The sequence below is a fragment of the Halichoerus grypus genome, chromosome 5 (genome assembly GCF_964656455.1).
Source record: "Halichoerus grypus chromosome 5, mHalGry1.hap1.1, whole genome shotgun sequence".
Taxonomy (NCBI): domain Eukaryota; kingdom Metazoa; phylum Chordata; class Mammalia; order Carnivora; family Phocidae; genus Halichoerus; species Halichoerus grypus.
In genome coordinates this window covers 83736622-83808710 of record NC_135716.1, presented here as the reverse complement: position 1 = coordinate 83808710, position 72089 = coordinate 83736622, and the positions used below count along the sequence as shown (strand labels likewise).

Genomic DNA, 72089 nt, shown 5'->3' with positions numbered 1-72089 from the left:
AAAGAAGAAGAAGAAGAAGATAGCAGGAGGGGAAGAATGAAGGGGAGGAAATTGGAGGGGGAGACAAACCATGAGAGACTGTGGACTCTGAAAAACAAACTGAGGGTTCTAGAGGGGAGGGGGGTGGGAGGCTGGGTTAGCCTGGTGATGGGTATTAAAGAGAGCATGTTCTGCATGGAGCACTTGGTGTTATACGCAAACAATGAATCATAGAACACTACATCAAAAACTAATGATGTAATGTATGGTGACTAACATAACATAATAATAAAAAAAACTAATGATGTATGTTGACTAACATAACATAATAAAATAAAATAAAATAAAAAAGGCAAACATGGGACATACAAAAGGCAGGAGTGTCTCCATCCAGAGTCACAGACCAGGGACCAGGGTGGACTCTTTCGAAGGTCCAGTGTTCCCTGGTAGCAAACCTTGGTTAGAATGTCCCCCCTCCCAGTTGGCAGTCTTGTAGCCTCCAACCCCACCAAAACTGGGAGGAGTAGCTATGAGTTTTTCAGCACTGTATGTTCCTCTTCAGCTTTATCACCCAGTCTGGTACAAGAAAATACCTATCTCACCCTTCATGACTAATTCCTTCCAATGCATTATTAATTGGTACCGTCTTCAGCAAGGTGAGGGAAGTGGACCCTCTAGCATTGTGCAAGGGCTAAGCCTACAAGTATATCATCAAGAAGAGACTCCTTCTGGAGACAGAAGAATAGCATAGAGGACAGTCAATGCCAACTCTAACCCTTCCTGCCTTCCTCCATCCCCAGCCACCATTCCCTATGACTCAGTGTAATTCATTCTCCCACAGGTATCTCAAAATAAATCATGGAATCCCTATGATCAAAAGTGGGTAGAGTGCATACCCTTATAAGGAATTTTATGTATAAAAGCAATAAACTATAAAGTACAGAAAAGATCCACATATATTGACCATAAAAATATTTCATTTAAAATTGTCATTTAATTTAAATATAAATAATTAATGTTCTGTTGTTGCTCTAACTGTAATCTTTTGGAAACAAATAGCAAAATGCAGTAATTATAAGATGAAGTCAATGAGAAATTCATCTCCAGTACTATAATAGATTCCAATAGGAAAGTAGGATTCAATTTTATTAAAAATAACTACATACAAACCTTAGAAATGATCAGATCTGTTCTATGAAATGTGATGCATATAATATCACCACCATCATCCAGCCCTTCATTAACAACATATTGAACAAATCATCTTTATGAGTCCCATTATCTTAAATATGTCACATTGGTAAATTATTTCATTTTTTCATAATCAATATTATTACATGCCACAGGAAACTAACATGGATAAAATGGATTTTTATCATACTAAGTATAAGTCTTGTGATCTCGACTATTGATGGTCCTCTTAATATTTTGTCTGCTAATTTAAATAATCCCAGATGGGGCCTGATCCCATTCTCCATCTACTTCCCAACATGCCTCATTCCCAGGGTTCAGGGCTCTAAGGTCACCCAACATCCCCAGAAGTCAGGAGCCAATGTCATCTGAAAAAATCATCCTTGGGAATATGCAGAGCAGTAGGAAACTGACATGCAAAAGACAGGTATTTGGAGACATTTGTATCACAGGATGAATCACATGGTATTAGACTTACATGTTTGCTTCTCTGAAGTCTGTCCAGTTAAACTTGAAATGCTCAAGGTCAGGAAATATGTCACATGCATCTCTACATCATCAGTGCCCAGCAAAAATGCAAGGGGCAGAGCTGAAGTTAAAGCCTCTGAGCTGAATGAATATGTGAAAAAAGAAATGGTCCCCGACACACCTAGGGAGCAGTCATCAGGAGTTCCTGATCCCTCTTGCCAGACATCTTTGCAAGCATGCAGGAAGAAGCTAGAGACAATAGTAGTGTGCCAGGCTGTCACATCCCCTGGTTGTGAAAGTGGCAGTGTGCTAGGGCTATGCATCATGAACCTGACATAGGATAAAACAGCTCCTGCCCTGGGCCTCCTCAGGAACAGCCTTGTCCTGTGTTCTCTGCATCCCGTGAGTGTCCAGAAGGGACAGAGCCCCACCTGTGAGTTTTAGGAAAACAAGCCCAGATTTTAGTAGGAAAGAGGAAAGCAGAGATGTCTGTGGAGGCAGCAAGAAGACCTTGGAGGGCAGCAGGGGACAGAGCTGGGTTCAGTGAGCAAGGAATCTTTGTGGGATGCATCAGGGTCAGTGACATACCCAAACCCTGGCTCTTAGCATCCTGTCCATTCTTAATCCTGAAAGATGCGTTCATGCAGGAAGACATTCTCAGGGGTCATCACCTAATTGTGTGTATTTACTTACACGTTTCTATGAAGACAGACAGACTTGGGTCCCAGTAAGAAGACATCAGCATTGTTTTGGAAGGAAGGCAAAGGGAGGGAAATGTCTTGCCAGGTCAGTTAACTTGATATTGGTTTCCATTTTCCTCCTGAATGTCAGAGCTTGGGAAGCTGCTGCTATTCAGAGCAGAGTCTTCATAAAATGATTCACAGAGGATACACTGGCCTGGAGCTCTTGCACTGACCTTTTTCTCTATTCTGCCCAGGCTTCCTGCCCTCCTGCTGTGATGTCTTGCCAGGAGAAACAGCAGCAGTGCCAGCCCCCTCCCAAATGCCCCCTGAAGAGCCCAGCACAGTGCCCACCTCCAGCCCCCAGAGGCTGCACTCTAGGCTCTGGGGCGGCTGCTGCCTGAGCCACCACATGCACCATGGGTTCCACCAATGTGGGCAACACAGTTCTAACACCTGTGACAGAGTGTGAGTGAAGTGAAATAGTGGAAGAGAGAAAAGGGAGCAATTTGTGAAAAAGTAACATAAATCACACACTTTGGAGAGTTTCAAAGGGTTAAAGCATCCTTGTCAGTGACTGTTGATGGGCAGTTTTCCCTGTCTTTCATGAAACACCAGTGGCTGTCTATCAGGCTCTGCCCTAGTCCCATCTCTGTCTGTTTTAGAAAGCACCACACAAGACCCAGAGATGGAGCTGACTAATCTCACCTCCACTTTGATGAGTTGCTCCTGTCTCTCACCCCTCCATTTCCTCATGTGATCAGATGCTCTGCAGTTCCCACATGCAAAGCAGCCATCCTTTGATGACAGAGAATAGCCATAAGATCATGGCCTAGTCACTTCCCCCAGAGCACCAGGGCAACTCCCCAAGAGTGTTCAATCTCAAGAGTCCTGTCCGAGAAGACTTTGCTTCCTCTGGTTCTGAGACATCAAGGAAATAAATACAGTGACTGATCTAGCTGGATTAATCTTGGGAGAATTTCATGATTTAGTCATTACAATTGGTGTTATAGAAACATGTAATCTGGCAGTGCAGATCTTGGGTTTAGCTCCTTGGAGTGCATTTTGGACATTCCATATCAGCAGTCAAGGATGAGTCAACAAACACAAAATACTTCTCCCTTTACTTGTTACTCACAGTTCCTTCTCTGTTCTGTCTCCTCCCACGCCATAACAAATCCATTCCACGGCAAGTCATTCTTAAGGAAAATGGGAAGAGGTAGCCAGAAATTACCACATACCTTCAATGTCAACTTGAAGGTATGTATCCCTAAGGTTCTTACGTATATCCCAATTTCCCCTCACAGCTGATGCTATGACAGCCCCCAGAGCTGAGTCTCAGCAGGAAGAGACTGCATGTGGTGTTGAGCAGGATAGTTGAGTAGGCACTTTGTGGGGACACTTAGGAGGGGCTTAATACTACCAGTCGTTTTGCTTTCAGGACATCTTGGGGGAAGTTTAATGACTCTAGAGGAAGTAAAAACAAAGAATTAAATGTATTTATCATCTTAAAAAAATGACTCTTTCCCTATTTATTTCAGACCTTCTGGCTCTGAACTCAGAGCTTAGGGAAAGTTCCTGAGCAAAGAGGACTAGGGAAATAGAAAGTAACTTGAGTTGAGGATTCTGGTTCCAGAGGATTGATCAAATCTTGGATATCTTTTCCTATTTTGGTTTGCAGGCAGAAAATGGGTGCTGGGATTGGGAGGGGGTGAGGAGTCAGCTTCATACACTCTCCAGCCTCAGGACCTTTGCATCTCCAAGGCAGGTGTCAAGAGTTTTGAGGAGATACAAAATCTAAGAACCCCCAAGACCTCAAATACCTGTGCCTCAGTCTTCCTGTAGGTCTGCCATTCTTGATTTTCATTAATTTATACATAAAAATCCTTCATTCTTTTTAAAACATGTATATTGACATAGTACACACTGTGCTGGGCAAATGAGGTTCAAGAACAAAGATGCTGTCCCTATCTTTAGGCTGGCAGCATAGTTAGGCCAAGAGGCAAGTAGTGAAATAAACATGAGCCAACTGGGGATGTTGTAATACACATGTGTGGGGAGTCCTCAGGCCTGAGGTCAGAGTTTTTGGGTGCCAGTCCCCTGTTACTCTTCAGTGACTCTGAGTGAATGATGCCACCAGGTGTTGTCACCTGTTATCACTTGGGATGGTTGATGATGAGCAGAGATGTGGAGCCTATAATCTGTCCAGGAATAGAAAGCCCATGCAGGGCAACTAGGAGGAACTCAAGGGACCCAAGAGGCATCCAGGTATCAACCAAGAGAAAGAGATAATGCTGGTGTGGAGGGAAGAAAGGGAGAAAGGTTGAGTGCTGGAGGTTTCTAGGACCTTGGGGGCAGAAAAAATATGCTCATTAAGAGCATCTACTTCAGAGACAGAAACTGCCACTTTTGAATCCTCCCCTTCTCTTCATAGCTGTGTTAAGGTAGGAGCATCTGAGGAAAGAAAAACTATTCATATAGAGGCACAATGACCCAGAGCTATCACAGGTAAATCTAGAGGCGGGGATAAGAAAGATACAAAGGCTGAGTTGGTATGTCTTGCAAATTAACACACATTTAAGGACAATTGTGTTGGTCTCTTAGTGACCGTAGCATTGATTATAAGAGAGCCAGGACTAATCACTCAGAGAAGAGGGTGAGTCAGATTGGCTGGGCTGGCTAAGAGTTTAGACCAAAGATGAATGATAATTGATGGGTGTGACAATAATGAGGCTGATAAAGGTGATAATTATGAACACCTGATGTAAAGTGGACCAAGGTTGTGGAAAGTGTAGTTAGATGAGCTGTGTAGTATTTTCTCATTGAATTTACTGTAATGATATATATTTAACCCTGAGTTATATCTTAGGCTGTGGAAAGGGAGGTGAGTGGGGAGATGGAGTAACTGGGTGATGGGCATTAAGGAGGGCCCGTGATGAGATGAGCGCTGGGTGTTATTATATCAAAACTAATGATGCACTATATGTTGGCTAATTCAATTTAAATTAAAAAAATTTAAAAATGACAGATTTCAATAAAACACTATTACTGTATTAAATGCATCTGATTATCCTGATGCAGGAGAGGCCATAGGTATGCACATCCTGTTTTAGATGCTCCCATACACTGTAGCCAAGTAGGAAACTAAAGCACTTTCAAGATTCTTGTGTAAGTGTGGTTTTTTACTGAGATTTGGGGATTGAATAAGGAAGACTGGGAAGGAAAGAAGGTGAACTTTCAAGTGCACATTTCACCATTGGTATCAGTGCTCTGGTAAGGGTAACCCCTTACCTTACTTTGCTCTTACCTTTGGTATGGAAGCAAGCAGACATTAGATGTCCTTTTTGTCATCATCAAACCAACAAGATCCAATTCTCAAAATTTTGCCCTTGATGAGTATCTTCACTGGGTTTAGCAACCTTTTACTAGTATCTATTCAATGTCCAAGGGTGTGAGGCCAACTGAATATAGAACCACCTTTGTCTAAATCTGCAGCATTGCAAGGAAATCAGAAGATACCCCCAACAGACCCACTGGAATGTAAACTCCCTAAGAGGAAGGGTTTTTGTCCTGTTCCTCACTGATTCAAGTACCTAGCATGGTCCAATATAAATATTTGTTTAATGAACGAATGATTGAACAACTGGGTTTGAACTTGGCCTGGGAAGTCCCCAGCGGAGGACTGAAGAATTTGTCTCTCTACAACTACTGAGAACTTACTTGTCAGGAGCAGTTTTAGTGGTGAAATCATAATTGTGGTAACTTCTGGCTTCCCGTAACTGTCCTGGTGTCTCAAATCTAAATTTTATTGCTTGATTCTGGTTCCATTTCTCCATACCTCTGAGGGGATTCACCACCAACAGGAATTCTGGTGGTACTTAACAAGCACTACTAAGTTTCTAAGCCTGGTTCTGGAGATCCCTGGTAGATGACACTCAAAGTTGATGTCAGTGGAAGAGACAGGGCCATAGTGGCTCAGACAGTGGTTGCCAGAACCTGGGCCACAGCAGCCCCCAGAGTGGGGTCCCCAGCAGGAGACTGACAAGAGGCTGGGCACTGAGGTGGACACTTTGGGGACATTAGGAGACTGGCATTGTTTCTGGTTTTGCTGATAAGGCATCTCAGCAAGAGTCAAGGACCCTGTAGAGTATAAAATAAGCATGGTGTTGCAAAAATCTCCCTCTGACCAACGTCTCTTCTCTGATGTAAACTAAGAAATGTGGAAATAGAAACCTATTTGGGGTTAATTTAGCCTAGAAAGATGTTTTTTCCTCTTTAACCTCCAGCTAGAAAAGAACATTGTCTCTCTCTTTCTTTCTTTCTTTCTTTCTTTCTTTCTTTCTTTCTTTCTTTCTTTCTTTCTTTCTTTCTTTTTCTTTCTTTCTTTCTTTTTCTTTCTTTCTTTCTTTCTTTCTTTCTTTCTTTCTTTCTTTCTTTCTTTCTTTTCTTTCTTTCTTTTTTTTCTTTCTTTCTTTCATATTTTTCTTTCTTCTTTTCTTTCTTTTTCTTTCTTTCTTTCTTTTTCTTTCTTTTCTTCTTTTTTTCCTCTTTCTTTTAGATTTTATTCATTTATTTGAGAGAGGAGAGAGCAAGAGAGAGCATGAGCAGGGGGAGAGGTAGATGCAGAGAGAGAGATAGACTTCCCCACTGAGCAGGGAGCCTGATGCAGGGCTTGATCCCAGGACCCTGGGATCATGACCTGAGCCCAAGGCAGACCCTTAACCGACTGAACCACCCAGGCTCCCCCATTGTCTCTTTTCCTTTTTTTTAAAGAGAGGGAATGAACATAAGCGTGAGCTGGGGGAGGGACAGATGGAGAGGGAGAGAGAAAATCTCAAGCTGACTTCATGCTGAGTGCGGACCTGGACGTGGGGCTTGACCTCACAACCATGAGATCATGACCTTAGCTGAAATCAAGAATTGGACACTTAACTGACTGAGCCACTCACATCCCTGACTCTTTTCTAACGGGTCCCATGGTATCTTGTCTCCATGTAATCATGGAAAAGAATAAAACCTTTTGGGTAAAGCTTCCTCTAGGATGTCTGGTGGGATGAGTATATCTCTCAGAACATGTTTAGGAAGAAGATGAGAGTATAGGAAGATCCATGTCCTTTGCAAGTCACAGAAGCACTGAAATATCCCATAAAGATGCTCATTAACTCCTTACTCTTCCTGCTGCCTCCATTCTGGACCCCCTGCTTCCCTCTCCTCTGATAGAGGCCTGGGCCTGTCTTCCTAACCCTCTTTGTTCAGGTCCTGCCCTAGCTGGACATTCAGCTGATTTGGTGGGAGCCAGAGAAAGCTGATTCTGAGTAGGCTGTGGACAGAGTTGCCCAGGACAGGAGCTCCTGGGTTAGTGTGTTACTGGGGAGGTTGGCAGCACCAAACACTCCCAACCCAGCTCCAGGCACAAGACAATATGTTTCACAAAAAGGAAGCAGGAAACCTTCTACTCAGGCCTACAGAAGGTCCTTAACAGGCCATGTCCCATGTTCACACTTTGTAATGGGAGGTAGAGTTGAGAAAGATGCATAACCTGGACAGAGAGACAAGTAAAGAGTCTGCTCCTATGTTCTCAGTGCTGTAATGTAAGCCACTAACTACAATGTCCATAGTTCTTTGTGTGGCCTCTTTTTTCCTGCATGTTTTCTTGAAAAATTGGATACCTACATGTAATCAGCACTTGCTCTTGGGGGTGGTGACTGAGCTGAGGGCCTGGATGTTCAGGGTGAGCTGTGTGTAGAAAATGGATAGAAGCTAGAGGAGGTGGGGCTCCCGAGAGGAACCTCCTGACACCCAGGAAGCAACATGGATTCCCTGGTCAGGGGAGGAGTGGGGCCATATCAGTGCTTGATTGGAGGGCAAGTATGGAGGCGGAAACTACAACAGCTGAAGTGACAAGAGTCACAATTAGCATGTTACAAAGGGTGTGGTATTTCTATCAAGATCCCATGGAATGTGTGCTCTTCATTCAAAGACTATGAAAATATAGTCGGGAGTGATTCATCTGCTCGAACTAGTTAAGGAAGGTCTGCAAACGTGAATGATGATGGATGGTTTTGATGGAGGTGGTTTTGTTGAATATATTGCTGCTTATGAGGTCTGTGGTGGTATTGTGTGCATCTCATCTAACGGAGCCAGCCTCATAGTGTCCATGTTTCGTGTATGATCAATTGATGCAAACCAAATGTTATTTCCCCTATGAATTTCATTTTAATTTTAATGATGAATTCCTCAACCATTGTATTTCTAATATTAGAACAAATATATTTTTCTATATGTTTTTAAAGATAAATCAGAGTCAGTATTATAACCAAGCTTTATCCACATTTAAATTATAATTTTCAATGAATATTAAATATGTTCATTACAAGGGGGTACACTTTTCATCTCCCCATTCTGCCTGGCACTTGAGAGTAGAGCAATGCCATGACTTACTCCAAGTTGCCTGTGGGAGCACAACTGCACTGGGCTACAGGGAAGAAGGGTGGCCCTGGATGTGGATGGGGGAGGCAGCTTTTTCCTGCCTCCAGCATATGGTCCCTGTTTCCTGCTGTGGGGGGGGGGGTTAATTTCAGAATCATCCCCAGAACTATGATTGAGTGGCCATTTTGCTCATATTGTTAAGGGTTCTTTCAGTAGATCCTGGACTGAAAAAAGGCACTTGAGGAAAATGGAATGAGCACTTTTTCATGGTAGCTGTAGTAGAGTGGCCATTTTTGCTTTTTAGCAAAATCTCTAGTTACTGGGTGAAGCAATTGGGGGATAAGTTTTAAAGTTTCTGAACATCTCAGAACTGTGAATGTGGAGCCTTCTCTCTTCATAAAATGCAATGATGTCTGTGGGTCTTTCTGCAGCCCCACTCTGGATTGTATGGCTTGGAAACCTCCACGTGCATCCTGGTGATGTCACTCATCAATCTTACCTTCCTTCCATAACAGCTTTGCCTTCTCAGTCCCTCCATTTCTCAACAGAGTTGGGAGCTCCACAAGCCACAAGGCTGAACATGTGTCTGGTAATGACAAGGGAGTGGCTGGGACACTACAGGCTGGCCACTTGCTTCCAAGAATGAGGGGGACTCTCTGAAGGTCACCTCTAGCAGGAATGTCATCCCTAGAGCTCTGGCTTCCTGGAGTAGAACCCAGCCTGGCTGGATAAATCCTGGATGATTCCATGGTTTGGTAGTGCCAATTGGATGATGGCATTAGGTGGTGGAGCAGCTCAGGTCTGGCTCCTTGGAGTGCCACATACTTTATAAATAAATGATGAACCAAACAATGAAAAACGTTTCTCCATTTACTGAAAAACACAGCTTCTTTTGAGCTCGGGACCCTTTTACAACCAAAACTTCAGGAAGGCCATGACAAACAGCTGAGTCATACTTAGGAAGATGGGGTGAGTCTGAAAATGCCACCTGGTCTTCCAATTTAAAGATATTTTCCTTTCTATTCTCTGAGTCCTGACCTCCCCTCACAGTTTTTGCATTTTGAGATATATAGCACCTATTCATGACCATGGAGAATATTCCAGAATGATCCAAGACTCAGAGGAAACTTGGGTTTTTCTTGCTATGTCAGGCTTCGGCTAAAGTGCCAAAGCTGGAAACAAAAGGATCTATACACACTCATCATCAAAAGAGACTAGAAAGTCTCAGACTCACCCCCCCAGAATTTGTTCAGAAGATGCAGAGCTGGCCTGGCCCCTGCAGTCACCCCACCAGGCTGGTCCAGGATGCACACCAGAGAACTGACAACTGGATCATGTCCTTCAGCTGTGGTTTCACATCCTCCTGCAGAGCGGCAGGACTGTGCTGGGAAGGGGAGCATTTGACATGGAGATTTTATGTAGAAGGCAGTGCTAAGTGAATGAAAGTAAAACCATTTTCCTCTCAGAACTCACTGAGTTCAGATAGTTCTATAAAGCAACTAGAAGGCCTTCTGAAGATTTCTATTCCAAAGCTTCTCTGAGGTCTCTTTCCCTTTCCACTATCAGCTAATCAGCAATGTAATCCCAAGGCTCTAACTATGTTCCCCTAGCCACATTCAGGAGGACCTTCCTTCTTGGTGTTATTACCCATTACTCCAAGAAATCAGGGCTTCATGGACAAAGATGCTGTGAAATGCTGTGTAAGATATCAACCCTGAAAAACTTTATGTCCTCAAATCTCATCTCGTCCCAGACCATCTGTGAGTGATCAGGAATCTATCTCCTCTCTTTCAGGGCATTGCTCCAGGCTCCAGCCTTCCCTAGGGTCCCTGTGGGTATCTGGGACTACTGACTAGTGGCTGGAATCACTGAGCAGCAAGGGTGGGGGTTTTGGGTGCCCAGGATTGTGGAGGGAAGGCAGGTGGAAAGAATAGAAGAGTCATTCACTCACAAAGGCATGCGCCTTTGCCTTACAGCATCCCAAAAGGGGGAGCCGTGCTGTTACAGAGGACGATGAAGATCAAAGAGGATGAGGTCCCTGGAGCAGCCTAGAACTCTTGGGGACTTCTTAGAAGATCAAGTCCCCTGAGGTGGAGGAGAGAGACAGTAGAGGTTTGGAGGATATGATCAGCCATGTACTACTCACCTGTCATCCTCAGAATAACCTGGAATCTCTCTACCTCAACTCCCACCAGCCTCCTTTGTTTCTTGACTACATTGTATTTTTTCACAACTTCTTTCACATCCTCATAGTGGTGAGGAGGGTGGAACACCAAGGACCTAAAGGACGTGCCTGTGCTGAGAGCAGAAGGGACAACTTAATGATGGGCCTGGGTTCTCAGGGTCCTCCTGCACCCTGACAGAGGCACAGGCATCACAGGGAGGTGAGGAACCTTCTGTGTCATTCCCCATGGGCTTCAGTGTCATGGTGGTTGGGAGGGAAAGGGGAAAGGGAACAGGAGCTTTTCTGATGGGAAGGATTCAGGAGGTCCCAAATCATTCAGATATCTGTCCTTTAAACTTTCTGTGAACCTATCACTTCTTATTTTTCTCTTACTCTATTTTCTTTTCTTACCTTCTTTCCTCCCTCCCTCCCTTCCTTCCTTCTTTAACGTATGTTGAGCTGATTCAGTTCCTAGTAATCTCCATCCTTAGATCCTCCATATCTTTCTGGGCAGGTGCCAAGAGTTTTTCTGTGAGGAAAGTCACAGGACTCTTCAAATACCTGTGCCTCACTTCTTGTAAGCCTTTCATTTTATTTTTTCATCCATGCATGCATGCATGCAGGTATCCATCCATCCATCCATCCATCCATCCATCCACCCACTCAATTATTCAAACAGAATGTGTTGCTCTGATACGGCAGCCCACCAAGCACTCTGCTGGACACAAGAGATTAAAAAATGAATGAGATCTGGTCACTGTTCCTGAGTAGCTTGTGTGAGAAGGGCAGATGGACAAGTAATAAAATAAGTATGATCGGAGGGTCAAAGCTGTAATATGGGTGTATGTGGAGTCCTCAGGTCTCAGGGAAGAGCCTCTGGGTGTCAGTCCCCTTTTTCTGCAGTGGCTCTGAGTGGGAGGATGTGTTCAGATGGTGTCACCTGCTATCATTTGAGGCTGATAGGTAGGATGAGGCTCCTGACCTGTGAGAGCAGTACTTGGACAAGTGGCAGGAGGAGATGTGTAACTCCTTGCTCTGTCCATGTGCAGCCAGCCCAGATGGCAGTTCCAAGAGGAACTCACAGAATCCAGGAGTCCTCATCAGGAGGAAGAGGTAACGCTGGTGCTGAGGGTGAATGTAGCTGAGGGGCACTGGAAGATCTAAGACGATGTGGAGGCCAGAATAATGAGCTTGTTAAGCATTCATTTGGAGTTGGACATCCCTGCATTGGAATCCCTTCTTCTCCAGTTAACAGCCAGTGCCTGGGAAAGAAAATGCTATAAAGTGATAGAGGCACAACAAACCAAAGATTTAAGAAGTAAAATCAGAGACAGAGACAAGAAATCTACAGTAGCTGCAGTGACAAGGTTTGCAAATTGAGATACATGTGAGGACCATTGCGTCAGTATCTCAGTGACTGTGGTATTTATCCTAAGAGCTCCAGGAATAGTTGAGGGGAGGGAGTGATTCAAGTTGGCTGGGGCAGCCAGGAGAGTTTAGCTGAGCTATGAATCATACTTAGTGGGCATGGTGATGGTGAGGGTGATAAGGGTGAGGCTTGTGAACACCTGAGTAGCAGTGATTGACTGAGGGTTTGGGAAATTACAATTTTGTAAGCCATGTGAAATTTTTCCATTGAATTTTATTATAATATTAGAGATGCATTGCCTTCTGAATCATCAAATTTAAGAAAGGAACAAATCTTTTAAATCACAAATATTAATTACAATGGTGACAAAGAATTATTGTTTTTTATAAACAGTGATGAAAATGATGTGTCCAATTATCCTGTTACAGAAAGGCCTAGAGGATGGCCGTCCCTTTTTAGGTGATCAAATAAGTGATGTTCACAGGAAGAAGAGAGCACCTGAGAAGATGGCTTTCCACTGGGGCTGTGGAAGGAGGGTAGGGCACAGGGACAGAGCCTGATCATGCACCAGCATAGTCCCATTAATATTAACAGTGCTTGCCCTCTCCTTTCTTGGTTGTTGTCTTTTAATGTGGAAGCTAGCAAATATTCATGTCCTTTTTTGTCACCACCAAAGCCACTGTCTCAAAACATAGGCTGGATATCTTCTGTAGGCTTATTAGACCAACACCAGTGTCCACTCACTCCAGGAGGGAAAGAGGCCAACTGAATAGAGTGCCACCGTGTTTCATTCTGCATTGTGTAAAATTGGGGACTGTCACCCACATGCCCATTTGAATGTAAGCTCCTGAGAGAAGAACTTTGTCTCTCTGATTTTCTGCTGTATGCCTAATGCCTAGAACTGAGCACATAGATGCTTAATAAAAATGATTTGAATGAATAAGTGGGTCCAAGGCTAAGACTTGGTGTCACTCTACTGAGGTTTGAGGGAATCTACTTTTCTCCATTGCTGGGAACTCTCCTTTGGGGCTTCACATTAAAGAGGTTGTTTATCACCGCTAGTTTCCCAAGATCTCTCTAGTGTCCCAGTTGGGAGCTTCATGGGTTGACCCTGCTCCCTTTTCACTCAGATTGGATTCAACCAGAGGTATAGCTGTTGCTTCTTCACAGTGGCAGTGAGGGGCAATTTTGAGTCTCCAAGTCCTCCCCTGCCTTGCCAGATGAAGTGCTCTCATTTTCCAGTTTTGCCCAGCCTTGTACACTGCTTTAGGCATGCACAGAGCTGTTGGGTCTAATAAATATTTGCTCCTGAAATTACATGGATTTATAATCCCGGCAACACTTCTCATTTTCCCCCCTTTCCTTTCTTCTAAAATTTTAATTTCACACACTCCAATCATCTCCTTGACTAAACTTTCAGTCAACATCGCTCCCCCTAGACCTCATTAATTTAAATATTTCCCTCCCTTCCATCTCTCCCTGTGTTTCACAGAGCCCTTTGGGTTAATTTTCCTTCTGGAGGCTTCTGTCTCCTTCCTCCATCTTTATATTCTGCTCTTCCTCTGCCCATTTTGTTTGCCTCCTGATTTCTTGTTTCTTAACTAAGACCCAGAAATAATTTATCAAAATAAATAGAAGTCCCTTATCACACAATGGCAATTTCCAGATTGAATCAACACCCACTCAGAATTCACAGGAAAAAAACTGCCCTTTTATTGAGAGTTGCAGGGCCTCAAATCAATATACCCCTCATCCTCTCTTGTCTCAGTTCCAGCCTAAAAATTCTCCATGGACTTTCTATGGGTGGGAGGTGGGGGAGACAATCTGCTCATTTTTCCTGGTCCAGAGTGATGATTCTGCCTCCAGAGTTGGGTTGTGTTGGCCAAGGAACTGAGGGCAGGATTAGAGTGAAATGACACACGAACCACCCATGGTAACGAGGGACAGAAGATTTATTTTTTTACAGGGTCAAGCACAAGTGCTGCCAATCGCTGGCAGGTGCAGTGGGGCATGGACTGTGTGATTCAGGACCAGGTGGAGAGAGCCTTCTGGAGAGAGCTCAGACCCTCTCAGCCTGGGCAAGCAAGAATAGGGGATCCTGGAATGGCTGCGGCTTAGGTGGCTTTTTCCAGTCCCCATGGATTCTTATTTCCTCTAAGATCGCTTGTCTCAGCATCAGGATCCCGGGTCAGCAACAGTCCCTGGAGCCATGGCCACACCCAGAGCCCCCAGACTGCCACCCACTGCCACTGTCACAGGTGTCAGAGCTGTGGAGCCAGCATCTGTGGGATCTGTGGTGCCTGTGGTGGCTCAGGCAGCAGCTGTCCCCAGAGCCAGGAGCGCAGCCAGCAGGGGCTGGCAGGGAGCACTGTGCTGGACTCTTTGGGGGGCACTTGGGCGATGAGGGGCACTTGGGAGGGGGCTGGCACTGCTGCTGGCTCTGTTGGCAGGACATCTCTGCAGGAGTTTGACCTTCAACAAATAGAAGAAACTTTACGAGCACAGAAGCTTCAGGCAAAGTCCCCTCCCTGTGGGTTTTGTCAAATACTTGTCTCCATGACCAAGCTGCTTTCTAGGCCAAGCTCTGTGGGACAGAAATGGGGACAGGGAGGGGACAGGTGCACTTGGATGCCCGATGGATCTGTGTGCGCCCCTGACAACATACTCAGAACAAGAATGGAAGGAATCCTGAAGACCTGTGGCTTTGGGGGTTCACAGTCCCCTGACAGGTGCCTCAGTGACTCTTTCCTCACCGTCATGCCCCTTCACCATTGCTGCCCACTGTCTGGGCCCCTTTCTGTTGGTTCTGTTCAGATCTGGGCTTTTCTTCCCAACATTCTCAGCTGAGGGGATACTCACGGGATGCCGAGGAGGCAGGACAAGGCTGTTCCTGAGGATGCTGTGGATGAGGAGCCCAGGGCAGGAGCCCTTTTATCCTGTGCAGGGGTGGGGGGAGGGAGGGTTGTGATGCAGGGCCAGAGTATGCTGCTGCTTTCACAACCAGGGGAGGTGACAGCCTGGCACACTTCCTAGTTGCCTGCCCTCAGTGTGTTCCTGGGCATGAGCCTAAAGTTCTGATAAGGTGGAACCAGGATGTCCTTGTGACTGTCAAATTACTTCCCACTGCTGCTCTAGACCAGCTACTGTGCCCTTTTCATTCATTCACTTCTATACCTTAGCACAGGCTCTGTCCCTTTTACTCCATTCAATGCTAATAATACAGAGAGATATATGGCATGTTTCTTCCCTTGAGTACCTCACAGATAATGGACCATCACTTGGACAAACAAATATATTGGATCTGATAATATAAGTGTTAAACAGAAGTGTTTACAAAAACCTCGAGCCTAAAATCCCAGCTTTTGGAGGTCAGTCCCCCAATGCAGCACAAGTCCCAAAGGGTGACGGAGACCAGATATTTTCTGGAGGTGATAGCTGGACAAGATCATTGTCCCATGGGAGTGTGATATATAGAGTATAGGATGGAGGTTGGGAGCCAGTTCCTGTCTAAGACAGAAAAGTTCCTAGGGGGACCTCATGGTTCCCACATGGCAGCATGGGGAGTAGCATAAAAGTTAGAGTGGAAAAGGGACCAATGACTCTAGATGTGACAAGATTCACGACTGATATTATTAGGAAGAAGGAGGAGGAGGGAGATGGGAGAAGGAAAAGAGGAAGAAGAAGGAGGGGGAAGAGTAGGAGGAGGAAAAATAGTGGGGGAGTAGGAGAGAATGAGGAGAAGTGGGGGAGGAGGAGAAGAAGTGGGGAGGAGGAGAAGTGGGAGAGAAGAAGAGGTGGCAGAGGAGGAGGGGGAGAAAGAGGATGATGAGGAGGAAGACGAAGAGGAGAAGAAAAGGAGAAGATCCATTTCATTGTGTCTCCATGTGTCTACATCTCTCTGACTATGGGATATGTGCTATTGATTCTAACACTGTAGAAGATGATAGAAGATAATGGTTCATGTGCTTGGAAAAATTAAGGAAAAATTATGCAAATGATGATAATGAGCCATTTTGCAAACATGGTTGATAATTATGAGGTTGATGGTGGTTGAGATGGTATGTGGGCCTTGCTTGATAGCATGGACCTCATAATGGCTAAACTTTATGTAAACTGAATACTACTTTTCCATTTGATTTAATTATAATATTACACGTGTATTCCTCATCAAATTTTATCTCAAATTCAATAATAGAATACATTACATTATATAAAACAAAAAATAAAATTATCATTGGGACTTCAACATTCACATATTTAAATTTAATTAAATTAAATAAAACATTATAGCAAGTATAATATATTACATTTTGCTTTGTTGTTAGACTAAATACCTATTTTTGGATACTAAATTAATAGTAAAGGCTATAGTTTTCTTTTCCTCTCCAATCTACAACTTACTCCTTCTGAATCAGTGATTCCAAAAGTTCTTTCAAGATACATGTGGGAACCCTGATGGTCCTGGATGTACAGAGCTGGGTGTCTGATGGTGGGCAAGGGAAACAGGGCAGGTTTCCTGTCTTCTCTGCTTCAAGGAGATCCCAGTTCACATCTGGGTATAATTTCACACAGATATCCAGTTAGGAGAAAAACAAACAAGTATGTACATTTGTGATAACTGAGCCCTAAGGCAAAATGCAGGTGTTACAGTGTTGGTGAAAGGAGAACTGACAGTCTCAGGGCTCCAGCCTGGCTACAGAGGGAATCAGTATTTTTCCATGTCACATAGTTCTCCAGAGATAAGTACAGAAGACTTCCTTCCTTCCTTCCTTCCTTCCTTCATTCCTTCCTTTTCCTTTTCTTTTCTTCTTTTTTCTCTTCTCTTTCTTTCTTTTTCTTTTTCTTTCTTTTTTTCTTTCTTTCTTTCTTCTTTCTTTCTTTCTTTCTTTTTTCTTTCTTTCTTTCTTTTTTCTTTCTCTTTCTTTCTTTCTTTCTTTCTTTCTTTCTTTCTTTCTTTCTTTCTTTCTTTCTTTCTTCTTTCCTTCTTTCCTTCTTTCCTTTTCTTTTTCTTTCTTTCTTTCTTTTTGATTTTATGTAAAGTCAAGTTAGTTAACCTACAGTGTACTATTAGTTTCAGGGGTAGAATTCAGTGATTCATCAGTCACATATAATACCCAGTGCTAGTCACATCAAGTGCCCTCCTTAATACACATCACCCAATTATCCCATTCCCTCACTCCCCTCCCCTCCAGCAACCCTCAGTTTGTTCCCCATAGCTAAGCAATGCTTATGGTTTTCCTCCCTCTCTGTTTTTATCTTATTTTATTTTTCCTTCCCTTCCCCCATGTTCATCTGTTTTGTTTCTTAAATTCCACATATGAATGAAATCATATGATATTTGTTTTTCTCTGCCTGACTTATTTCACTTAGCATAATACCCTCTAGTTCTATCCATGTTGTTGAAAATGGCAAGATTTCATTCTTTTTGATAGCTGAATAATATTCCATCATATATATATATACCACATCTTCTTTATCCATTCATCACTCAATGGACATCTGGGCTCTTTCCATAGTTTGACTATTGTAGACACTGCTGCTATAAACATTACGGTGCATGTGCCTCTTCAAATCACTATTTTTGTTTCCTTTAGATAAACCTAGTAGTGTAATTTCTGGGTCATAGGGTAGTTCTATTTTTAACTTTTTGAGGAATCTCCATACTGTTTTCCAGAGTGGCTGCAACAGTTTGCATTCTCACAAGTAGTGTAAAGAGGGTTCCCCTTTCTCTGCATCCTCACCAACATCTGTTGTTTCCTGAATTGTTAATTTTAGCCATTCTGGCAGGTGTGAGGTGATATCTCATTGTGGTTTTGATTTGTATTTCCCTGATGCCAAGTGATGTTGAGCATTTTTTCATGTGCCTATTAGCCATTTGTATGTCCTCTTTGAAGAAGTGTCTATTCATGTCTTCTCCCCATTTCTTGACTGGATTATTTGTTTTTGGGTGTTGAATTTGAGAAGTTATTTCTAGATTTTGGGTACTAGCCCTCTATCTGAAAGTCATTTTTAAATATCTTCTCCCATTCCATAGGTTGCAGTTTTGTTTATTGTTTCATTCACTGTGTAGAGGCTTTTTATCTTGATGAAGCCCCAATACTTTTATTTTGCTTTTGTTTCCCTTGCCTCTAGAGACGTGGCTAGCAAGAAGTTACTGCGACTGAGGTCAATGAGGTTGCTGCCTATGTTCTGCTCTAGGATTTTGATGGATTTGATGGATTCCTGTCTCACATTTAGATCTTTCACTCATTTTGAGTTTATTTTTGTGTATGGTGTAAGAAAGTGGTCCAGTTTCATTCTTCTGCATGTGGCTGTCCAGTTTTCCCAACACATTGTTGAAGAGACTGCCCTTTTCCCATTAGATATTCTTTTCTGGTTTGTCAAAGATTGGTTGACCACAGAGTTGAGGGTCCATTCCATTGATCTATGTGTCTGTTTTTGTGCCAGTACCATACTGTCTTGATGATTATGATTTTGTAATATAGCTTGAAGTCCAGAATTGTGATGCCTCCTCCAGCTTTGGTTTTCTTTTTCAACATTACTTTACCTATTTGGGGTCTATTCTCGTTCCATATGATTTGTAGAATTGTTTATTCTAGCTCTGTGAAAAATGTCGACAGTATTTTGATAGGGATTGCATTGAATGTGTAGATTGCTTTGGGTAGCATATACATGTTAACAATATTTGTTCTTCCAATCCATGAGCATGGAATGTTTTTCCATCTCTTTGTGTCTTCCTCAATTTCTTTCATAAGTCTTCTGTAATTTTTAAAGGACAGATCCTTTACCTTTTTGGTTAGGTTTATTCCTAAGTATCCTATGGTTTTTGGTGCAATTGGAAATGGGATCAATTCCTTGATTTCTCTTTCTTTGGTCTCATTGTTAGTGTAGAAATGCAACTGACTTCTGTGCATTGATTTTATATCTGGCAACTTTGCTGAATTCCTGTATCAGTTCTAGCAATTTTTTGCTGGAGTCTTTTGGGTTTTCTACATAGGGTATCTTGGCATCTGCAAAGAGTGAAAGTTTGACTTCTTCTTTGTCAGTTTGGATGCCTTTTATTTATTTGTGTTGTCTGACTGCTGAAGCTAGGACTTCCAGTACTATGTTGAACAACAGTGGGGAGAGTGGACATCTCTGTCGTGTTCCTGACCTTTGGGGGAAAGCTCTCAGTTTTTCCCATTGAGGATGATATGGGTCTTTTGTATATGACCTTTATGATGTTGAGGTATGTTCCTTCCATCCCTACTTTCTTGAGGGTTTTTTATCAAGAAGGATGCTGTATTTTGTCAAATGCCTTTTCTGCATCTATTGAGAGGATCATCTGGTTCTTATCCTTTCTTTTATTAATGTGGTGTATCAGATTGAATTATCTGTGGATATTGAACCACCCTTGCAGCCCAGGAATAAATCCGACTTGGTTGTGATGAATAATCCTTTTAATGTACTGCTGGATCCTATTGGCAAATAACTTGGTGAGAATTTTTGCCTTCATGTTCATCAGGGATATTGGTTTGTAATTCTCCTTTTTAGTGGGGTCTTTCTCTGGTTTGGGGGTCTAAGTAACACTGGCCTCATAGAATGAGTTTGGAGGTTTTCCTTCCATTTGTTTTTTTGGAACCATGTAAGAACAGGTATTAATTGTTCTTTAAATGTTTGGCAGAACTCTCCTGGGAGGCCATCTGGCCCTGGACTCATATGTGGGGAGATTTTTGATGACTGTTTCAATTTCCTTAGTGGTTATAGGTCTGTTCAGGTTTTCTATTTCTTCCTGGTTCAGTTTTGGTAGTTGATACATCTCTAGGAATGCATCCATTCCTTCCAGATTATCTAATTTGCTGGCATAGAGTTGCTCATAATATGTTCTCATAATTGTTTGTATTTCTTTGGTGTTTGTTGTGATCTCTCCTCTTTCATTCATGATAGTCTGATAAGTTTTTGATAAGTCTGGCCAGGGGTTTATCAATCTTGTTAATTCTTTCAAAGAACCAGCTCCTAGTTTCGTTGATCTGTTCTACTGTTCTTTTGGTTTCTATTTCATTGATTTCTGCTCTGATCTTTATTATTTATTTTGCCTGCTCCTTCCCACTGGTCAGTCCTCTGCAGAGTTCCTCCTTGCTTGCAGTATAGAGTGTTTGGAGCTTTATCTACACATGCTTTGGTTTGTTTGTTGAAAAAAGCTTGGAAAGGGAAAGAAAGAAGGAAGGAAGGAAGGAAAGATGGAAGGAAGGCAGGAAGGAAGACTTGCTCAAAAGGGAGAGAAAGAGAGAGAGAGAGAGAGAAAAGGAAAAGGAATGAAAAAAACCAAGCAGACAATAAAAAAAAAAAAGGAAAAAAGAAAAAAAAGAAAAAGAAAAGAAAAAAAGAAGGCTGATCAAAAAAAGGGGGGGAGGTGGGGGAAAGGAAATGATAAAACAAACTAACAAACAAACAAATAAACAAAAAACTATAATCCTGATTCCATAGAAAAAAAGAAAAAGAATAAGGAAAAAAAATACAGTCTGGTCCTATTTCTAGCAGAACAGAAGGGGATGCTTTGAAGCACTGTATAATCAGTAGACTTGGTACATGGGGTGTGCTGCCCGTGTTGCTCTTCTGGAGGAGAGGCCCATTGCACTGGCTCAGAGTCAATTCTGGCCAGGTAAAAAAGCACTTGCCAAGCACAGGGGGTTGGGTTTGATGTAAGTGGCTCCCACCTCCACTGGGGGCTGCTGTGTTGCTCTCTGCATTCCAAGTGTGTTGGTAGCAAGGGTAAAATGGTGCCACCCCATTCTCTAGTCCCCATACTGGGGAATCTCACACCCTCTGCTGTGCAGGAAGCCCTTACAGATAAGCAAGGGCCTTCAGCACACCTGGTGCCCAGCTTTCTTGTGTTTATCTCTGCTGACATGGCTGGGATTCAAAACTCCAGATCTTAAAGGAGAGGGCATTATGCAGATCCACTGCCTCCTCTGGATTAGAGCCTCACTGCACTCTGACTAGTGCCCTTTGTCCCAGAAAAACTGTCCCACAACTGTGCAGCACATGGAATCTATGGTGTGGCACCACAAAAAGCAGTGACCGTGTTATCCACTCTCTGCCAGTGCCTTTGTCCCCTGCCAATGAAAGTCTGTTTGCTGGCACCTGCACGGTCTTTTGTTCTTGGAGAGGCATATACCCTCTTCCAAATGTACTCCAGGAAGGAGAATGATCTCTCCCAGTGTGACCCAGTGGATCCCTATACCACTTTGTGCATGCTCCTGGGCCAGATCCCTCCTTCTCCCTACGAGCACAGGCTACAGATCTGCTCTGGTGAAAGTTGCACATTTCCAAAACCTCAGAGTTTAAGTTACACTCACTGTTTGCAAAAAACCTGCTACACTTAGTCCCGTTTCCCCAATCCATGCTCTAAGAGGTTTTCTTGGGCGAACCCAATGCTGCACTCTCTCAACCTCTCCTTTTTGTCTCCCATTTCTCTCCCCACAAAAACGGTTCTCTCCCCTCCAAAGCACTGCAGTTTTTCTCTCTCTCAATTCACTTCCATGAGCCTTGCACTTGCCACACTGTCTCCCTCCAACCATGGAGATTCTTCTTCCAATCCTCACATCCATTTCCTGGGTGTTTCAAGTGATCTGACCTCAATACAACTGTGTTCAAGGGAGGAGGAAAGCCCAGGGTTTGGGCTCCCCCAACTTAACTCCTCCCCCAGAAGCCATTTTTTTTTAATTTAAATTTAAATAATTTTATTTTTTCAATTATGTTATTTATTTATTTATTTAATTAATTAATTAATTTATTTTTTATTATGTTCAGTTAGCCAACATATATTACATCATTACCCAGAGGCCATTCTTAATCCCAGTGATGTGAGATCTGGGCTGCTGTGGGGCTTCACTCTGGGTGTAACAGGTATCCCCAGTCAGTGTAGCTCAAGCTACTCCAGAACTTGTCAGCAAAGTGCTTCTTCCCAGCCCCACCCCTGAATCCCTGCTTTAGTGCCTTGTCTCCATATCCTAATGTTTCTATTCTTTTCCTCCTCCAGATGAGTTCCTTAATCTAGAAACTATTCATCTCAGGACCTACACTTTCCTTCTCAGAACAGAGTCCTCAATGCACCAAACTCACAGAAGAAAAACACCTGAACCTATGGCCCAGAGCATGAGGGGACTGCAATGTGCTGTGCTCTGAGCATGCCTTAGTAGCCCTGACATCCTGAGAAATCTGGGTTCACACACAGAGAAGAAACTTACCTGGTTGGCCTGAAGGGAGGATTTTATGACCTAATAACTTGTGTCTTAGCTCTGGAGCAGGAAATGCTTTATCTGAGGCCCACCTCCAGGACAAGCCTCTTAAGATAGTCATAATAGTAATAAATGAGCAAACAAAGAAACAAAGAAGGATCAGGCCTTCTCCATACCAATTTATGACTGACGGCTGTGAAAGAGGAAGATGAGATGAGCAAGCCCAAAAGAGGATATGTACTCTTGGAGTTTCATTCAGTTTTCTTATTATTGGAGTTAAGGTACAGAAATTTGCATTAACAATAATCCTTGGTTTGTAATATACACTCATCATCGGTCCATGTAAGGCCCTCTTAATGAATTTGTCTATCTGCTTATCAGTGTATCTATCATCTATTATCTAGCTATTATCTATCTATCATCTATCATCTATCTATCTATCTATCTATCTATCTATCTATCTATCTATCATCTATCTATCATCTATCATCAATCATCTATCCATCATCATCTATCATCATCATTTAAATTTCTCTATCATCCATCTATCTATGCATCTATACATTTTTAAATTAAAAAAAATGTACCCCCTGTCAACGTCTAGTGCGTTGGGGTCCCTGGGTAAGGGTTGTGAAAGAACCAGGACACAGGGGATGCAGAGCAAAGGCAGCACTTGCAACTGCATGCTGTCGTTTATTTCCCACACAGCTATATACTTGCAACAATCAGATAAGCATGACAATGTGTACTTTTAGCCAATAATAAGATCACGCCAACATCCTTGAAGAAAGACACGCAAGATATAATAAGAACAAACTATATCCTGTTTTTTGTTTGCCGAAGCACGGAACTATCTCGGCCACCCTTCCTCTGGGAACAGCATGTTCTTATGAAAGTAAAACACTTCTAATGTAGGCAAGAGCCACTTCCTGCAGATCCAGGCATTCAGAACTTGCAACGTGAGATAAGGGGAAGAGAACATTTTCTCCTCCTGATCCAGGCCTGCCTGGTTGTCCTTAATCTCACTGCAGTCCTCAAATGACCTTGGTTACAAGGGGCCTACAAACCTATACCATCTCAACCCCCCATGTGAAAACAAGAACTTTTGATAGTCAGGTACCTATTTCATTCTTCCTTATCTCATACTCCTGTCTGTCGCAGCTGAATTAACCACCATCCTGAACCTTGTATCTACCTTTCTTTGATTCCCTTTTGAGATATTTTAAAAATCATATTTACATGTATTCCTGAAAAACTATTAATTTTTTTCTGTTTTAAGTCAGATTTTTTGAGGTATTTATTTTACATAGAGAAAAAAATCACCCATTCAAACATACAATTCTGTGAGCTTTTACTAACACATATAACCATGTAGACAAACAGAGAACAGCTCCATCACCCCAAAATATTCCCTCATGACCCTATATATTCAACCTCTTCTCCATAGCAGCCCTTGGCAACCACTGATCTACTGTCAGTCCTTAGAACTTTGCTTTTTTCAGAATGTCATATAATTGCAATTACATAATATGTAGCATTTAAAACCTGGCTTCTATCACGTAGAATAATGCTTTTGAAATTCGTCCTTGTTTCATGTAATAGTACTCCATTCCTTTATCATTGCTAAGGAGCTTTCCATTGCATAGATGTATCTTATTTTTAAATCTATTCTCCAGTTGAAGGACACTGGGGTTGTTACCAGTTCAGGACAATTATTAATATAAAGCCACCATAAATAATGACTTACAAGTTTTTCTCTGAATGTAAAATTTATTTCTCTTGGTTAAATATCTAAGAATAGGTTTCTAGGGCAAATAGTAAGGGTATGCTTCATTTTTAAAGAAACTGGCAAACTGTTTTCCAAAGCAGTTCTACAGGGGCACCTAGGTGGCTCAGTTGGCTAAGTGTCTGCCTTTGGCTCAGGTCATGATCCCAGGGTCCTGGGATCGATCCCCGCATTGGGCTCCCTGCTCAGCAGGGTATCTGCTTCTCCCTCTCCCTCTGCCCCTCTCCTTGCCTGTGTGCACCCTCTCTCTCTTTCTGTCAAATAAATACATGAAATCTTAAAACAAAAAAAGCAGTTGTACAATTTTCACTCCCACCAGCAATGATTGGGGGAACTAAGTGCACCACATCTTTGATAATACTTGGTCTTATCAGTTATTATTATTATTTTTAATTTTAGCCATTCTAATGTATATAAAGTGGTATCTCATTTTACTTTTACTTTGCATTTCCCAAATGACTGATGATGTAGAAAGTCTTGTCATGGGCTTATTTGCTATCCATATACCATCTTTGTTGGAATGTCTGTTCAAATCTTTTGCCCATTTTTTAATCAGGTTGTCTATTTTCTTATTATTGATTTTTGAGCATTTTAAAATATGTTCTGGACATAAGTCCTTCATCAGATATGTATTTTGCAAATATTTTCTCTCAGTTTGTGAATTTTCTTTGCATTTTCTTAACAGTGTCTTTTGAAAAGCAGGAGTTGTTTTTGTTCTTGTTGTTTTTTTATCTAAAGAGAGCTTTATTTCTAAGGCCCTTCTAGTTTTCTTTTTTAAATTTTTATTTAAATTCAAGTTAGTTAACATAGAGTGTAATATTAGTTTCAGGTATATAATATAGTGACTGAACACTTCCTTTCATGTTTATAGCAGCATTATCTACAATAACCAAATTATGGAAGCAGCCCAAGTGTCTGTGGACTGATGAATGGATAAGATGTGGTACATATATACAATGGGATATTACTCAGCCATAAAGAAGAATGAAAAGCAGGAATTTTAGTTTTGATGAAGTCCAGTTTATGAAAGTTTTCTTTTTGAATCACCTCATTTTTGTCATTTCTAAAAATCTTTTGTGTAACTCAAGTCACAAAGATTTTCTCTTATGCTTCACTCTAGAAGTTTTATAGTGTTTGTTTTACCTTTTGATCTGTTATTGATGTTGAGTTAATTTTTGTATATAATAATTTTTACATATAATATGAGGTATAATTTATTTTTTAAATACAGATGTCCAACTGTTTCAGCATCATTTGTTGAAATGACTGTCATTCCATTCAGTTGCCTTTGTACCGATGAAGGAAATTTTCAACTTTCAATATTTGTGGACCCTGATCCTGGGCTCCCAGGGAAGCTATACTTTTACCAAGGTCAGAATGGCCTCACCAAACTTAAAAGCATGGGCTCTATGCCCTGAGCACACATTGTATGTCTGCTTCATTAGCAAATAACCTAAAAGAAACATTTCAAACTAAAGATAAGAGTAAAAATCTCCTTCAGTTCTGTTCCCATACTCTGAAGCCTGCAACCTTGCACATACTAAAAGCATAAGATAAAATGTGTGATTTTCTGAAATATCCTTCATCAGGATGATTTGTAATTCTTGATATAACAAAAAACATATATAACCCTGTATTAAACATTTCTTCTCTGGAGAATTATATGTTTTTATTTTCCCTTTAGTCTGATGTGAATGTAATAGTGTCTCAGCTATTCCAAGACTCTCCTTAGAATTGCTGGCCTGTCTAATTTTTTTTACATTTACAAAAGAGGCATAATTTTACAAGTTATGAGTGTCTCATGTAATGTGTAACCTAAATATAAGCAGATTTTTTTCAGCCTGTGAGTCCAAGATGACATCAGGGTAAATTTATTTGCCCAAATCACATTAGTTGGAAATGACCAACTATCTAAATAGTCACAAAGTGGCTTCACATAATTTCTTAGCATCTCCAGAGGGATGTGTCACATAGTTACAGAAGCACCTATGTCACCACCCAGCTCTCATCACCACACAGTGCACCTCGCTTCTCCTATCCTGACCCCACCCACATCCTCAATGTTCACCCTGCTTAGAGGAGTTAATGAGACTCCCCTCCTCACTATTTCCCCTAAGAAAAGCATCCTCTATTCTAACATTTTTCATGAAATTCTTAGCTTTCTACTTTCACATGATGATATGATACTAATAGCAGGGCCTCTTCTATAATGTCTTAATATATGTGGAGGACATCTGGGACTCTTCTAGGGAGCTCTTTAGGAGTTGAGTGTATTTAGGTGCTGTGGTTTCAGGGTTGGGGCTTGCATTGAAATTCTCATACCAAGAAAAATCATAAACTGGCATCTTGTTAAAGGCTGAATCCATATGGAATGTTTTCAGTGGATGTGATGTTATGAGATGCTTACATCTCATAAATGCTAGACACCATCTAAATTGGTATATGGATGAGAATCCAGGATCAAATATCCTCAGATTAGAAGACTGGGTGGTATTTTCACACTCTGTCTCATCATTTTTCTGAGAGATGCTGAGATACTTGTCCTAGAGGGCTTCACACAGTCCTGTTCTTTCATGGTCCTGTCCCTGAGATGAAGAAGAGTTTTGTGTTTCCTTCATTTCTTATTCTTGATGAACTGAGGTTTACCTCCTCTGAGTGCAGTCAAGAGAAGATACATCAGAAATAAGCAGGGTTCCCTCTGATAGCTCAACGCTATAGAGTGTCAGGCTCCTGAGGCTGGGCTGCTAACAGCACTGACCCTCAGGGACCTGACCTTCTGGCCAGGGAGGAGCCACCCAGCCGTGGCCTCACAGCTGTGCTTCTGCTATCAAGGACATGTGTTTAGTCTGTAGGCCAGTGGAACAGCTGCTCTGGGAGACATGTGAGGGCCTGTGAAGAGGGAGCTCTTCATTGACATGGATCTCAAGTCAGTAAGAAACAACTCCAGGACTAAAACAACTCCTTCTCTAAGACAAGAAAAACCAGGGATGGACCTGGAGGAAGCCACACAGAAGTCCTTGCATTTCCAAGGAGAGGTAGAAATCTCCCTGCTCAAAGGCACTGGGAAACTTTGGAATTTCCCCAACCCCCTGAGACAGATGTGACTCTTCAGCTGTTGTTGCCTAATGACTCAAGATTAAAACCATGTAGACCAAAAGAGCCTTTGTACTTGCTTCTGTTGAACCAGAGGTCAAAGGAAAACATCCATTTTTGCAGAGATCTGAACCCCCAGACTAGATTAGGCCTTCTTCCTCTTACACACCCATAACACCTGCAATTTCTCTTTAATGGACACCACAGCTGTAATTCACCATCTGTCTTCCTCCTCTCTGCTAGACTGTTGGCCTTGTGAGGGCAGTCTGTTCTCTCTCCTCTGTCTGTATCCCCGGTACTGTGCAAGGTGCCTGATCCATAGCTGATGCTCCTTCAAAGTGTATTAAATGTAGGAACTGGGGAACTCATAACTGAATGAGAAGAAATTCAGGGGGAAGGCCTAGCAGTAGGAGAATCAGGTCTGTGGGGAAAAAGACAATGGGTGATGCCCCTTTCCCAGTCACACTCCAGTGTCAGGTTGGACATTCAGAGGGGCTCCAAGTGTGATGTTAGCACCACTTCCATTAGGCTGATCTCTATATTATTACCCAAACCAGGACACCACTGGGTGGTTACACTGGGACACCAGTTGTAAGCTAGGACTTCCCAGGTGCACCAGGACAGAAAGTAGCCTTATTTTTGTAGTATTATCTAAGGCTTGCCCCGCCCAGCAAAGCTGATGAAAATGGAAATGAGTTTCATGCTATTCTCTTGCTCTACAACCTCACCATGCTGTCCACATGAAAAATAGTGCCTCTTTTCATCCCTCATGTTTTGCTCTTTCCAATCCAGTATCTAATTGTGCGGTTCCCATGGTGTGAGGGAAGTGGCCATCAAACTGAATTGACACTGGGGCTGAAATCATGGCCTCAGGGGTGTCCAGAGCCTCTTCTGGAGACAAGAGAATGTCAGGAGGGTACAATTCCCTCCCCAGCAGTCTCACTACCTCCATTCCTGAGTTAACACCCTGAAGGCCCACCCACTACCAGTGCTTCCTCCATGGGGGTTTGAAACAACTCGTGGGATCCTTATGCTTCAGTGAGGGCAAGTTTTACAGTGCAGTGAGAAAAACAAAATCATCTAAAGGCAAGTAGATGGTCTTATAGGTTTTATAGTCTTTCCATTATAAGAGAATAAGATGCATTCCCTATAAAAAATACATTCAAAATATCATTTAATTAACTGTGTGTACTGCTTTTTACAAGTTAACAATAGACCATGAACATTTTTCTCTGTAAAAAATATAAATCCATGATACAATATCTTTTAATAGCAAAAATTATTAAAATCATATATGATTACAAGTTTACGTAGTCCTAATCACTTTTCCTTGACTGTAGCATGATATTATAATAGATTCAAATGTGCAAATAGTTTTGAGTTTAGATGACTTCACTAAAAAAAAAAAGTACACATTTTCAGCTCTGAGCATTTTATTTATTTGTCCATCAACACCTAACTTTGCTCTGCTCCCTTTATTTGTGAAATTCCATGCTGCCCCTTGGGTGCCATGAGGTCGTCTGAGGGGCTCACTCCCTGCAGATAGGGCTCTAGCACCAGTCTCCTATCTTGCCCATATCTAACTGCCAGAAGCTCAGGAGGTAGTAGTGGATTACATCTGAAAGTCATGGTCACAGAGGTAGCATGGAGATACTATGTAGATTAATTACATTTATCACTTGGAATTTGTGTTATGATTTATTCATTTGCCTGTGTGTCCATCTTAGTAGACTTCTGAATACAAGAAGATAATTCTTTTCTATCCATACCTGTTCCCAGGAGGGTATGTGAGAGAGAATCTATACTAAGGCATTTGAGCAGAGGAAGGAAGCAAGGAAGGAAGGAAGGGAGGGAGGAAAGAAAGAAGGCAAGCAGGAAGGAAGGGTGTTAGGCTCCCAGTAGGCCCCAAGGGGTTATATGTGGACAGTCATGTTTCCTGGTTGAAACTCATCCATTAGACATATGCAAGTGCCTGGGAAAAAGGCTGAAAGCCTAGTCTTGGGAGTGTGCCAGGTTGTCACCTCCCCTGGTTGTGAAAGCAGCAGCATACTCTGACCCTGCATCACAACCCTCCCTCCCCCCACCCCTGCACAGGATAAAAGGGCTCCTGCCCTGGGCTCCTCATCCACAGCATCCTCAGGAACAGCCTTGTCCTGCCTCCTCGGCATCCCGTGAGTATCCCCTCAGCTGAGAGTGTTGGGAAGAAAAGCCCAGATCTGAACAGAACCAACAGAAAGGGGCCCAGACAGTGGGCAGCAATGGTGAAGGGGCATGACGGTGAGGAAAGAGTCACTGAGGCACCTGTCAGGGGGCTGTGAACCCCCAAAGCCACAGGTCTTCAGGATTCCTTCCATTCTTGTTCTGAGTATGTTGTCAGGGGCGCACACAGATCCATCGGGCATCCAAGTGCACGTGTCCCCTCCCTGTCCCCATTTCTGTCCCACAGAGCTTGGCCTAGAAAGCAGCTTGGTCATGGAGACAAGTGTTTGACAAAACCCACAAGGAGGGGACTTTGCCTGAAGCTTCTGTGCTCGTAAAGTTTCTTCTATTTGTTGAAGGTCAAACTCCTGCAGAGATGTCCTGCCAGCAGAGCCAGCAGCAGTGCCAGCCCCCTCCCAAGTGCCCCTCATCGCCCAAGTGCCCCCCAAAGAGTCCAGCACAGTGCTCCCCGCCAGCCCCTGCTGGCTGCGCTCCTGGCTCTGGGGACAGCTGCTGCCTGAGCCACCACAGGCACCACAGATCCCACAGATGCTGGCTCCACAGCTCTGACACCTGTGATGGTGGCAGTGGGCGGCAGTCTGGGGGCTCTGGGTGTGGCCATGGCTCCAGGGACTGTTGCTGACCCGGGATCCTGATGCTGAGACAAGTGATTTGAGAGGAAATGGAAATCTAAAATGCCTGGAAAAGCCCCATGTAATGCAGTCTTCCCTACATCCCCCTATCTCCCTTTCCTGGCTGAGCAGCTGAAATGTTCATGGATGTGGGAAGGAGGGTGAGCTCTCTGCAGAAGGCTCTGTTTGTATGTCTTTTCCAGGAGCCCACGGTCTCCCCTTCTCTGTGCCTCACAGTATTACTACCTGTGTCTGACCAGCTAGAAAAATAAAGCTTCTTGTCACACCAACTGCTTCTCCTTTGACTGCCCTGCTCAAGGGTACTCAGTGAGTTCCCTGCCTGAATTCCTGTGGGATGTTCTGAGTATGTCAGCATGCCAGCACCAGGACTAATCCTAGTGTGGGACTAGGAAGTTAAGGTCTCACACAGAGTGGCCCTAGAAACTTCAGGGTGGGGGTGTGGAGAGGGGCTGCTAGGTAAAAACCTGACTCTTCTTTTTTTTAAAAGATTTATTTATTTATTTATTTATTTATTTATTTATTTATTTATCAGAGAGAGGGAGCACAAGCAGGGGGAGTGGCAGGCAGAGGGAGAAGCAGGCTCCCCACTGAGCAGGGAGCCCGATGTGGGGCTTAATCCCAGGACCCCAGGATCATGACCTGAGGCGAAGGCAGACACTTAACCGGCTGAGCCACTCCAGGGTCCCTAAAATTCTTGTGTGATGTGGTGGAGAGGGACCATCTGACACTGGAATCCCCATCTCTGTTGAGGGTATTATAGAGGATCAGAAATTAAGAAAAATGAGACCAAAGAGGAGGCAGAAAGGAAGGTCTGAGGGAAGAAGATCAAGTTAACCTACAAACGATGAGTTTGAGAGAGAGAGGTGAGCTGCAAAGTTAATAAATTCCAAAACCTGGAGTTGAAGGTTTTCCCTGAGAGAATGCCTGGGGCGTTCAGCAGGTGAGGGGCTCTAAGCTCTGAGTAAACAGAAAAAAGATAACATGGGAAATGTCCCAGAGGGTTACAGAATGGACATCTGTAAATTTCTTTCAAGAGATCTCAGGTAGACTGGAACGGATTTTCCTTATGTTTTGGCTGTTGAATGCTACTTTTCAATGTCAACAACATCAAAAAGACATAGCCATACAGTTACATGGGGTCCCAAGTGGGAGAGCTCCTACCCCAACTTTGGAATAGGATAACATTTATCTATATACCAAACTGAAATGGTCATTTTTTTTTAAATTATGTTATGTTAATCACCGCACATTACATCATTAGTTTTTGATGTAGTGTTCCATGATTCATTGTTTGCATATAACACCCAGTGCTCCATGCAGAACGTGCCCTCTTTAATACCCATCACCATGCTAACCCATCCTCCCACCCTCTCCCCTCTAGAACCCTCAGTTTGTTTTTCAGAGTCCATAGGCTCTCATGGTTCGTCTCCCCCTCCGATTTCCCCCCCTTCATTCTTCCCCCTCTGCTATCTTCTTCTTTTTTTTTTTAACATATAATGTATTATTTGTTTCAGAGGTACAGATCTGTGATTCAACAGTCTTGCACAATTCACAGTGCTCACCATAGCACACACCCTCCGCAATACCTATCACCCAGCCACCCCATCCCTCCCACCCCCACCACTCCAGCAACCCTCAGTTTGTTTCCTGAGATTAAGAATTCCTCATATCAGTGAGGTCATATGATACATGTCTTTCTCTGATTGACTTATTTCACTCAGCATAACACCCTCCAGTTCCATCCACGTCATTGCAAATGGCAAGATTTCATTCTTTTTGATGGCTGCATAATATTCCATTGTATATATATACCACATCTTCTTTATCCATTCATCTGTCGATGAACATCTTGGCTCTTTCTACAGTTTAGCTGTTGTGGACACTGAAATGGTCATTCTTGATGAGAGCCAAGCATGCTGTTTCACTTGGATCACTATATTTTTGAAATAATGGTACAGAACAATAGAGGTCTGTTACACCCAAGCTATGATGGCTCTTGAAATGACTTCAAAAACATGAAAAGACATGTAACTGTGGCTACAGGCAAAGTTGAAATTTTTGAGAGAAATCAGAGTTTGAGCATGGTAATTCTAGACAGAGGACAAAACCCATCTGATACTTTGGGAATTCAACTGGATAAAATAAATTTTTGTCATTTCATTTTTTGAAAAGTAAGAATTAGAAAATTAGTTTTGCTCCAATATTCTTAGACACATAGTTTTTTAAGAAACTGGAATAAAAAGTGTCAAAATGAACCCAAATCTATTCTGTCACTGCAATCACTCACCTTGCTTAGACAGAATTCCCTGAGGTGGTGGCTACAGACGTGGGGCTTATATTTAAGCCAGGCTTTGAAATGAACATGGTTGGCTACTTGCCCTTGGATATTTGAAACGTTCTTTAAACATCAAAGTTAAAATACATAACAGAAAAAAGGAAAAAAGATGGGCAAATTCTGTGCAAAGCATTTGCTGTCCTCTGTTGAAAACATGTAAGCCCCACGTTCAACTATGTGCAATCAAAGCAACAAATATTGATAAGTCTGTGCTGCTTGGCCTCAATTCCACAGGAACCATATATATTTCAGGTGGCTAGCAACAGATTCATCCATCAAATTCTGGCTGCACATCAACAACTGGGGAGTGGTGTGGTAAGAATCCAGAGTGCTTAGGTTCGAATCCCAGCCCTGTAACTTAAGAGCTCAGCAAATGACTTAACCTCTCTGTGTCTCAGTTTCCTCAACCAAAAAATGGGGATAATAATATTGCAGTTGGTGTGTTGACTGGTTTATGTTAATATATGTAAAGAATGCAGAACATTACTTAAATGTTAGTTTTTATTGTCATTTAATATGAAGAACTAAACAACAAACTTCTAAGGATTCTGGCTATTGGTATATCTAATCTGGTTGAAGAAAGAAAGAATCAGGGTCAATGAATGTAGTTCAGATATGAAACACCAGGGCAGTCACAAGAAGTCAGGAGTAATCAGGCATGGTTCTGACACTAAACATTGTTTCCAGCAGGTGAGGTCCAGTAGCTGGAGGGAAAATACATTCTCTAGACTTGGTTAGGGCTGCATCAAGCCATCCTGAGATCCATCAATTCATTTTTCAGTCATTCATAACACAAATACTTGTTGAGCATATCTTATGTGCCACCTGCCATTTGAGGCAGTGGGGATACAATGGGAACTAAACAAAAGTTCCTACTCACTTGGAGCAGACATCTGAGTGGGCACTTTCCAGGCAGGGACTTATATTTGCTTAGCCTGCATCCAATTGTGCTATGGTCTGAATATTTATGTCTCCCCCAAACTGATATGTTGAAGTCCTAACCCCCAAGGTGATGGTATCAGGTGGTGGGGCGTTTGGGAGATGATTAAGTCACGTGGGATTAGTGCCCTTATAAAACAGACCCCAGAAAAAATCCTCATATCTTCATCTATGTGAAGTTGCTGCAAAAAAAACAGCCATCTAGAAAGTGGGTGCTCATCAGATACCAAGTCTGCTGGGTCAGGAATTCAGGAAGGGGTCAGCTGGGCAATTCTTCTTTGAGTCTTTCATGTATTTGTAGCCAGATATCCACTGGAACTGTGCTCACCTGAAGATTTGATTGGGCTGGACACCCAAGAAGGCTCACTCAGATGGCTAGCCACTGATGCTGGCTGTCAGCTGAGGGCTCTACAGCTGGCACCCACACCTGGCCTCTCTGGCATGGTAGGGTAGTCCTGAGACTTACATGACACCTAGTGTCCCTTAGAGAAAACCTCCCAAGAGTATTAAGTGGGATCTGCATGACCTTTGGTCATGCAGAAGTCACATGGCATCATTTCTACTATATTCAATGGGTTAAAGCCGTCATAAGCCTGCCTAGATTCAAAAAGGGAGAACATAGTCCCCATCTCTCAATGAGAGACATGTCAAAGAATTTTGGGAAAAGTTTAAAGATATTGAACACTATCCTCATCCTCTCTCTAGTTCACACTACTTACTACTGAAGTCCCAGTGTAAATTTGTGTTCCCACAGTGTTTTTGAAGAACTCAGATTTTGGCCATAGTTATAACATACTCAAGCTTTGAAGAGGATGACTGCTCTTGTGGCCTTGCTGTAACTAGAATGTCCAGAATCATTCCTGCAACAGTAATGTCTTGTCAAAGATACCAAAGGTTTTTACCTATATTATATTAAATTATTATTCCATTCTAGGAGATTAAAATAAAATAACGGTGGAAAAATATTACACAACTAATACATATCTACCAGAAACACTGGTGAAATGAAATCAGTCACCTCTATTACCAGTCACATTGTTATTATTTCCATCAAATGCATTCAGATCTCATTTCCCTTTTCCCCCAAAGCTTTCTGGCCAACATGACATGAGCATCCTTATCTGTGACCCACTTCTATATCTCTTTGATCAATAACGCAGTCAAACAACATCCTTAGATTTGCAAGTCTTGTCCCTTCAGCAGGTGTAGACTGCTAATCTCTGGCTCTGCTTTTAATTCTAATATCTCTGGTTCATTTTGCCTACTAAATTTTTAGCTTTGTTTTTTTTCTTGCTTTATTTCCAGCTTTATCTTGCTATTTAAAAGAGAAGGGGTGTGGGGATATCTGACTCCAATGTCCATGTTCTTAGCTAGCACACTGTCTTGCCTCCCATTATCTTAGTTTGTTTCCCTTTCAGATTCATCTTCCCTCAGATGGCAGCTTTATTTCTTCCTTCTTCCAAGAAACTTCTGGGCCAGGTACTCCTGGCTCTTGGGACTGCTGTGTTCTTTTTAATCACCTTAGCTGGGCCATTGTAAGACATCTCAGCTTCTACCCTATACTCAAAAGCCATTTTGAAGGATGAAGACCTCACTCACCACCCACAAGTGAAACCAATGACAACATATGGACACCTCACTCCCATCAGGGCAACGGGGAATTGATAGCCATGCACTATGACATAAGTCCCCTGGACTTCTCACACACTTACATTATAGCAGGTATCATTTTAGCTCATCATAACTTCATTACTTGTCTATATGATGCCTGCTACACTGCAAGATTCTTTTTTTTTTTTTAAGATTTTATTTATTTATTCATAAGAGACAGAGACGGAGAGAGAGGCAGAGGGAGAAGCAGGCTCCCCCCTTAGCAGGGACCCCGAAGTGGGACTCAATCCCAGGACCCTGGGATTATGACCTGAGCCGAAGGCAGACGCTGAACCATCTGAGCCACCCAGACGTGCTACACTGCAAGATTCTTAAGGATGGGAACTGTGTCTTACACATTTCTGAAATGTTCACTCACTACATGTTTGAATGAATGAAGGAAGGAGGAATGAATGAATGAATGAATGAATGAACAACTAGCTTCTGAAAGTCCTGAAAGTAAGGGCCAGATATTTGGGCCATATAGGGATTTCCTTTCTCCCTTCTAACAGGAAAAAAAAAAAAAATCTGGGCATCTAATGAGGAAATGCTGAAGGCCCGGGCTGGAGAGTTTGAAGATCTGTTACTCAGATTATAACCTATCACTGTCACCACTCTCCACTCCTCAGTATGACTAAATCAAAGGAGGAAGAAAGAAAATTTGGGGGGTGATCAGTAATCACCTTGAGTCAGGTCATCTCTGCCTGAGACCCTTTGTATTTCCCTGCTGCCTTTAGATGACCTAAATTGTGGGCTGAGGGTTATAAGATAAGGATCTGCAATAGTGGTAAATGTGTAAGAGGGCTGGATTTATAGTTATATGTACATTTATGTTTATATATCAATGGGATGCAATGGTTTACTTTACTCTTTATTTCCTCTAGTATCACTGGACTGAGATGTCCTGCCAGGATAAACCAACAGCAGTGTCAGCCCCTCCCAACTGTTTAACCTTCAAGTATCCTTTAGAAGTTTGCCTCTATGTTTCTTTCTGTTGTGGTTCCAGTTCTGGAGGAAGCTGCTACCTGAGCCACTATGGGACCCACAAATGCCACTGACAGCACATCAGAACATTCTGGAGGCCACAGCTGATGCTACAGCTCTGGGGCACCTGTTGTGTGGGTCATGAGGACCACAGAGCATCAGGGTTGGAGGAACCAGAGGAACAAATACCTGTCCCAGTCTGGTGCTTCTCTTCCTCTTTTCCTCTGTGCCATATCTAGGGCTGAGCTTTCAAGATGGCACTCTCAAGGGTCTGAACCAGCCCATGAAGCTCATTCCTTTGCTTTCCAGAGGTCTGTGTTACTTCCAATTTATGCCACTGTCTCTCCCCTTGTGCAGTTATATTCTCCACTTGAGCACCATCTGATTGTGGTATTTTTTCACAGGGACATAAAGAAGGAGAAAGGGAGCCTTGAGCTCCTGGAGACCAGCAGGATATCCCTTGTGGGAGAACACTGGAAATCTTCAAGGAGTAGCTCAGTGAGAGAGAGAGAGGTGAGAGGAACAAGATGCACCACCCGAGGCTGCTTACAGTCATTTTGGAGCTTTCTTTTTTCAAACATTTTTATTTAATCTCATGACCTGGGTCAGCAACCGTCTCCGGACTCAGGGCCTCAGTTGGAGCCCCCGGGCTGTGGCCACTACCACTGTGGCAGGAGTGGGGCATCCATGGGACCTGCAGCCACTGCAGTGGCTCAAGCAGCAGCCTCCCCCAGAGCCTGGAGTGCAGCCCACAGGGTGCTGGAGGCGAGCATTGTGCTGGGCTCAGGGGGCACTTGGGTGACAGGCACTTGGGAGGGGGCTAGCACTGTTGCTGGCTCTGCTGGTAGGACATTGTGGTGGGAAGGCAAGGAGTCTGGGAAAAAAAACTAAAACAAAATGCATGTCATTTCAGAAGCTTCAGGCCAGTGTTTCCTCATTTAGCTCTACATCCTTTCCCCTCAGCTCAGTTGCTCCCCAAACCAAGAGCAGAAGGGAAATGGAAGCTGTCTGGAGTTACGTGGGCCAATATGCTGTCTGTCCTGCCAACAGCTCTCGCCGCATGAGAAAGCCAGCCTGGACCACTGCATGCTCCCCACAGCAGGCCGGCCCCGCAGATGCCCGTGAACAGCGCCGCCATGTGGGCATTGGGTGTACACAGCAACACTGCCCCTTGTCTCTCTGCACTGGTGTGAGGAGGATGGAAATCACAGCTGGGTGAGCAGGCAGGGAGGGCATGTCTGTCAAGACAAGGAAAAGAGAGATCCTGAGATCCACTGAATCAAAGAGCCCCTGGCATGGCTTGTGGACTCTTCTTCACAGTCTTGTTTTTCCCTTCCCCTGCTGCCCACCCTGGGTCTCTTTCTGCCACCTCCATCCTGTCTTCTTTCTTCCCTCTCCTTGCTAAGGCACAGACACATCTGCTCAACCCTATCAGCTCAGACTGTCCCCAAGCTGGACACTTATTTGATTCTGTGGAAGCGGAAGGCTCTTCCTCAGGCAATTGTGGACAGAGGAGCCCAGGACCTGAGCCCCTGTATACTGAGCATTATGACATGCAGCACAAGTATGTGTCCTTCTTCTCAACCCAAGGTGACAGTACCACATATTCCCAGGGCCAGGCTTTCCGCATTTTTCTAGGGACATATTTTGAGGAATGACAAAAAAGAAGCAGGCAATATCAATGACAGTCCAATTACCCATGGCACAATCCCACTAGCTGCCATTCCACTTTTATTTGTACATTTGCACTCAGGATATATCCTTGTTGGCATTGGTAATATGGAGACAAGAGAACTGCTCTTGGCTAGCTCAGAGTCTCTCAGAAAGACAGATGGACAACTGAACAACTACATAGTGTCCATGTACTAACTGATGTAGCACAGTTGCGTGCAAAGGCATTAGGCCACAGGCCACTTTGAGGGTCAATCCTCCACTTCTCTGTAGATTCCCTCATGGAGTGAAGTTTTAAGGGTGTTGATTAAGCTAAGCTTACTGATCTTGGAAGCAGAAGAATGAAGCTGTGACCATGGCTTGAAATTTGTAGCCCTTAAGAGAACCCGTGGAATCTGGAATACAGTGTGGGGGTGGGTGAGTGGGAGAGGAGAGTGTCAGGATAGGTGTTGATGGAGGAGTAGGATGATGTGAAAATGTGACCTTCATCTGTGGGGCTAATAGAAATCACAATTAATGGAAAACAAAGAACATCTTTTTATGGTTGTCTGTGGGATGTGTAGAGTTGAATCTAATTCTATATATTATACTGATAATTGATGAAGATTTTGTTAGATTTGTTGATAATGATGAGGTTGATAGAGTTGTATGCATTTCACTTAATGAATAACTTTGGTAATCCCTGAGGTTTGTATATGGTGAATTCATGTGAGCTGAATTTTATTTTCCATTTGGTTTAAATTAAATTAATATTTGCCATAAATTCATCATTGAATTCCTTTGTAGTAATATAATAAAATATGTTATAGCTTCCAACGAAAAACCACTTCATGAATTGAAAAGAATTTTTTATTATACTATATGTTTCCAAAGAAAATCATCACAATTAAGATGGTATTAAGTTTCTAATAATCATGAACTTAAATTATACTGTAATTTTAAACATAACATTGTTTTGGTCAGAGTAAATGGAAAACTATAGAATCGGATACTTCTTCTTAGGCACAAAATACAATGTAAGGGGATGTTAGTTCCTTCTTCCCATTTGCCTGTTGCTCCACTTTGAATAATTATGATACCATGAGTTTATTCAGGGATTTTGAGGAATTGTTAACAGGGAATAGGAATTCAGATGGGGAGCTGGTGAAAGGCTGGGGCAAGCATGCATGTTTTTAGGAACATACTACTGGGCCTGCAGAATGGGGTCCTCAAGGTGTTATGTTCTGATTTACCCTCAGAGCTAGGCTGGAAGTGACATTGCCCTTATGTTATCAAGAGCTCCCACTCACTCATTCCACCCTGCCATGGAGACACTGTAATGAAAAGAGACCATTACAAAGGATGAAAATCGGTACTTGTGGAACGCTGGATTACGTGGTGTGGCTCAGGAAAAGAGGGAGTGGAAAGAAACATAGCTCTATTTGCACTGCCATTCCGACTTGGCCAGTGGAGCTGGGCATGAGAATATAGCAAATGGAGGGGCTCAGCCTGAGGGGAAGGGTGCCATTGGGGAACCCTGGGCCTTTTGCCAGCTCAATTCTTATCTGTGTCCCTGTCTTACATTACAAAAGACTGAGATCTAGCCTGAGCCATCACTTGCTTTATGTTCTGGAACTCTTTCTCATTAATTTATCCCCATGCTTTTTTATTGAAAAACCATTTGTTGGGCATCAGCTGTAGGCCAGACACCACACTCAGCATCAGAGATCTAGCAGTGAAAGAGACAGACACAGCCTCTGTCTTCAGAGAGGTTGGTAACCAGCCAATAGGACAAGAATCAAACACAACAGTGATGTATATTCATTCCCAAAGAGGAAATTCAACTCTTTTATGGGGGTGAGAGGCAAACCTAATCTAGAGCTCAGATAGTTCCAGGAGTCGACACTGTCTTTTTTCATCATCCATGGTTTTTAGGACCAAGTACAGACTATTTTCAGTCCAAACTCAGGTGATCTTGGGTGTTTGCCAGGTAAGAATCAGGGTGTGATGCAAATCACATAAATTGGTCAAGAACTAAAGGATTAAAACATCCCAGAGACACTAGATGCAGTTGTTCTTATAGAATGCAATGGATTTATGGGTCACTTTCCGAAGTCCTGCCCTTGGCTTCCTACATTGCTGTTTTTATGCCAATTGCCTTCCATCTCTTCTTTCTGGAGAAGAGGAGTCATAATCCCCACTTCAGAGCCCACCCTCTTGATGATTAGATGCAGAGAGGCAGGTGTCCTGGACTGACAGGAGTGTCTTCTCAACTCCAGGGTGAGGGCAACTCAGGTGTGAAATATGGCAATGGAGCGCTCATCCCTGGCAGTCCAGACACTCTGCAGTCCTGTGGGCTCAACCTAGTTTGGCTAATTGAAACTTTGGAAAAGCTCATCATCTGGTTAGGCCACATGGTGTAATAGGAAAATGCATTGCAGCATTGCAGATTTTTTATGCTCCTTTCAGCCACCATGTTGTCTGTATGAAAAGGAATATTGAATTATAGGTAAAAATAAAGCATTATAGATTTAATTCCAGGAAGTGCATCTTGACCAAGATGGGTCAGTGACAAACTAATCAACCAACCAAGGACCTCACACACAAGCACATCTGAAACATTTTTTTGTTAATCAATCCCTTCCTAGTTCAAGTCTTCCCCATCACCAAGACCATCTATATCTTGTGAAATCTATAAGGATTTATAAATTTATAAGGAAGGTGAAATGAGGGAGCCTAGAAATCTGTCTTCACTTACAGTTTGAGCATACTTTTCCCTGGGTTCCTCTCTGGGTCCTAATTACCCCATTTGGGATATAAGCATAGGCCCATTTCTACTGAAAATGTTGCTGATTGACTCTGAATCAAGCTCCAACAGGGTTTTGAAGGCACACACATTGTTTTATAAGGATTGTGGCTAGATTCCCAAAGCTGGAATAGGAACCAAAGTGCCTCCCCTTCCACAGACAACATGTACTGTTAGAGCCCTATGGGACTTACCTATGCAGTGGCAGGACTGGCCCTAAAATCTTCTATCTTCACTGCCCCTGTCTCCCACCTACATTCTAACCTATGTAAAGAGAAGACTAGGAAAAGGGAATATTTTTCACATAGCAGGTCATCATCTTGGGAGAAAGGTCTGTGGCATTTTCTTCTCCTCCCCATGGGTAAAAGGAGGAGGATGCTCTTTGCATATAGCCAAGTGAAGAGGCTCCAAAGGGACCACTCACTATGGTTAGAGGTGTCTGTAAGAAAGAGAGATGAGCATTTCAATTTTTCTTTAGGCTATCATGTTGTATCTGTTCTCTGTTCCTATTGTGTTAAGAGGAAAGGAATGGGCAGTTTAGAGAAGACCAGCAGCCTGAGGCCAGCCTGCATGCTTACTGTTTGGTGGGGTAATTGGACACAGGGGGTGGCAGCCAGGCTTAAGCTGTTGTGCCAGTGCTCTGCTAAGGAGGGCTGTCTAACGACACAGGACAATAAGTCAACACAAAATCTGTGTCACCATGCTGTTGGAAGATCCCAGCAGGTCACATGTCTCTTACAAGAGAGCCAACAATAGCAGGCAGTGTTTGGTAGCAGGACCAGTTAACAGGGGATGTTTCACTCTCCCTACTCTCAACCTCTTGTCTTGCCTTTGCATAATTTATGTGGGAAAAGAAAAGCCTATGCAGAAATGGAGGGGAGGATCTGAGATTAAAGTTTAAATTGTATTAAATTGGACATTTCCTGGGGGGAGAGAGAAGATGGCAGAAGAATAGGTGACCAGCATTTCATCTGATCCCTTGAATTCAGCTAGTTATCTATCAAATCATTCTGAACACCTGTGAATTCAACCTGAGCTCTAAGAAAAGAATTGCTGCAATTCTACAAATAGAAAAGCAACCACGTTTTGCAAGGTAGGAGGTGCGGAGACGTGAATCTGAGGGGATATATGGGAAGATAAAGCATGAGGGGAGGGAACATCCATAAGCCAGCTACTGGAAAATGATACAGCAGCGGAGTGCAAAATCAGAACTTTTAGAAGTCTGCTCTTGTGGCGGACATCCCTCATGTGGCCAAGCAGGGCAGAATTCTAGGTGGGACTGTGTGGTCTCAGGATCCCCAGGGTCACAGAAATAATGGGGGTGCCTGAGTGCAGCAGAGTTCCCAAGCTTTCGAGCGGGGGAAGCCAGCTACAATTAGGGAGCCCCAGAATGGCCTCTCAGCTAGGTGTTGCCATAAACCAGGAAAAGAGCCCACTGCATGATTGCACAACTGCTCTCCAAGCAGGGACCCAGCAAGCCACAACTGCTGGGAGACCCTGTACCTTCCCCAGGGAGGAACAGCATGGGTTCATGCACAATCAGGCAACCACTCCCCAAGCAGGGACCCAGTGAGCTGGGAAGCTGTGGTGAGACCCCCAACCTTCCCCGCCCTGGGAGAATTGGTGCTGGTGTGCAGTGCAGGAGTCTGTGGAGTTTGGTGCATCAAAGGGGATTGACTGCTTTTCCCTGAGGGTTCGCTGAAGAGTGAGGGCCCCGATCTTTCAGGTCTGGGGGACTGCCATTTTAACTTATTTTTCATCCTCTAAAGCCGCATGAAAAGCCTTCAGGAAACAAAAGCCACATAGAGCAACCTGAATCAGCTTACACTGAGCCTGACCCACTGGCAAGGCGTGGTGCAACTCCACCCAGGCAAAGACACTTGAGAATCAGTGCAACAGGCCCCTCCTCTAGAAGACCAGCAGGACCATCAGTTGAATACCAAGTTTATGGATCACTCAGAACTGAAAAACTACACTAGGGGAAAATAGTATACAGAATTCGAGGACTTTTCTCATGGGGCTTTAGTCTCTCAGATTAAAATTTTCTTTTTCTTTTTCCTTTTTTTTACCTTTTCAACTAATTTCTCATTTTATCAACTCTTTGTTTTTAAGTCTTGTTTCAATTTTCATTTTTACATTTACATTTTACAGATATATTCTTCATTTTTGGCTTCCTTTCACAGTATTTCATATATATATATATATATATATACACAATATTTCTTTACAATTTTGGGATTTAGTGTCTTATATCAAACAGACCAAAATACACCCAGGACCAAGAGGACCACCCTGTTTTGTTCACCTCTGAGATTATATCCTCTCCCCCCCCCCCTTTTTTTTATTTTCTTTTTTGGTTTCTGACCTATTCAGATTTGTCTAGTGTGTATTTCGCTGGGATCATGGTTGATATTTTTTATTTTATTCTCTCGTTCATCTATTCTTCTCTGGGCAAAATGATGAGAAGGAGAAATTCGCAACAAAAGAAGGAATCAGAGCTATTACTCTCTGCCACAGATCTAATCAATATGGATATAAGTAAAATGTCAGAGCTGGAATTCAGGATAACAATTATAAAGTTACTAGCTGGGCTTGAAAAAAGCATAAAATACACTAGAGAATCTCTTACTGCAGAAATAAAAAACTAATCATGCCAAAATTTAAAAATGCTTTAGCTGAGATGCAGTCTAAAATGGATGCTCTAACAACAAGGGTAAATGAGGCAGAAGAGAGAGTCAGTAACAAAGAAGACAAAATGATGGAAAGGAAGGAAGCTGAGGAAAAGAGAGAAAAACAATTAATGAACTATAAGGGGAGTCTTTGAGTGAAACACTATTAGAATTATTGGGGTCCCAGAGAAAGAAGAAAGAGAGAGAGGGACAAAAAGATATATTTGAACAAATCATAGCTGCTAACTTCCCTAATCCAGGGAAGGAAACAAGCATTCAAGTCCAGAAGGTAGATAGAACCCATCTCAAAATCAATAAAAATAGATCAACAACCCTACATATAATAGTGAAGCTTGCAAATTTCAGACATAAAGAGAAAATCATGAAGGCAGCTCAAGACAAGAGGTCCTTAACATACAGGGGTAAGAACATTAGACTGGCAGTGGACCTATCCACAGAGACCTGGCAGACCAGAAAGGGCTGGCATGATATATTCAGGGTACTAAATGAGAAAAACATACAGTCAAGACTACTTTATCCAGCAAGGCTGTCATTCAGAATGGAAGGAGAGATAAAGAGCTTCCAGGACAAACAGAAACTAAAAGAATTTGTGATTACTAAACCAACCCTGCAAGAAATACTAAAGGGGATCCTGTAAGCAAAGAGAGAGGCCAAAGGTAACATAGACCAGAAAGAAACAGAGACAATATACAGAAACATGGACTTGACAGGTAATACAATGGCACTAAATCCCTATCTTTCAATAGTTACTCTGAATGTAAATGGGCTAAATGCTCCAATCAAAAGACACAGGGCATCAGATTGGACAAAAAAAGCAAGACCCATCCATATGCGGTCTACAAGAGACTCATTTCAGACCCCAAGACACCTCCAGATTGAAAGTGAGGAGGTGGAGAACCATGTATCATGCTAATGGACATCAAAAGAAAGCTGGGGTAGCAATGCTCATATCAGACAAATTAGATTTAATTTTTAATTTTTTTTTTTTACAATTTTTTATTGTTATGTTAATCCCCATACATTACATCATTAGTTTTAGATGTAGTGTTCCATGATTCATTGTTTGTGCATAACACCCAGTGCTCCATGCAGGATGTGCCCTCCTCAATACCCATCACCAGGCTAACCCATCCTCCCACGCCCCTCCCCTCTAGAACCTTCAGTTTGTTTTTCAGAGTCCATCGTCTCTCATAGTTCTTCTCCCCCTCCGATTTCCCCCCCTTCATTCTTCCCCTCCTGCTATCTTCTTCTTCTTTTTTTTTTTCCTTAACATATATTGCATTATTTGTTTCAGAGGTACAGATCTGAGATTCAACAGTCTTGCACAATTCACAGCGCTTACCAGAGCACATACCCTCCCCAGTGTCTACCACCCAGTCACCCCATCCCTCCCACCCCACCCCCCACTCCTGCAACCCTCAGTTTGTTTCCTGAGATTAAGAATTCCTCATATCAGGGGCGCCTGGGTGGCTCAGTCGTTAAGCGTCTGCCTTCGGCTCAGGTCACGATCCCAGAGTCCTGGGATCGAGTCCCGCATCGGGCTCCCTGCTCCGCGGGAAGCCTGCTTCTCCCTCTGCCGCTCCCTGCCACTCTGCCTGCTTGTGATTCCTCTCTCTCTCTCTCTGTGTCAAATAAATAAATAAAATCCTTAAAAAAAAAAAAAAAGAATTCCTCATATCAGTGAGGTCATATGATACATGTCTTTCTCTGTTTGACTTATTTCGCTCAGCATAATACCCTCCAGTTCCATCCACATCGTTGCAAATGGCAAGATCTCATTCCTTTTGATGGCTGCATAATATTCCATTGTATATATATACCACTTCTTCTTTATCCATTCATCTGTCGATGGACATCTTGGCTCTTTCCACAGTTTGGCTATTGTGGACATTGCTGCAGTAAACATCGGGGTGCATGTACCCTTTCGGATCCCTACTTTTGTATCTTTGGGGTAAATACCCAGTAGTGCAATTGCTGGATCATATGGTAGCTCTATTTTCAACTTTTTGAGGAACCTCCATACTGTTTTCCAGAGTGGCTGCACCAGCTTGCATTCCCACCAAGAGTGTAGGAGGGTTCCCCTTTCTCTGCATCCCCGCCAACATCTGTTTTTTAAAAAATTTTTAAAAGATTTTATTTATTTGACAGAGAGAGAGAGCAGAAGCAGGGGGAGAAGCAGGCAGAGGGAGAGGGAGAAGCAGCCTCCCTGCAGAGGAGGGATCCCAATGCAGGGCTGGGAACATGACCTGAGCCAAAGGCAGACGCTTAACCAAATGAGCCACCCAGGCGCCCCAACAAATTAGATTTTAAACCAAAGACTGTAGTAAGGAATGAAGAGGAACACTATATCATACTTAAAGGGTGTAGCCAACAAGACGATCAAACAATTATAAATATTTATGCTCCTAACTTGGGAGCAGCCAATTATATAAACCAATTAATAACCAAATTAAAGAAACACATTGATAATAATACAATAATAGTAGGGGACTTCAAAACCCCACTCACAGCAATGGACAGATCATCTAAGCAGAAGATCAACAAGAAAACAGGGCTTTGAATGACACCCTGGACCAGATGGACTTCACAGATATATACAGGGCATTCCATCCTACTGCAACAGAATACATGTTCTTGAGTGCAAAGAAACCTTCTCCAGAGGGTTTCTACCTTCACGGTCCTGCATGCCATATTTGAAAGTCTCTGAAGTACCAAAGTCTTAATGTAAAGATAAGTCCCTAATCTAGCTGAGGTCAGCACACTTGCCTTTCAGTCCAGTTTAGGGCAGTTTGCAGAGTGGCAAAGTGACAATAACTTCTTCAGCCACAATACAATCCTCTCCTCTTATGAATTCTATTCCTGCTCAGTGTGGCAGGAATCAAAGATGTCACCCTCTTTCCTCACCCTCCTTCCTCCCCACCCTTCTGTTCCTCTCTTCACCTCCCAACTGTCACCTCCTCCCTTGTCCTGCTCAGAGCCCCTCTGAACTCCACTCCCCACCCACCCTGGTCACAGGCAGGAGCACAGACTCATCCCTGGGGTCTCTGGCAGATGAGATTCTGGAGCTGGGGTCTTTTATAGGCCCCAGGCTTGGCTCCAGGAGGGACAGAGGTGGCTCTTGCATAATAAGACACCTGCTGGGTCATTCCTGATATTCCCTGCCTCCCAGGAAGCCTTGGGAGCTCCTCAGACCCCTCTGGGGCTGGGGTCTGAGGGGCTTTTCCAGTCACATCCTTCCTGAGGCTGGGGCCCTGGAGAGTCAACTTAGGACCCCAAGGCAGTAGTGCCTGCACAAAGACTCCGTGTCCTCTGGGAGACCTCAGTTCTAAGCTACAGGTGGTTTCATTTTGTATTTTTTTTTGTCATTGTGGAAATATTCCATCCTGATTCCCTCTCACACTCCAAGCTTATGTCTTAGGTCTGCTTTAGGTACCCACTGTCCTCAGGCTGGTTGCTCAGGAGCCTTGAATTGGGAAAAATCCTCTCCATCCACCCATCCTTTCTAGGTCTGCCCTTTGGTGGGGCCTCTGAATCTGCTTGTCCCCAAGAGGAGATTGTATTACCTTAATTTCTTTTAGTTATAGGGACATTGATGGCTGTCCAGACAACAAACACTTGACTTGGTTAGAAGACAATGACAAACACTTGACTTGGTTAGAAGTAGACAGGCTAAGGAATTCAGACCTCTGTACCTATAGTCAGGAAGCTTGGTGTACATTTTAGCTCTGGTACAAACCTCTGAAATATCACTTGTTTCCTAAGTAGCTGTGTTCCTTACTAAAATGATAGTTTTATTCATTGGTTTGAACATTAAGAAATGAAAAAATGTGTTGTATGTTTGGCACATAGAAGATACTTAAAAATGTATGTTAAAATAAATGACCGGCATCTAAAGCTTTTGTGAGATGGGCACTAGAGTCCCAACTCTCAAGGAGCTTATCCCTAAACTATAATAAGACACCTGGGAAAGGTTCATCATGTGGGGGGTTTCTGAGCTGAGAGCACAGTTATCGTGGGGATAGGGTGAGGTGGGGGTGATGCTGACCAAGAGATTGAGTTCCATTTGTCATTGTGGGATCACAGTTTGAGTTAGATAGGTTACTCATTTTTTGAGAGCACACTATGTGCCACCCATTGGGCCACAGACAGGGACAGAATGTGAGCAAAACAGAGCTGGCCTCACCCTCACTGAGGTCCCAATATAAGGAAGACAGTGGATAATATCTAAGTCTCTTTTAGCCTGGAGGTGTCCAATCTCCAACCTATTTATTATTTACTTTCAGATACAGGGCCTGCCTTCCAAGAGCTTCCAGGTCAAGGATGAAATGAATCAACACATGAACAAAGTATTTAATTAAACAGACATTCATTTAGTGCCTTGGTTGGAGTCTATGCACAATGGTCAGGAATTTGGGATTCAGAAGTAAATCAGACACAACCTCTACCCTGAGAAGCTCACAACCCACTGGACCTTCTGAAATTCTTCTTTGCATGGGAGAAGTCCACATGATCCAAAGAAGATGGTGTTGAAATTCATCTCCTGAATCATTATTTTGTAATGAGATTTGTGGGAAACTTCATTTAATCTACTCTGTCATTGCTGTTGTCATTCTGAGTTTCCTGATTCTCTGAGTGGAGGTATTTGTAACCATGATGGAGGTCTAATGGATAGGAGTGCATGTGTGTTTATATGAAGTGTGTGTGTGCACCCACATGTGTGTACACCTACACATGCATGCACACACATTGATAGACTGGAGGTGAATAGAAAAGCACAAAAAATGGGGCACCTGGGTGGCTCAGTCAGTTAAGCATCTGCCTTTGGCTCAGATCATGATCTCAAGGTCCTGGGATTGAGCCCCACATCAGGCTCCCTGCTCAGCAGGGAGTCTGTTTCTCCTTCTTCTCCCTGTCCCCCACTTGTGCTCTCTCTCACTCTCTCTATCTCTCAAATAAACAAAACTTTTTAAAAAAAGAAAGAAAAGCACAAAAGAGCCAATCCCCCTACTTCTCAGTGGCAGGGGATAGAGAAGAACCTCACTATATGCTCCCGTGTCCAATTTCCTTTTAAGGTCCCTCATCCCTGTATCATGACCTGAACTGAGTGTGACACAGCATGCTATTCATGAGTGGTCCCTGCTCATCAGTTGTGTCTTCCGTATTTTCAAATGTTCTGGCTATTTGTGTTGATCTCCACAGTTTGGATCTCAACAGAATGTGAGACTCACTGAGTAAAGAAACACTGTTCCTGTCCTCCTGGGATCCAGCAGACTAGCTGGTACGCTTGGTTGCTCAAACAAATAAACATAGTGGATGTGTGTACAAACAATGATGAATACCAGGGGGGAGATTGCTTCCTAGTCCCTTTAGCTTGGGAATTAAGAACCTCTGAGCTGGAATCTGTAAATGTTTCCTGGATCTCTCCACCTGAAGGTCTTGCTAGGACCTCAAATCCATTCCCTCCCAATGTGTGTTCTGTCTACATCATGTGATCATTTCCCTGGTCATGGGACTTGGTACAATCTTTGATTTATCCATTTTCTCCAATGTAAACATATAAAGAAATATCAATTCTTATAGATTCTTCCTGAAAAATTCTCTTAATCCTTTCTATCCTCTCATACCTACTCCTCCTGCACTATGCCTCACTTCACAAAGCCTGGAGAGAAACAAGTGACCACCCATCTCATGAGAAGGAATTGGCATGTGATGACCCAGGACTCTGGAGCCTCAGCCTGGTGACCAGCTTCTTGGGAACATCAGACAATCTGAGGCTCATCTTTGGGGAAGGATGTGGCTTGTTGACGGCCTGTCCAGTTCTTGGGTACTAGTGAGAAGCCTGGGTGCAACTGTGGCTTTCTGGAAGGAAAAGACTTTGAGGTGGGGATGTCAGGAATGGCTTCACTAATTCCTTGGTAGTGTAAAAACTGCTCCTGCAACTCTCAGAGACAAGGCTCACCTTGGTTCCCTGCCTAGGGATTCCCTGTAAAAGGTACCCCTGGCCCTTCTTCCTCATCTTCCGAGACATCTCAGGAGCCTGAACTAACTCTGAGTGTGGTCTTAGTAAGTCAGTCTGTGCAGGCAGCTCTGGGCCTGGAGAACACCCTGGATGTGGTGAATGAAAGCACAGGAGTGAAGAGGAGGAATCAGGGGTGAAGCACAGTGAGAGTTCTGGGAAAGCAGGGCTCAGACTTGGGGAGCTTAGTCCTTGTGTCCAGAAGGAAAGTGAGCAGCTCTGGTGGGTCTCTATTTAGTGTTCCTGGACATCAGGTTTCACACACCTGATACACCTGAAGAGGATGGGTCTCTGCTTAGTTGTAAATTCATTTTGTAGGCATGTGGATAAAATGGTGACAAACTGATATTTGTATATACCATACAGTCTGTGCACAGAATTGAAATGCCAACTACATGCATCTATGGGACTTTTGCTCTGGAATGGGAGTATGCTTTAAAGACATGTTACTAGCATATGAAAATGGTTTGAGAATAGAACGTATTCTTCTTTGTTTGATGCATTATTTGGCTTTAAGGTTGCTTTAACTCCTGCTGAGATGTCCTGTCAGCAGAACCAGTAGCAGTGTCAAACCCTCCCAAGTGTTTCCGAAAGTACCCCAGCCCTAAGTGTTCCCCCAAGTGTCCACCCCAGTGTCCAGCCCTATATCCCCCTCTAGTCTCTTTCTGCTGTGGCCCCAGCTGTGGGGATGGTGGGTGTTGCCTGAACACCAGAGGTCCTTTCTCTTCCACTGGCACTGGCACCAGAACACCGACAGCTGTGAGTGTGAGCCCTAAGTGTGTGTGTGTGTGTGTGTGTGTGGCCGCCTCAGCTGCTGCCATGGCTCTGGGGGCTGCTGCTGACCTGGGTCCTGAGGACCACCAAGAAGTAACAAAGAGAGAGAAAACAATCCTGGGCCTGCCCCCGCTGGACGCTTTCTCTTTTTCCTTTTCCTCCCTATAACTTGGAGGCTGAAAGAGTCCAAGGACACTTGGAATATTTTAATGGTAGATATTTCTGTTTGACCCAACATTCCAATTGTTCACTAGACATTCTAGCTTTTTCCTCTGATTTTTTTCCTGATGTGACAATAAACCTCACATTTTCTGCTCACATTGTGCTTTGGTCTTTATCATTCCTTCTTCATTTAGGGTCAATTATCAGTGACCTAGCCTTCTTCCTCCCCCACAAAATCCACACACTTTTCACTTAACTTTCAAGCTTCTTCATTTACTCTGAGGAGCCTCCAAAATGGCAGCCCATCCTGGGCTTTCATAGGAGGCACTAACTTCTTCTTTTTTTTTTTTTTCTATTATGTTATGTTAATCACCATACATTAAAGAATTAGTATTTGATGTAGTGTTCCATGATTAATTGCGTTAACACCCAGTGCTCAATGCAGTACGTGCCCTCTTTAATACCCATCACCAGGCTAACCAATCCCCCCACCCGCCTCCCCTCTAGAACCCTCAGTTTGTTTCTCAGAGTCCATAGTCTCTCATGGTTCTTCTCCCCCTCCAATTTCCCCCCATTCATTCTTCCCTTGCTGCTATCTTCTTCTTCTTCTTCTTCTTCTTCTTCTTCTTTTTTTTTTTTTTTTTTACCATATAATGTATTATTTGTTTTAAAGGTACAGGTCTGTGATTCAACAGTCTTATACAATTCACAGCGCTCACCATAGCACATACCCTCCCCAATGTCTATCACCCAGCCACCCCATCCCTCCCACCCACCACCACTCCAACAACCCTCAGTTTGTTTCCTGAGATTAAGAATTCCTCATATCAGTGAGGTCATATGATACATGTCTTTCTCTGATTGACTTATTTCGCTGAACATAATACCCTCCAGTTCCATCCACATCGTTGCAAATGGCAAGATTTCGTTCCTTTTGATGGCTGCATAATATTCCATTGTATATATATACCACTTCTTCTTTATCCATTCATCTGTCGATGGACATCTTGGCTCTTTCCATAGTTTGGCTATTGTGGACATTGTTGCTATAAACATCAGGGTGCATGTACCCCTTCAGATTACTACATTTGTATCTTTGGGGTAAATACCCAGTAGTGCAATTGCTGGGTCATACGGTAGTTCTATTTTCAACTTTTTGAGGAATCTCCATACTGTTTTCCAGAGTGGCTGCACCAGCTAGCATTCCCACCAACAGTGTAGGAGGGTTCCCCTTTCTCTGCATCCCCACCAATATCTGTCATTTCCTGACTTGTTATTTTTAGTCATTCTGACTGGTGTGACATGGTATCTCATTGAGGTTTTGATTTGGATTTCCCTGATGCCGAGCAATGTTGAGCACTTTTTCGTGTGTCTGTTGGCCATTTGGATGTCTTCGTTGCAGAAATGTCTGTTCATGTCCTCTGCCCATTTCTTGGTTGGATCATTTGTTCTTTGAGTGTTGAGTTTGATAAGTTCTTTATAGTTTTTGGATACTAGCCCTTTATCTGATATGTCATTTGCAAATAATTCTCCCATTCTGTCGGTTGTCTTTTGGTTTTGTTGACTGTTTCTTTTGCTGTGCAAAAGCTTTTTATCTTGATGAAGTCCCAATAGTTCATTTTTGCCCTTGCTTCCCTTGCCTTTGGCGATGTTTCTAGGAAGAAGTTGCTGCGGCTGAGTTCAAAGAGTTTGCTGCCTGTGTTCTCCTCAAGGATTTTGATGGACTCCTGTCTCACATTGAGGTCTTTCAACCATTTTGAGTCTATTTTTGCGTGTGGTGTAAGGAAATGGTCCAGTTTCCTTCTTCTGCATGTGGCTGTCCAATTTTCCCAACACCATTTGTTGAAGAGGCTGTCTTTATTCCATCGGACATTTTTTCCTGCTTTGTCAAAGATTAGTTGATCATAGAGTTGAGGGTCCATTTCTGGACTCTCCATTCTGTTCCATTGATCTATGTGTCTGTTTTTGTGCCAGTACCATACTGTCTTGATGATGACTGCTTTGTAATAAAGCTTGAAGTCCAGATTTGTGATGCCACCAGCTTTGCTTTTCTTTTTCAACATTCGTCTGGCTATTCAGGGTCTTTTCTGGTTCCATACAAATTTTAGGATTATTTGTTCCATTTCTTTGAAAAAAGTGGATGGTATTTTGATAGGGATTGCATTGAATGTGTGGATTGCTCTAGGTAGCATTGACATCTTCACAATATTTGTTCTTCCAATCCATGAGCATGGAACGTTTTTCCATTTCTTTGTGTTTTCCTCAATTTCTTTCATGAATATTTTATAGTTTTCTGAGTACAGATTCTTTACCTCTTTCGTTAGATTTATTCCTAGGTATCTTATGGTTTTGGGTGCAATTGTAAATAGAATCGACTCCTTAATTTCTCTTTCTTCTGTATTGTTGTTTGTGTATAGGAATGCCACTGATTTCTGTGCATTGATTTTATATCCTGCCACTTTACTGAATTCCTGTATGAGTTTTAGCAGTTTTGGGGTGGAGTCTTTTGAGTTTTCCACATAAAGTATATCATCTGCAAAGAGTGAGAGTTTGACTTCTTTGCCGATTCGGATGCCTTTTATTTCTTTTTGTTGTCTGATTGCTGTGGCTAGGACTTCTAATACTATGTTGAATAGCAGTGGTGATAGTGGACATCCCTGCCGTGTTCCTGACATTAGGGGGAAAGCTCTGTTTTTCCCCATTGAGAATGATATTCGTTGTAGGTTTTTCATAGATGGCTTTTATGACATTGAGGTATGTACCCTCTATCCCTATACTCTGAAGAGTTTTGATCAAGAGAGGATGCTGTACTTTGTCAAATGCTCTTTCTGCATCTATTGAGAGGATCATATGGTTCTTGTTCTTTCTTTTATTAATGTATTGTATCACATTGATTGATTTGCAGATGTTGAACCAACCTTACACCCCAGGGATAAATCCCACTTGGTCGTTGTGAATAATCCATTTAATGTACTGTTGGATCCTATTGGCTAGTATTTTGGTGAGAATTTTTGCATCCATGTTCATTGGGGTATTGGTCTGTAATTCTCCTTTTTGATGGGGTCTTTGTCTGGTTTGGGGATTAAGGTAATGGTGGCCTCATAAAACGAGTTTGGAAGTTTTCCTTCCATTTCTATTTTTTGGAACAGTTTCAGAAGAATAGGTATTAATTCTTCTTTAAATGTTTGGTAGAATTCCCCTGGGAAGCCATCTGGCCCTAAGCTTTTGTTTCTTGGGAGATTTTTGATGACTGCTTCAATTTCGTTAGTAGTTATAGGTCTGTTCAGGTTTTCTATTTCTTCCTGGTTCAGTTTTGGTAGTTGATACATCTCTAGGAATGCATCAATTTCTTCCAGATTACCTAATTTGCTGGCATACAGTTGCTCATAATATGTTCTTATAATTGTTTGTATTTCTTTGGTGTTGGTTGTGATCTCTCCTCTTTCATTCATGATTTTATTTATTTGGGTCATTTCTCTTTTCTTTTTGATAAGTCTGGCCAGGGGTTTATCAATCTTCTTAATTCTTTCAAAGAACCAGCTCCTAGTTTCATTGATCTGTTCTACTGTTCTTTTGGTTTCTATTTCATTGATTTCTGCTCTGATCTTTATTATTTCTCCTCTCCTGCTGGGTTTAGGCTTTATTTGCTGTTCTTTCTCCAGCTCCTTTAGGTGTAGGGTTAGGTTGTGTACTTGAGACCTTTCTTGTTTCTTGAGAAAGGCTTGTATTGCTATATACTTTCCTCTTAGGACCACCTCTGCTGCATCCCAAAGATTTTAAACAGTTGTGTTTTCATTTTCATTGGTTTCCATGAATTTTTAAAATTCTTCCTTAATTTTCTGGTTGACCCTTCATTCTTTACTAGGATGCTCTTTAGCCTCCATGTATTTGAGTTCTTTCCGACTTTCCTCTTCTGATTGAGTTCCAGTTTCAAAGCATTGTGGTCTGAAAATATGCAGGGAATGATCCCAATCTTTTGGTACCAGTTGAGACCTGATTTGTGACCTAGGATGTGATCTATTCTGGAGAATGTTTCATGGGCACTAGAGAAGAATGTGTATTCCGTTTCTTTGGGGTGGAATGTTCTGAATATATCTGTGAAGTCCATTTGGTCCAGTGTGTCATTTAAAGTCTTTATTTCCTTGTTGATGTTTTGCTTAGATGATCTGTCCATTTCAGTGAGGGGGGTGTTAAAGTCCCCCACTGTTATTGTATTGTTGTCAATGTATTTCTTTGCTTTTGTTATTAATTGCCTTATATAATTGGCTGCTCCCGTGTTAGGGGCATAGATATTTACAATTGTTAGATCTTCTTGTTGGTTAGACCCTTTAAGTAGGATATAGTGTCCTTCCTCATCTCTTATTACAGTCTTTGGTTTAAAATCTAATTTGTCTGATATAAGGATTGCCACCCCAGCTTTCTTTTCGTGTCCATTAGCATGGTAAATGGTTTTCCACCCCCTCACTTTCAATCTGGGAGTGTCTTTGCGTCTAAAATGAGTCTCTTGCAGACAGCATATTGCTGGGTCTTGTTTTTTTATCCAATCTGATAGCCTGTGTCTTTTGATTGGGGCATTTAGCCCAATCACATTCAGGGTAACTATTGAAAGATAGGAATTTAGTGCCATTGTATTGCCTGTAAGGTGACTGTTACTGTATATTGTCTGTGTTCCTTTCTGGTCTATGTTGCTTTTAGGCTCTCTCTTTGCCTAGAGGACCCCTTTCAGTATTTCTTGTAGGGCTGGTTTTGTGTTTGCATATTCCTTTAGTTTTTGTTTGTCCTGTAAGCTTTTTATCTCTCCTTCTATTTTCAATGACAGCCTAGCTGGATATAGTATTCTTGGCTGCATATTTTTCTCATTTAGTTCTCTGAATATGTCATGCCAGTTCTCTCTGGCATGCCAGGTTTCTGTGGATAGGTCTGTTGCGAGTCTAATGTTTCTATCATTGTAGGTTACAGATCTCTTCTCCCAAGCTGCTTTCAGGATTTTCTCTTTGTCTCTGAGACTCGTAAGTTTTACTGTTAGATGTCAGGGTGTTGACCTATTTTTATTGATTTTGAGGGGGGTTCTCTGTGCCTCCTGGATTTTGATCCTATTTCCTTCCCCAAATTAAGGAGGTTATCTGCTATAATTTGCTCCAATATACCTTCTGCCACCTCTCTCTTTCTTCTTCTTCTGGGATCCCAATTCTTCTAATATTTTTTCTCTTATGGTATCGTTTATCTCTCGAATTCTGCCTTCGTGATCCGGTAGATGCTTATCTCTCTTTTTCTCCGCTTCTTTATTTTCCATTATTTGGTCTTCTTTTTTTTTTTTTTTTTAATTTTTTTATTGTTATGTTAGTCCCCATACGTTACATCATTAGTTTTAGATATAGTGTTCCATGATTCATTGTTTGTGCATAACACCCAGTGCTCCATGCAGAACGTGCCCTCCTCAATATCCATCATCAGGCTAACACATCCTCCCATCCCCCTCCCCTCTACAACCCTCAGTTTGTTTTTCAGAGTCCATCGTCTCTCATGGTTCGTCTACCCCTCTGATTCCCCCCCTTCATTCTTCCCCTCCTGCTACATTCTTCTTCTTTTTTTTTTTTTCTTAACATATATTGCATTACTTGTTTCAGAGGTACAGATCTGAGATTCAACAGTCTTGCACAATTCACAGCGCTTACCAGAGCACATAACCTCCCCAGTGTCCATCACCCAATCACCCCATCCCTCCCACCCCACCCCCCACTCCAGCAACCCTCAGTTTGTTTCCTGAGATTAAGAATTCCTCATATCAGTGAGGTCATATGATACATGTCTTTCTCTGTTTGACTTATTTCGCTCAGCATAATACCCTCCAGTTCCATCCACATCGTTGCAAATGGCAAGATCTCATTCTTTTTGATGGCTGCATAATATTCCATTGTATATATATACCACTTCTTCTTTATCCATTCATCTGTTGATGGACATCTTGGCTCTTTCCACAGTTTGGCTATTGTGGACATTGCTGCTATAAACATCGGGGTGCACGTACCCTTTCGGATCCCTACTTTTGTATCTTTGGGGTAAATACCCAGTAGTGCAATTGCTGGATCATATGGTAGCTCTATTTTCAACTTTTTGAGGAACCTCCATACTGTTTTCCAGAGTGGCTGCACCAGCTTGCATTCCCACCAACAGTGTAGGAGGGTTCCCCTTTCTCCGCATCCCTGCCAACATCTGTCATTTCCTGACTTGTTAATTTTAGCCATTCTGACTGGTGTGAGGTGGTACCTCATTGAGGTTTTGATTTGGATTTCCCTGATGCGAAGCGATATTGAATACTTTTTCATGTGTCTGTTGGCCATTTGGATGTCTTCTTTGGAAAAATGTCTGTTCATGTCTTCTGCCCATTTCTTGATTAGATTCTTTGTTCTTTTGGTGTTGAGTTTGATGAGTTCTTTATAGATTTTGGATACTAGCCCTTTATCTGATATGTCATTTGCAAATATCTTCTCCCATTCTGTCGGTTGTCTTTTGGTTTTGTTGACTGTTTCCTTTGCTTTGCAAAAGCTTTTTATCTTGATGAAGTCCCAATAGTTCATTTTTGCCCTTGCTTCCCTTGCCTTTGGCGATGTTTCTAGGAAGAAGTTGCTGCGGCTGAGTTCAAAGAGTTTGCTGCCTGTGTTCTCCTCAAGGATTTTGATGGACTCCTGTCTCACATTGAGGTCTTTCAACCATTTTGAGTCTATTTTTGCGTGTGGTGTAAGGAAATGGTCCAGTTTCCTTCTTCTGCATGTGGCTGTCCAATTTTCCCAACACCATTTGTTGAAGAGACTGTCTTTTTTCCATTGGACATTCTTTCCTGCTTTGTCAAAGATTAGTTGACCACAGAGTTGAGGGTCCATTTCTGGGCTCTCTATTCTGTTCCATTGATCTATGTGTCTGTTTTTGTGCCAGTACCATACTGTCTTGATGATGACTGCTTTGTAGTAGAGCTGGAAGTCCGCGTTTGTGATGCCACCAGCTTTGCTTTTCTTTTTCAACATTCCTCTGGCTATTCGGGGTCTTTTCTGGTTCCATAGAAATTTTAAGATTATTTGTTCCATTTCTTTGAAAAAGTGGATGGTATTTTGATGGGGATTGCATTGACTGTGTAGATTGCTCTAGGTAGCATTGACATCTTCACAATATTTGTTCTTCCAATCCATGAGCATGGAACGTTTTTTCCATTTCTTTGTGTCTTCCTCCATTTCTTTCATGAGTATTTTATAGTTTTCTGAGTACAGATCCTTTGCCTCTTTGGTTAGATTTATTCCTAGGTTTTGGGTGCAATTGTAAATGGGATTGACTCCTTAATTTCTCTTTCTTCTGTCTTGTTGTTGGTGTATAGGAAGGGCACTGACTTCTGTGCATTGATTTTATATCCTGCCACTTTACTGAATTCCGGTATGAGTTTTAGCAGTTTTGGGGTGTTGTCTTTGGGATTTTCCACATAAAGTATCATATCATCTGCAAAGAGTGAGAGTTTGACTTCTTCTTTGCCAATTTGGATGCCTTTGATTTCTTTTTGTTGTCTGATTGCTGTGGCTAGGACTTCCAATACTATGTTGAATAGCAGTGGTGATAGTGGACATCCCTGCCGCGTTCCTGACATTAGGGGGAAAGCTCTGTTTTTCCCCATTGAGAATGATATTCGCTGTAGGTTTTTCATAGATGGCTTTTATGATATTGAGGTATGTACCCTCTATCCCTATACTCTGAAGAGTTTGGATCAAGAAAAGATGCTATACTTTGTCAAATGCTTTTTCTGCATCTATTGAAAGGATCATATGATTCTTGTTCTTTCTTTTGTTAATGTATTGTATCATGTTGATTGATTTCCGGATGTTGAACCAACCTTGCAGCCCAGGAATAAATCCCACTTGGTCGTGGTGAATAATCCTTTTAATGTACTGTTGGATCCTATTGGCTAGTATTTTGGTGAGAATTTTTGCATCCATGTTCATCAGGGATATTGGTCTGTAATTCTCCTTTTTGATGGGGTCTTTGTCTGCTTTTGGGATCAAGGTAATGGTGGCCTCATAAAACGAGTTTGGAAGTTTTCCTTCCATTTCTATTTTTTGGAACAGTTTCAGAAGAATAGGTATTAATTCTTCTTGAAATGTTTGGTAGAATTCCCCTGGGAAGCCATCTGGCCCTGGGCTTTTGTGTTTTGGGAGATTTTTGATGACTGCTTCAATTTCCTTAGTGGTTATAGGTCTGTTCAGGTTTTCTATTTCTTCCTGGTTCAGTTTTGGTAGTTGATACATCTCTAGGAATGCATCCATTTCTTCCAGGTTATCTAATTTGCTGGCATACAGTTGCTCATAATATGTTCTTATAATTGTTTGTATTTCTTTGGTGTTGGTTGTGATCTCTCCTCTTTCATTCATGATTTTGTTGATTTGGGTCATTTCTCTTTTCTTTTTGATAAGTCTGGCCAGGGGTTCATCAATCTTGTTAATTCTTTCAAAGAACCAGCTCCGTGTTTTGTTGATCTGTTCTACTGTTCTTTTAGTTTCTATTTCATTGATTTCTGCTCTGATCTTTATTATTTCTCTTCTCCTGCTGGGTTTAGGCTTTATTTGCTGTTCTTTCTCCAGCTCCTTTAGGTGTAGGGTTAGGTTGTGTACTTGAGACCTTTCTTGTTTCTTGAGAAAGGCTTGTATTGCTATGTACTTTCCTCTTAGGACCGCCTTTGCTGCATCCCAAAGATTTTGAACAGTTCTGTTTTCATTTTCATTGGTTTCCATGATTTTTTAAAATTCTTCTTTAATTTCCTGGTTGACCCATTCATTCTTTGGTAGGATGCTCTTTAGCCTCCATGTATTTGAGTTCTTTCTGACTTTCCTCTTGTGATTGAGTTCCAGTTTCAAAGCATTGTGGTCTGAAAATATGCAGGGAATGATCCCAATCTTTTGGTACCAGTTGAGACCTGATTTATGACCTACGATGTGATCGATTCTGGAGCAAGAAAATGAAACAAAAAGGATCAGAAAGTGATAGAAAATAGACAATGGAGATCCAACATTCATATAATTTGTACACTTGAAGAAGGAAAGGAAGACAATGGATCAGAACTAATACTTAAAACCCAAGGATGCTTATTCCAGATAAGAGGGAGTGAACATCTCTTTCTCCTACTAAATACAACCATAAATCCTGAACAGACTGCACAGAGCAAGCTATTTGAGAATTCTGAAGTAGCAGCAGGCAGACCGAGAAAGAGCTCCAGAATTCAAAGTAGAACTGAGTTGGTGATGGGTTTACCTTTCTTCCTTTGGTATTTCCTGGTCTGAACTTAATGCAGCTAGAAACCTGGAAATGAGCACTGTGGTGCAGATAGAGAACTTTAGGAGAAGCTGTTTAGGTTTGGCATAAGGACACAACAAGGGTGAATCCTAATTTTCAGGGAGAGTTTAGAAATCCCCCATTTTTTGTTTTTGTCCTCTCAAACCCCATACCTCAGGCAATTCCAAGGTGGCAGTGGCAGTAGATGGCAAGAGGACTGCCAGAAGCCAAAACTTCAGGGAGAACTTTTCTCTCCATTTGGTGGAGCTGTGACCCCAAAAGGGTGGGGCCAAGCCCCGTTGTTTTTTTCTCTCCCTATGTCCTCTTACTTCTTGGGTTAGGACATTGGCCTGAACATATAAGTATGTAGCACAGCAGGGTAGGTGGAGTCTTGATCTTTGGCAACAGAACCATAAAGAGGAACCTCAAGGACTCAGAAAGTATGGGGGAGATTGCAGAAAGGTAGAGAGAGAAGGCTAGGGAAGTGACCTTACAGCATTGTTTATGAAACTCAGGGTTTACTCCTCTGGATATACATGCATGGATCTGGTCCTAATTAGCAAATGGCAACAACAACAACAAAAATCATGAGAACTTAACTAGCAGAGAGTCTGCTTCCCAGGTTCCAGGCTGACCACTGGTTGGCACTTACTCTGGACAAACATGGAGAACACTACAAAGACTCTGAAAACTTAACTGATACTAGAACTACATCACACAGAGGGTGGCTGGAACTTATGAAATGACGCTAAGCAGATTAACTGTCTATTAAAACAAAAATATCAACATTTTCCCCATGATTTAATCAAGACCCAGAGTCTCATGGCATAATGTTAAAAATATCTGAGATACAAACCAAAATTATTGCAGAAAAAAACCATTAATTTCAACTCACATGGAAACCGATGATTAACAGAAACCAATGTTCAGATGACACAGACATTAGATTTATCTGATAAAGATTTTAAAGCAGCTATTATGAAAATGCTCAAATGAACAAACATGAATATTATTGAAACAATGTTAAAATTTAAAGTCTCTGCCAGAAAAAAAGATATGAAGAAGAATTTAATGGAAATTTTAGAGCTAAAAAATACAATAATTGAAATTTGAAAAAAATCACTGGATGAATTCAATAACAAAATTACAGATGACAAAGGAAAGAGTCTGTGAACTTGAAGATGGATCAAGAGAAATTAAATTATCCAGTTTGAACAACAAGAGAAAAAAAAAACTAAAAAAGTCAACAGAGCATCAGGGAACCTAGAGGACAATAACCAAAGGTACACCATTTATGTTAACAGAGTACCAGAAAGAAAGGAAAATGAATGTCAGAGTGAAGATATGTTTGCAGAAATACGGGTTGAAACTTTTCAAGTTCAGTGAAAGATATAAGCATACAGATTCAAGAGTCAAAGTAAACTCAAAACAGGATAAGCTCAAAGAAACCCAATCACATCAGCTCAAAACCAAAGACAGTAACAATCCTGAAAACAACAAGAGAAATGATATATCTCCTAAAAAAAAGACAGATATTCAAATTATGCAAATTTCTTCTCTTATTTAGAATACAGGAGAGGCTGGAGAAAAACACCATATTATTTTTAAAGAATTAAAAAAAAAAAAGAAAACTAAAACAAAACTGTCAGCCAGATATCTACATCTAGCAAATAATTCTGTATCTTTCGGGAATGAAAGTGAAATAGAAACGGAATTTGGAGCCAGCACGCGGGGCCCATGCCCTGGCACTGTATGCATGTATGGGCCATGGGTTTAAGGGGGCATTTCCTGAAGGACCAAGGAAGGTTGGGCATGGGATGAATTGGGAAGAGAAGAAAGTTTGTTGTTTCTTTGTTTGTGTCCAAGAAAGAACAGGGTCATAGAGTCTTGAGAAACCAGATTCTTGACCCAGGGGCCAGGAATCCTCACACAGCCTCATGGATTCTGAGCCTAGGAAAGAATATAATTTGATGAGGTTTGGGTCTGCAGCTTCAGAAGAGTAATTTGGGATCTCCCCAGAAGGGATGGATTGAAGAGGCAGGGAGAAGAATGTCACCCTGCAGGTACCCAGGGGTGGGAGGAACCCATTCCTGCTCTTCCCAGAGCCATGGCTCAACCACAGCCCAGGCAGGGCAAAGCCTATAAAAAGCATCTCAGATACCCACTCTTCATCCATCCTGAACCTCTGTGACTGCCCTGTCCACATCTGGGCCTGACAAGGGTGAGTAGTCTTTCAGATGAGGGGCTGTTGGAGATCACGGGGAAGGAAGGGAGGAAGGAGGAAGGGAAGGAGGAAAGATTCTGCTTGGGTCTAGTAGTATCCAGCCTGGGAGTTACAGCCCCTAAGACTGGATGGTGAGGGATTAGCCAGCTTAAATTCTTGCCAACATCTGGCCTCTGGCAACTGAGACAGCTGACTGGAAGGGCAAATCCTAGGCCATCTATTCTCACACACACATTCGTAGCTGCTTGGAGAAGATGGCAGATGCACACAGAGAAAATGGTGACAGCCAATATTACCATGAAATGCCAGCTGGAGGCTTAATCTTGAATATAATTTTCTTTCTTCCTTCCTGCCAGTCTGCCAACTTTCTTGTCTGCCTTTCTATTCTCATTCATTTATTCATTCATATATGATTCATATATTCAACCATTATTTCCTAAGCTCCTACCAATTTACTTGCTGTTCTTCTAGACACTGGAATATAGAAGTGTGCAAACCAGGTGGGGGAATCTCTGTTCTTATGGAGCTCCCATTTTAGTGGGGGACCCACATTTATTGGACATGGTCTATGTGACAAGACTGTGCCTTGTCTTAGGGATATAAAAATGAACAAGATGGAAGCTTTGGCTTGAGCGTGTAAGTATGAGTGTGTGTGTGTGTGTGCGTGTGTATGTGTGTGTGTGTGTACTCATGATTAATTCCAGATATCAGCAGCCTTGGGGTCAATTCCAAAGAGGAAACAATGGCCTAAGATTTCACAAGTTGTTTCCTAGACAACTGTATTGGTTTCAGGTTGACTGAACTCTCAGCTAGATGTCTTTCCAACAAAACCAGCACCTGTGCCAGCCTCCTCTTAAGGGCCCATGACCAACTGCCCCCCAAAGTGTCCCCCAAAGAGCCCTCCCAAGATGCCCTGCTCCAGCCTCTTCCTGCTGTGGCCCTAGCCCCAGGGCTGCTGTGGCCTCAGCTGACTGTGGCCAGAGCTCCAGCTATTGTCCCCACTTTGGGTTTGCTTCCCACCTGGGATCTGAGCATCAGGTGAGTAACCAAAAAGCCAAGCACTGGCCCCAGTCTTGTGCTTCTCGTCCTTCAGTCCCTTGTCATCCCTTGATGAGTGTCAGCTATGGACCTGTGCCTCAGAAGCAGCCATTGGTACAGTCGCCTTAGGGCTGGCTGCACTTGCATTCCTGATGTTTGAACGTGATTGCTCTGAATGAGCTGCTTTGCAACAATAAATATTTTTTAAATTACCTTGGTCCCATGATTTTTGATTCACGTTTCCACCATACTTACCATGTAGACTTTCAAAGAATGTCTTCTGAATTAAATGCTTTGTTCTCCCTGTTGATTTACTTTGTCTTTGAACTAAAAGCTCTCAGAAAGCAGGAACTGGTTCTGAAAATAGGGTTAGATCAATAGGAGAACAGAATCTGTCCATTTAAAAACAGACAATAGAGGGCAAAATTCTCTACCCATCCTCCCCACCCCCCCACCAGACATCAGACAATGTGGGGGTAAGTCTGTTCGTCTGTCTTAAGCAGGAGGCTTTAGTATATCTTTGTTAACTCTAATTTTATTTTTAATATCTTTATTAACACATAACTCACATATACATTTCACCATTTTTAGTGTACAATTCAAGGTTTTAAGTATATTCAGAGAGTTGTGCAATTATCATGACAATTCAGAACATTTCATTGCCCAGAAAGGAGCCCTGTTCCATTCCCAGTCACTTCCTGACCTTTCCCAGACCCTGGAGGCTGGACATTCACTTTCTATCTCTACGGATTTGCCAACTCTGGACATGTCATATAAACAGAACCCTCCAACATGTGGCATTTGCAACGAGCTTCTTTCACTTAGCACCATGTTTTCAGGCTCTTTCTCTTTTAAAACAAGTGGAAAAATAAATGGGTTAATTTATCTAGTGCAACCCAGAATAAAAATACTGAATATATGGGTCCCTGGTTGGCCATCCCTTCCTGGCAGGAAATTAACTCACTCTCCTTAGAAGCCCCAGGAATAATTTATCCTTAATGGGGAAGTTTTAAAAATCATCTAGGTATTGGGGTACCTGGGTGGCTTAGTTGTTAAAGTGTCTCACTCTTGATTTAGGCTCAGGTCATGATCTCAGTGTTGTGAGATGGGGCCCTGTATCAGGCTCCCCACTGGGTGTGGTACCTGCTTGGGATTCACTCTCTCCCTCTGCCCCTCTTCTCTTTGACTCTCTCTTTCTCTCTCTCTCTCTAAAAAAAATTATCTAGGTATCTGTTGGAGTCCAAACTTCCAAACCAGGGCTCTATATCAGAAAATCAATCTCATATGTACTGAGGCAAGTACCCGATACATGGCATTAAGTCTTCGTTAAACATATGCTTATTGAGCATTGATCAGGTGCGGAGTATTGAGCTAAGCCCTTCCCACTTCTCATGTAATATTCAAAACAACTCAGTGAGCTAGGTATCATCATGCCTGTTTGACATTTGGGAGCTAGTACACATCATATTCAAGCACTTTTCAAAATCACCCGTTTGGGAAGTTGCAGGTTTCCTGATTCTGGTATCGGATCCAGTACAATTCCTCTGACTAAGGCAGGTGCTTAGATTTTGGAGGAATAGTTGATTCCCATCGCCCTCCACCCTGGTCAGCAGAATACACTCAAATTGAACCCACTGACTGGGCTCTGCAGAGTGAGCCTGAGGAGAACAGAGACACACAAGTGAGGGCTGAGAAGACACAGGAGGGGACACTGACAGGGAGGTTCTCAAGGCTGTGGAGACTGCCTGACAGAGCTGCACCCACACAGGACACAGAAGAGAAACTTCTTAGGGGGAAGGGCCTGCACAGAACATTTCCACAAAAAACAGGAGAAACTGTGCCTCACAAGTGAGTTTTCCTCAGAGGATAGGCCCAGAGGAATGTAGGGAACCCCTCTGCCAGGCGCTGGTCCCTAGGGGTCCAATGGACTCTACAGGCTCCAGCCTCAGGAAGTATATGGCTGGAAAAGCCCCTGGGACCCCAGCCCCAGAGGGGTCCCTGGAGCTCCCAAAGCCTCCTGGGAGGCAGGGAATGTCAGAAATGACCCAGCACCCACCTGGTTGTGCAGGAGCCACCTCTGCTCCTCTTGGAGACAAGCCTGGAGCCTGTAAAAGACACCCCAGTTCCAGTATCTCATCTGCCTGACTCCCCAGGGATACATCTGTGCTCCTGCCTGTGAGCAGGGTGGGTGGGGAGTGGAACCCAGAGGGGACTCTGAGCAGGACAAGAGAGGGAGAGGAGGAGGGACCTGGGGGTGCTGGGAGGCAAAAGCAGAACAGAGAGGTGGAGGAGGCTGAGGAAAGAGGGCTATGTGTGTGCTTTGTGCCACACTGCACAGGAAGAAGACCTGGTATGCCTGAGTCTCTGGCCCCATGACTGGAGCTCAGGCCGGGGGCTAAGTGCACAGGTCTTCCCCAACTGTGCTCAGTGTCTTCACTGTTGGTAGCTTGAAAGTAACCAAGTTGGGAGTATTCATGTAATAGAAATTGGGAAATGCTTCAAACCGGGCCTTCTTTCCCAGAATGCTGGTTTTTCAACATTTTCCAGAGCACTCTAGTGTGTCCTGCATCACCTAGTTGGGAGCCTATGCGTGTATTGAGAGAATGGGCCATCAGGGGGTGGGAGTACTTTATGCAGGCTTGTAGGATGGAGCAGTCCCAGCTTCCCTCTGAAAGAAGAACAAGAAGCTCATTCCATTAATTATTTAATCCATGTAATTTTACCTGGAGGAAAGATAGTGTTGTTTCAGGTTTAGCTGTGGCTGTATGATCTCAACATCATTCCTCTTCCACAGGTATATTGATTTGAAAAGAAGTATATTATGACCTTTGATTTGGAATATTTAGAGTTTCCTTTTTATCTTTTAGGTTGGCTGAGCTCCCGCCAATGTGCCTGACAGCAGAATCAGCAGCAGTGCCAGCCCCCTCCCAAGTGCCCCCCAAAATGTCCACCTGTGTCCCCCCAAAGTGCTCACCCAGGTCCTGACCCCGTGCCTCCTCCAGTCTCTTTCTGCTGGGGCCCAGCTCAAGCCTCATGCTTGAGCCACCCCCAGGCCAGGCCCTTCCACTGGTGCTGGAACCAGAGGCCCAGGACTGTGAGCATGAGCCCTTGGGGGCTATGGCCATTGCCCCATAGAGGAGCTGCTGGGGGAACTGAATGACCAAGGAGTAAGCAGCCTGATGCTTCCCTCCACCCACCTCCTCTTGTCCCATTCAGAGGTTGACAGAGACCAGGAAGACCCACAGTCTCCTGGGAAGAGCTCTGTGTGTGACTAGGCCACCCAAATGAGCTCAGCCCAGTACAGACCTCCCTTCCATGTTACCATAAAGCTCTGACTTCTGACTCACAAGGCCCTTAGTGGTTCCCCTCCTTTTGTGATCTCCAGTGTCCCCATATTTCAAGGTTTCAAAGCCTTTCCTCAAGATGCAGGGCATGAGCTGGGGAAGTGAGAAGGAAAAGCTGCTCCAGGGTGGATGCCCTCTGACTACAGGGATCGTGGAGCTGCAGAGGGCCCACTGGGCCACAGCAGCCCCATCTTTCCCACCATGCTATGCAAATGTTCCCCTGCCCTTTGTGTGTGCCCAAAAAGAGAGGGGTTGAGCAGCTTGGCTGTGTAGACTTGTGGGCATCTGGAAAGAGGGACGATCCTCCACTGCAGGGATCTGCCCTATGTTAGGGGGAGTAGTTGAGGGAGGGAGTGTTGAGACACTCTCCCCAACATACAATACATGGTCGTTGATGCTCCTTTGAGGGCGGGGATCTGGTTCAGATCTGCCTGGGATCCCTGGTCCCCCTTCCCAGTATCTGATCTGCTTCCCCAGGACCTGGTCCTGTCACCTGGCCAGCATGTGGATCCCATGGGTGCCACATGAGGAGTGGTGGGGATATTTAAAGTGTAACTTAGGAAGGAAAGGATAGGGCTCCTTCTCCATCTGTCTTCTGGGCTCAGTGGTGCAGATGTCAGGGCAAGGAAGTGCTTGCTCTGGGAGGGAGGGGTGGCAGATGTCTAGGGAGGGGAGACAGCAGGGCACAGTGAGACTAAGAACTGATGCCCTGCAGATTCAGGCTGAGAGGCACATGAGGATGACAGAGGGGCAGAGAGGTTCCTGTGAGGGTGGACCTCTAGTTAAGATGCCCGGTTCCCTCCCCACACTCACTGCTACCAGCAGAGGAGTGACAGTAGTGCAACTGGCCAGAGCTCTGACTGTCCATTACAAGTTGCCCTCTGCCCTCTGTCACTCTCGCTTGTTTATGCTCTTCCTTATGTTTGGCAGTCTCACTATTAATTGAATTTTCAAGTTCCTGACCAGTACTAGTTTTGAGCTTGTTAAAGTATGTTTATCGGCCATTTCTACAAAATGTATTATACTGTTGTGTTATTTCCTTTCCAGTGTTCAAGAGTTTGATTTATCATGGATATTAACTTTGATCTGTCTTTATTAAAATATTTCAGATTTTATAGACTTTATTTATAATATATTTTGTTACAGAAACACTGTTATTTTTCGTGTAACCAAATATGTCTTTCTTTACTTTTACTGTTTCAAGGTTTCTTTAGTTGGTTAAGACTTCCATTGTCCTTAATGTTTACATGTTGGTAAACAAAGCAACCTCCCCTCAAATAAAAGAGTATGAAATGGGCCCACCAAGCAGGGGCCCTAGGTTGCTCTGGGGTAAGAGAATCTCACAAGGAGGTGGCCTTGGGTCTCCTCTCAGGGAATTCTGACTTAAGAAGGAGCAGAGCCCTTCCTTTCCCAGGATCTGTGATGTGGACTGCTCACACTCCATTCTGAGAGCAGAATCCCTGCCCTAACAAGACTTCCATACATAGGTTTCCAGTCCAATGATTCATTTTTATTGGCATCTTGCCTGTGTTTAGGATTTGTGCGACATAATAATTGTCATTTATGCCAGAATCACTAGAGAGCACTTCCAACTACAGACTGGGTAGAAAATTCTATCTGGTAAACCCCCTGAGTCCCCAGAGGGCCAACCTAGGAGTTGGGGAGGGTAGGAAAGAAACATCGGGCCTGGATGAATTCTTGGCCTTTTGGGTCTCATAACTGACCCTGTGAGGGCAATGCCTCAGAGCTGTGGCAGCAACCAGAGTCTCCAGACTGTCATTACCACTGACACAGCTCTGCAGCTCATGTCAGTGGGCTTGGCAGTGACTGTGGCAGCTCAAGCACTAGCTAGCTGCTGCCAGACCTGTATCCATACCACCCCCAGGGCTAACAAGAGGCCAGAGCTGGCAACACTGATGGGCATGTTGGCAGGCCCTTGGCAGGAACTGGGTAGACAGGTAGGATATCTCAACAAGAGTTAAGTCAAGTTGAATGTGAACTGAACAGCAGAACATACGTATAAACCTAGAATAAAGATACTTTTATTTTTTCTAAACAAGTGCTTGTTTTTCCTTATGCTTGTAAATAATGGGCAAAATCCATCAATATTTATTAATTCCATTAATTACCCATGTTACCATTTCATGGTTGTTTCGTGACCTTGCCAGTGAAGATGTGCTCAGTCTGGTTTCAACCCTTGCCTACCACCACTCCATGTGTGATGAATTAACTAAAGGAACAATGAATCTAATTCAAAACTGTATCAGATTCCTTACTCTCCTCCCATTCACTAGCAAATTTAAACAAACCATTTGGTTCCCATTACCCTCTTGACTAGAAATAATTATTTTTCTTAGAACCCTGAAGGCATGAATGTGTATCCCCAGGAGAGTTTTCTATTAGCTTGCTTCTATTTTGAAATAAATTTTCTGAGGACATGAAATGAATATTTTTCCATCTCTCCATCTCACATACCACCTAAGCAAAGTGCCTGGATCCAGCATACAGGTTTTTAAAAATTGATATTATTGAAGCAGCTTCCTTGCGCCTTCTCATGTGCTAAGCACCGCCCCCCTTTTTAAAGATTTTATTCATTTATTTGAGAGAGAGAACGCAAGAGAGATCACAGAAGGAGAGGGAGAAGCAGACTTGCCACTGACTGATTGGAGAGCCTGATGTGGGGCTTGATCCCAGGACTCTGAGATCATGACTTGAGCCGAAGGCAGCTGCTTAACTGAGCCACTCAGGTACCCTGTGCTAAGCCCCTTTTAATGGTCCTAAGCATTAAGTGAGGAAAATACTAATCTGCACATTTTACAGTTGAAGATTTATATTGTCTAAACAAAGTCTTTGAGATCACCAGCTCATAAAAAGCAGAGCTAAAATTTGACCCCTGATCTCCTGATGCCAATTCAAGAGACTATTTCCTTATAATAAATACATATAATAAGAGATTATTTTCTTGCTTTGTAAAATAGTAAGCATCTTGATTTCTAAAGGAACAGGTTTAGTCACAATCATCATCACTACCAAAGGGATCTGAGGAAACCACCTTAATGCATCTGATGATCTTGTTAGCAGGGACCTGCAGGCTACCCAGGGACCCAGCCCTTAGGAATGAGAGGCTGGCTGGGGGTGATGGATGTGTGGAGGAGTGTATCCCAGGAAGGGAGAACATATTTATAAATCATAAATCTGATAAAAGTTTGTATACAGAACATACAAAGACATATACCCAATTAAAAATGGACAAAGGATCTGAATTTTCATTTCTCTAAGATATGTAAATGGACAATGAAAACATGTTCAACATAATTAGTCATCAGAGTAATACAAGTCAAAACCAGAATGAGATTTCAGTTCACACGTACTAGGATGGCTATTTAAAAAAAAAAAAAAAAAAAGGACAAAAATAGCAAGTCTTTGCAAGGTTGGGGAGAAACTGAAACTCTCATACATTGTTGGTGTGTAAAGTGGTACAACCACTGTGGGAAACAGTTTGGTCATTCCCCAGAATGTCAAACATAGTTACCATATCCAGCAATTCCACCCCTGGGTACATCTCCAAGAGAAATGGAAATGTACATCTTCATAAAAACTTGTACATGAGTGTTCACAGCGGTTCCACTTTTAATTTTTTAAGGAACCTCCATACTAGGTCACAAAAATGTTTTAAAATTAGATTGTGATGCTGGCTTCACAACTCTGAGTATCTTAAAATTATTGAATTGTATACTTTCCATGGACAAATAATATGTTGTGTGAATTATATCTCAATAAAGCTGTGAAAGAATCAGTTACAATTTTAAATAGAATTTAATTGAATCTATAGTTTGATGTGTATGGAAGAGCATCTTTGTAATACTAAGTCCACTGGGCTATAAGCATGATCTATTTCTCTATGTACTTAAATCTTCAGTGTCTCTCAAATTTTATTAAAAGGTATCTTGCAAGTCTTCAAATTTAGAGGTTAGATTTCTTTAAAAATACTTTATATTTTTGGGAGTGCCTGGGTAGCTCAGTGGGTTAAGCATCTGCCTTCAGCTCAGGTCATGATCCCAGGGTCCTGGGATCAAGACCCTGCATCTGGGCAGAAGGGATCCTGCTTCTCACCACCCCCCTCATGCTTGTGCTGCTCTCTCTCTCTCTGAAATTAAAAAAAAAAAAGTTTAAAATACTTTATATTTTTGACAATCGCATAATTGGAACTTTAAAAAACTTTTCCTACCTATGGGTTGATTTTTATATATTCATTTTATATATGGAAACTTAATAACGTCTATCTTAATAGTGTATCTACGTATTTGCTTTATTTTTCTACATACACAATCAGATCATCTAAAGTAATGCAAGTCATGTTTTGTTGTTTCTAATCCTTATGTGTTTTATTTTTTTTTTCTAACTTAAATGCCTAGCTTGAATTGTCAGGATGTTCTTGAAAAATAGAGTAAAGAAAACTTCATTTACTAAATTTTAAATTTTGTTAAGAATTTTTAATAATTAAAATTTAAAAAAAAGAATTTTTAATAATTAGAACTGTTTCATAGTGCCATAAAAACAAGTATCAGACTGATGCATCAGTAAAATAAAATACAGGGTGGGAGCAGACCCATGAATATATGGGAAGTTAATATATGACAAAGTTGGTATTTGAAAACAGAAGCCCTTAATAGTCACAAAAAGAAATTCTAGATACCTTAAACACCTAAATGAAAAATAAGAACTCTAAAAGTTTATGGAATAAAACACAGGAGAATATCTTTTAACCTTGGAGTAATGTGGGCTATTAAAAACAAGATACAAAAGAAAACACTATAAAGCAAAAGGCTAATAAATGTGACTACATTCAAAATTTTTCTTTGCTGCCAATGCTATTTTTTAAAAGGTTGAAACATAAGCAATATTTTAAGAGAAAATATTTCTATGACACACTGTAATCAAGGAAATAAATTCAGAATATAGAAATAACTCATTAAGATAAAAATTGTCCTAATAAAACAGGACAAATATATGTATGGGCAAGACTTTTACAAAAGAAGAAAATCATGTAGCAAATATGTGTAAATGACATGCCAAACCTCTTAGGTATTAGGAGAACTACAAGTTAAATAAATAGTTTGATATCATTTTTGCCCTTCAATTTGGCGAATATTAGAAACAATGGTTTTATGATATTAAATACTACCAAGTTTGGGAAAGAGCTATCTGTACAGACATGGTGGGAGTCCCACTTAATTAGTGGGACTGTCACAGATAAATTTTCCATAACTATTCCAACAAAAAAATGACATACTCTCTATGTCAATAATTTTAAATTTTGGTTTCTTAACTAGTCAAACACTTGTGTATGCCCACAAGGACACTCATGAAATCAGGTCTACAGCAGCATTTTATAGTTAAGGAAAAATCAGAAACAGTCTAAATGTCCAACATTAAGAGAAGAGATACACAAACACTGACGTCTTAGTCAAGGAATCTGAGGAGAGGGCAGAAGAAAGACCCAGTATCATTGAAAAGTTATGACCTTCAGTGAACATGCCCTTCACCACCACCAGGTGACAACAACACCTGTGGGAGTAAGAGTAGGCTTGGCAAAGAGATTTTGGCCACTGCTGTCACTAACATCACTGTCACCATCATCATCAGTAGCTGCAGCATCGACAAACGTGTAAGTTAATATCTAATTTGCATAACTTGCTTTCCTGTAATCACTATAAAATTCTTTCATTCCTTTATTATCTGTCTGTTAACCAAATATGCACTGGGCACCTCATATGAAACAGGCATTGTGCATTGAATATGAAGCTTTTAGACCAATAAGGAAGACAGTGCATTCAACGGTTCCAATACAGGTTGTGTACTCGAGCACTTTAAGAAAAGTCCAAGGTGGTCTGAGGTCAGAGAAGGTCTAAAAGGAGCTGGATACCCAAGTCCACTTAC

The 72089-nt window shown here is 42.5% G+C and overlaps 2 protein-coding genes and 1 long non-coding RNA gene across 3 annotated transcripts; 2 read left to right on the top strand and 1 right to left on the bottom strand.

Annotated features, from left to right (window-relative positions):
- Positions 1–14226: 14226 nt before the first annotated feature.
- LOC118544466 (late cornified envelope protein 3A-like) lies at positions 14227–15174 on the bottom strand. Its single transcript, XM_036106288.2, has 2 exons — positions 15140–15174; positions 14227–14752 (listed from the first exon to the last, which is right to left on the bottom strand). Exon 2 carries the CDS (start codon positions 14733–14735, stop codon positions 14469–14471), a length of 267 nt encoding a protein of 88 aa, XP_035962181.1. The 5' UTR covers positions 14736–14752; positions 15140–15174; the 3' UTR covers positions 14227–14468.
- Positions 15175–29520: 14346 nt separating this feature from the next.
- On the top strand, positions 29521–30500 carry LOC118544464 (late cornified envelope protein 3A-like). Its single transcript, XM_036106287.2, has 2 exons — positions 29521–29550; positions 29938–30500. Exon 2 carries the CDS (start codon positions 29955–29957, stop codon positions 30219–30221), a length of 267 nt encoding a protein of 88 aa, XP_035962180.1. The 5' UTR covers positions 29521–29550; positions 29938–29954; the 3' UTR covers positions 30222–30500.
- Positions 30501–36265: 5765 nt separating this feature from the next.
- On the top strand, positions 36266–38618 carry LOC144381749 (uncharacterized). Its single transcript, XR_013447528.1, has 3 exons — positions 36266–36450; positions 36544–36652; positions 37190–38618. It is a non-coding gene; the product is annotated as an uncharacterized LOC144381749 (long non-coding RNA).
- The last annotated feature ends 33471 nt before the right edge of the window (positions 38619–72089 follow it).

Excerpts from the sequence above, each read along its gene's own strand:
- LOC118544466 (XM_036106288.2), bottom strand. The coding sequence starts at position 14,735 with ATGTCCTGCCAACAGAGCCAGCAGCAGTGCCAGCCCCCTCCCAAGTGC.
- LOC118544464 (XM_036106287.2), top strand. The coding sequence starts at position 29,955 with ATGTCCTGCCAGCAGAGCCAGCAGCAGTGCCAGCCCCCTCCCAAGTGC.